This window comes from Aegilops tauschii, chromosome 4 (genome assembly GCF_002575655.3).
Source record: "Aegilops tauschii subsp. strangulata cultivar AL8/78 chromosome 4, Aet v6.0, whole genome shotgun sequence".
Lineage (NCBI taxonomy): Eukaryota > Viridiplantae > Streptophyta > Magnoliopsida > Poales > Poaceae > Aegilops > Aegilops tauschii.
In genome coordinates, this window is record NC_053038.3 from 321,849,991 (window position 1) to 321,922,079 (window position 72,089).

The window sequence follows — 72,089 nt, forward strand, 5'->3', positions numbered from 1 at the left end:
GTCATGGAACACTTCTACGACAGCACAGGTATGACTATCTTGATTCTGTCATAAATTTGTCATGGATGTACATGCATGACAGAAAACGTGACCTACTGTCACAAACACGTATCATCAGGGAAGTGTATTTTTTGTAGTGTGTGCCGGTGCCAGCATGCACATGTGCCCTATGTATGCATCACTGACCCGCACCACACCCCCAAATTGATCCAAGCCAAGTACGTTTAATTTTGAGATTCCATTTAGACGTGCTCCTGAAAAAGAAAATACACCTTGTTGATATGAGTAGTCTATCATTCTTATAAGTCGGGATATCACAACCTTAGAACGAGAAAAAGACAATGGACAAATCCGTTGCGAAACACATGAATAATAATGTTTCCCTAAAGTTCTACAAGCAATCCCATGCACAAGTACATGAAGTTGCAAGGTTGTGCATCGACCCTTAGTTCTAGTGGATTACTTGCACATTGCAAACAGATCACAAATGGAAAACATTCTATAAAGTACTTGAAGATGAACGATTCAAGTTTATTCTTAAAATATCACCGTATGTGATGTACTCCCTCCATTCCCTTATACAAGGCCGCAAACTTATATTACAGGTACCAAGGTAAAAGTTATCTTTATGGCTATGGGGAATTGGTGCTATGGAGATGGATATGAAGATGTAGATGGGAATGGTGATGGCGGTGATTCTCCTTTCTCTTTGTTGTGGCGCGTAGGGTTTCTGGACGCTTTGTTCCGAATGGGGCCTCAAACTCTTCATGAAGATTGCTTGTGCTGATGTCATGGAGTTGGCGCTGGGTGGTACGAGCGAGCGTGGTCATACCAGGCATCGTGTTCCCTCCTAGAGTTGGTTGGGCACCTCCGGTTGCTTGGACTTGATCGTACGGCTTCTTATTTTTCATATATAGGCTGATTTCTTTTCGTAAATGGCCCATTCCTGAATGAAACATAATAAATAAAGCGATTTACAATATTTCGCTTTTATTAGTCATTAGTAAACATATCAAATGATGAAATCGGGAATTATCCGGTTTAAAAAATGAGTGTAAAAATACACTCATCAGCGCGAGGACCGTCGCCAACCTAGGCCGCCGCCCCCGCAGGTCGAGATCAAGCCATTGGTGATCCTTGCCCAATCATCGAACTCGCCATGGACGGGGGGTGGGGAAGGGGGGTGGAATTGGAAGACAGCCTAGGGAAACGCCCCGCCGCCATTGTCAGGCAGCGGCGCAACGAGAGGAAGAGTTTTTTTTAGCCTTTTTCTTTAATTTCGGAGCTCGGGTTTGTGGTGTCCGACGTTGCTTTCATGTGCCAAACACATATCGATCCCTATGAGGATGACAGATGGGTCGTGTTTCCTATATACCCGGGCGTATGGGCTGGCTCCCGACCTGTCGGAGTGACTGGCCAAAGGGGCATTTGACGTGTTCAACAAAGAAGCTGGCGTTCACACGCATAGCCGCCGCCGCCTCCTCCGGCGAGCCAAGCGCGCTGGACGAGGGCGCGCGTGATCGTCGTTGTCCGTCGGGTGCACGCGCGCGCACCATGAGAACAGTGCGGTTCTAGAATGCATAGACTTGGTCGCTCACGAGCTTAAAATTAGTTGATGCTTAATCACTTGATCCATAATCAAGCCAAGAGGAGGGACCAGATATCCATTAATCTGCAGCTACGCTTAACAATTAATAAATACAAGGAGAGAAAAGGTGAAAAACGTACTAAGCAGCAGATTAACTAGTGGCATTGTGGTTCTGCATGTCGTGGCAACGATTAGCTACCACAGATAGCATCTACGAGTATTATAAATGTAAAAAGGAGCTACGTGAGGTGCTCATGATAGGAAATCGAGTAGCTAGGTTGGTAAAAGAAATATTACTACTACTTGAGATCAGCATGTGCATCATCATCAGATATTTGACAAAAGAAAACCATGTACATCATGGTTAAGAGGAGGGTACCCGCAAAGAAAAAAGTTAGGATGAGGGTAAATATCGTCGGTTACTTTCATGCATGAACTAAGAGCATCTACAACAGCCGCGCCAAAAGGCGCACGCGGTAAACTGGGCTTTTAGCACGCGCGGGACGTTTTCGCGCGCTCCAGCGGTGGCGGGAAACTAGCGCGCGGGAATCGTTTGCGCGCGCGGGGAAAAAGGCGGCAGCTCGTGCGCTAGATTTGGCGCACCGCGTCCGGCGTGCCTATAAATTGCAGCGCCTCTGCCGCTCTCTCTCGCTCGCTCTAGCGCTTTCTTTCCTCGCCGCCGACACGACACCACCGCGCCACCATGCCGCCTCGCCGCCGGGGAGGTTCGGGCTACCGCGGCGTCCGCGTGCGTCCGTCCGTCCGGCACCTACTCCGCCTCGATACGGTTGGGCGGCGGCGTGCGCCTTGGCCTCGGAACCTTCGACACCGCCCAGGACGGCGCCCGCGCGTACGACGCTGTGGCGTGGCGCCTCCGGCGGTCCCGTTGGGACATGAACTTCACCGACATGGCGACGCCAGAGCGGGCACAGGAATTGGCTCCTTTCCTGCGGCTTATCACCGATGAGGATCGGCGCAAAAACCGGAGGCGGGAGCGCCGTCTCAGCCTGGCCGAGATGGACGAGGAAGCCATGGTGATGTGGAGGCAACGCTTCCCGCAAGATATCATCGAGGAGCAGTTCTTCGTCGAGAGGAGGGCGGAGAGGAAGGAGAAGAGGAAGGAGCGAGACGCCTATCGCGAGGACAAGCGAACGCGGAAGGCGGTCGCTAAATACAACATCGCGCTAGGAGATGCGTCGTCCTGGGATTCCTGCGACGATCGGTTCCTTGACGCCTATGCTCAAACGTCTGAGGAGGACATCACCGAGGCAGAGTCCGAGTCGGAGAATGACGAGTAGTAGTTCTATGTGAGACTATGTATTGTAGGAGAAGACTAGAACTATGTACGCTTAGTTGTATCGTAGAACTATGTACTATGTGACTATGTATTGTAGGAGAAGACTTGAACTATGTACAAAATATAGCGCGCTTGCTGGAGCGGCTCGGGCACGCTTTATTTTGCGGTGGCAGCTGGAGCCAGCGCGCCGCCGCGCGCAAAACCTAGCTCACCCGGTGTTGTATCATGACTTTTAGCACGCCGCGCTTTGCGCGGCTGTTGGAGATGCTCTAACGGTTGTAACTGTCAGCTATGCAGGCAGAATGACCACGACTAAGTGTGGATAAGTGACCTTAATTAATTTGTTGGTGATATCATTTTCCTACGGCACGGGATCGATCTCTAACTAGTTTAATTCACCAGGTTAGGGGAAACCCACACTTGCTTATAGCATAATAAGAAATTAATCGTGCATTTGCAGGCTGGTCCTGCAGTAATGATGTAAATCGCGGTGCATGCATCCAAATTTCCCCCACTAACTAACTGCCCGTATTTTTGTTCTTATTGCGAAAACTAGCTCACTATTGTATGCAGCTAGATATATTTTTCCTATAATACATATGCAGCGAGAAATAACTGATGCGTACATATGCATGTTTGTTTGATTGCGCATTTATTCTCCATGATAATGTCTTTTTTTGGTTAAAAAGAGTGTAAATTAACTAGATTGCGCATCAAAGATTATTTGGTCGAAGACCTTTGCAATCATTTTTTGTCAGTGTGTTGCCAGCCCCTGTTCTGGTTCAAGTATTCTATTGTGAACACTTGTCAACACATGTATTCTCACGTACGTACATAGCAATCGTTGTTCATGCAATATTGTAATGTACGGTTAGGAATCTCAAGATGGACCATCCTCTCCTTGGCACCAAAATATATATGCCAATTGGGCTTCTTTAATCATGCTTGCAGCGTAAGAACACTTCAGTACTTTCCAAGTTTGCTGCAGATAGTATACCTTTTCATATACATTCTTTTGTAGAAAAACATTTGTCATTAGTGCCGGCTAAACTATGCAAGTACTTTTGTAACTACACACATACCATATACCTTTCTTTTGTAAGTTCTAATGTTGGTATGTAACATTAATCCAGAATCCCCAATCATTGTGCGCCTTTAGCCGTTTAACAATGCAACAAGAGTCACCGGCCCGAATCAGATGCTTCACCCAACAATTACTATATCTACCCAACCGAATCACATGTTGTGAAACTTTACTAGTCTACCAAAGCTTAGTCACCATGGGTGTAGCTAGCCCTAAGTTTCTATGCTTGCTTTCCCATTGGAACCAAACAAACAGTGTGGTAGGATTGGTGCTGAAAAGGAGGAACAAACAAGTACTGCATGCCATACTTTTTTTTTTATGGAACACTGGCACTGCATGCCATATATGCAATGCGAAGTTCCCCTTAGCTGTACTCGATACTAAAAGTTATCTTGATGGAGCAATTAAGTAGGCAACAAATTAAAGTCATTGCACCACGTTCTTATTCTTCACTTTTTCTATGGAGTATAATTCTTCTAGCTGAATGCTCTCATGATTCTGACACATTGCCACAACAAAAGTTCTACAAAACTAGCACTACTTGTATATATATGCTCAAGTAGTGTCCGAAACAAAGATGAAGTTCAGTTTGGACATCACGAAAGCAGCAGTCCTCCAAAAGTTTGGAATATGTTCTCTGGCTCTGGAACGCAACTTCTAGAATTTCTCCTGCTAGCCGCGTAGGACGCGGCCGGGCATTTTCACAGCAACCATATAAAATGGCGGAATCAAGGAGCTAGCAAAGAAAAACAAAAGGCAAAAAAGGAAAGAATATGAGCAGCTTTGCTGGTGTTTTAAGTACATCAGTATAGGAAAAATAAAGGGAATAGCTACCCGATCGAGATGATGCTTATGTAGGACCTTTTATGAAAACAAAAAATTGTTCTACTCGGTGTGAAGCATATCAAACTAGTGGTGCCTGCTTTAAGAGACATATTTCTTGAGCTTGTCTTTGGGCCTAGGGATGTTCCTTTCATCTAGATTTCTTATTGTTTTCCAATCATCTTGTTTAGGGGCTAAACCCTAAGAGAGCTATATGCTATATATGTAGTGCCCAACTACAAATTCTCACATTTTGGACCACCTACCCACCATGATCTCAGCTCTTTATTAAGCTAGATTTTGTACGAAACAAATTAGCACATAAACTCATATACATACATGTACTACAAACTAGTAGTAGCTAATATTTGCTTCACCGAATAGAAAAAAAACATACACATGCATGCACGCAAGACCGGTACATAACAACAGTCAGATACGACCAGCATATTATATCATACTACATGCATGTCCCATGACAATTCTACTACAGCTACTTTCTCTGGAGCCGCCTCATGGATTGGAACACGTAAAGTGCTCGGCCAAAACTACCTGAAACAGTCTATTATACTGATGGCTTTTGTACCCTGAGCCCTTTGAAGCCTACAAATACTGACCCACACCAAGAACAAGTGCTTCCATGATCGAACATTAACACGCTTATACCTTCGCTTTTCCACTCACCCGCTAATCTTACGTGTCTCCCACTAAGCCGTTAGCCATTACTACAGAGCATGCACCTTGGTATACATAAACTATGAGAAAAAGGGCTAGGCATAACCCATGCAACCATCCTTAATTTACTCGTCGCCGACGCGATCGTGTCTGATCTATACGCGGCCACGATGATTAGTTTTTCAGTGTGTTTGTGCCTTTTGGTTTTGGAGGTGTTACACTACATCTACTACTCCAGAAGGATTCGGAAACGTGCATTACGAGTGATGTGCATGAGAAGACAGACCCTGATTAACTAGGTTTAGCTGTGGTAGCACCGTATCTGTAGGGTAGGACTTTGCCAATGGCGTCCCTGTCCTATTCTATAGCCATTAACCCCTCCCTGAAGGGCACTTTTGAGACAAGATCTGTCGCCGTGCCCCCTTGCCTGGCTATGGAAGAACAAGAAGTAGCTATGTTGTGCAAAAGACAGTTCATACGCGGGACGTTTCCTTGGTTTAAGACTACGAATCTCCAAGTTTGTACGCTTGGAGTTGTGAACATTGTGGCTAACTGATCTCTTGTCATTCCTTTATGCTTATTTTAGATATATAGGCCGTATTATAGTTTGGTAAATAGTAGATTGCATGAAACTCGTGACGACAATATGCATGCCGGCATCGGAATTTACTACGTGTGTGCTTTCAGTCCGCGTGGCTGCCTTCTTTCCCCTGTTTCGGAGTTATGAATCTCATCCGTATAATAGAATTTCTACACTCTTTGACAATGTGCATGCAGGCATCGGAATTTCTATACCTTTGTCGAAAAAATTCTATACACGCTTCTAAGTAAACAGCGTTTCCATTCCATATAACAGGGGGGGACTTTTTTTTTTTGCAGGTGATATAACAGAGGAAAACAACGGGGCTGAATTTCCACTTCCTCCTCCTGCGACGTACTCCGTAGTGCTACGTTAATGATCACAGGTACCGGAAAAGATATACTCAGCGCCGAAAAGTGCACTTTCGGCGTCGGCGACTACAATGAGTCAATGGCCGTATAACACTATAACTGACTCTGCTTCTCCGTTGCGTCCATGTCCATGTGTACGATCCAGAATTTCCACTCGTCTAGTAGCTCCTGGTGTTCTTCCCATGCGAACAGAGTTTCCATGTATATCCATCTAGTACAACTAGTTGTATTGCTTGTTGTCGAGAATGAAGCTTTCACTACATGTGTGGGCCTCGTGCCGCCCAGCCTAACACTAGCCTCGTTACTCGTAAAGATTTTCTTTAGGCCCTGGAACGTAGAACAATTGTTCTACAGTATATATATTATATAGTAGAAGTAATGTATAAGAGCTAAAAAGAAAAAAGAGTACAAAAATCTGCCAATGCCAGCTCTAGGTATCATACTGAGGTTTACAAATGGTGTTCAGACCAGATAGCTAGTAGTTGTTCTTTCACTGGTTTTGCCCTGATTCTAGCCCTTTCAATCCCTTCTCTTAAGTAGCGAAGGCTTGGAAGGAGTTTGTGCCCTGAAGATTTTATCGTTTCTTACTGACCAGATGCTCCAACAGCCTGCAATAACAATGTCCATGGCAATCTGTTGTGGAAGTTTGGCTACTATGAGGCTGATTTCATCATATTGAGAGATGACTCATTGTTTGCTCGGAATGATTTGATACCGGCATTCTATGGCGAAGTTGCAGGCCCAAAATAGGTGCATCACTGTTTCTTCAATCTTCTCATTGCAAAGTGCACATGTATAATCTGGATGAGGCATAGATTTTCTGTGAAGAAGGTTTCTAGTGTTCACTCTATCATGCACCAGTAGCCAGATAAAAATCTTATGTATGAGTTGTGCAGAGCTTTTCCAGATCCATTTGAAGATCACATGTGCATTGCTAGGGCCCATTATTGCCTTATACATTTTTATGGAGGAGTAACTTGCAAAGCTCCAATGGTATCTCCAAACATCTTTATTCGTCTCGACAGAGTTACCTTGCATAGTGTCCTTGAGAAGCAGAAATTGCTGGTGTGCCTGGGTGGATAGAGGTCTGTGGAAGAGATCCTCGTAAAGATGATAAACTTATAGATAACAACCTGCGCACTGAACCTCAATTAAGCAGTATTGTTATCTGACGAACGTTAGCTGTGAAGGGGTGGCAAGCGGACGTCTTTTTAAGTTTAAGTGGTGGGAGATGGAAAATCCTTTCCTATTTGCATCAAAATTTTCTTCTTTCCAGAAGTTGACATGTGTTTTCTGAAGAAATTAGCACCCTCCCACAATGTAAATGGCCACCCAAAACTTTCGCAATTGCCACCCCTTCCCAGTTGACGTTCGCCAGATAAGAAGTTCCTAATTAAGACTCGTCTTCACACAAACCATCCATTGTTGACTGCTCCAAATTTTGGGGGTGGGGGGGGAGGGGGGATTAAACTATGGGAAGGGACTCGTCGAGGTCGTCATCGACATCCCGGACACTAGAGTACACTACAAAATGAGGGATTTCTTGTGATGGATTATTTGTGTCACGTAAAATCGATTGTCATCATAAAAGATAGGGTTGTGGCAGTTTTTCATCGTCATGTTCTCCATCACTGAAGCGTCCTCGCAAAAAAAATTCTAGTACCAATTTTTCCGTCACATAAGATCATCTCTTTGGTAACAATTCTTTTTCTGTCACTGAAGTCTATTTTCACTGACGGCAAAAACTGACGCCGTTTTCAACCGATTTGTCATCGAATAGCGTTTTAGTGGCAATTGATGTGTCGTATCGGACTGGTCATTGATTCTGACATATGGGTCGACACGGTGCTGACGTGACTACTTACAAGTGGGCCCAGACGTTGCTGATGTGACTGCTTACATGTGGGTACCTGCTGGGTATGAGACAAAACGTTACCCATGGGTATAGAAATAGGGAAATTTGAAAACCCATCGGGTAGAGCGGGTACGGGTATGGGATCGTATAACCCATATTCACATGCCCATGTACCCATATAAAATTTATGTGAACTAAAATTTCTCTATAGTATACACTTTTTCATAAATTTGTGAACTCAAAAACATATGAATATGTGTTATTGTTTATGACTATGTGATGTTGCTTTGATGTTTGTTGTTTACGAGAAATAAAGTGATGTTGTTTATTAAATGTGTTGTTGTTTATAAGTATGTGTTGTTGTTATAATCTATTGTCGTAGATTATGATTATATCTTGCTGTTTATGACTATAAGTTGTTCGAATTGATGATTTGCAAACATGGGTAATTTTACCCGCGGGTACCATCTACCCTGTCGGGGAATGGCTATGGGAAAATTTGTACCCATTGGCGGGTATGGGTAAGAGTGATGGGTAAGCTCAGAGGACACGTGTTTGCAAATCTTGACCTGAAGAGAAGATTTTCCATGACTACCGCACTCTTCGGTTTTATCAATCTCATAGACATCGACTGAATCATCTGAAGGTATATCAACCTCATAGACACCATACAAATAGCGAAAATCCATCCTACCACCTGGGGTAGTTACCCCACATGTCTCATATACTACCATGTGGTAGTATATATTCTACTTTATCATTTTAAGTATGTTCATATATTATATATAAGATACTCCAAAGTGAGTTACATGGAAAAATTGCAAGTTGGCCCATGGTTTTTATTATATTTGTAAAATACGTATATATTTATACGTAAAAAGGAGGATACTCAAAATACGATATATACTACCAAAAAAGTAGTATATATAGTACCTAAACAATCTTATATACTACATAATACACGTACATACTCTCCAATTTGATAGATACTACATACAACATACAAAACTCAAGTGGTGGTAACTACCACTGGTGGTAGATAAAATTATGGGACAAATTTTATCTACCACCAGTGGTAGTTACCACCACTTGCATTTTGTATATTATATGTAGTATCTATCGAAACCGAGAGTATGTACGTGTAGTATGTAGTATATAACAATGATTAGGTAGTATATATACTATTTTTTAGGTAGTATGTACCATGTTTTGAGTATGCTCTTTTTTACGTATAAATATGTACGTATTTCACAAATATAACAAAAACTATGGGCTCATATGCAATTTTTTCATTTAACTTGCTTTGAAATATCTTAGATATAGTATATGAACATACTTAAAATAATAAAATAATATATATAGTACCACATGGTAGTATATGAGATATGTGGGGTAACTACCACCGGGTGGTAGGATGGATTTTCCCTATATATATGTATGTATAAGTTATCACATAATTCATAAGTACACAATATTAATATACAATCACGAGTTGCCTAAACTGAACAAGATATGATAATATACTTTTTAAGCTATAACATGTTACTTAAAGAAGAAATAATACTCCCTTCATTTTTATATACAAGGCCACAAACTCAGATTGCAGGTACCAATGTAAAATTTAATGCCTAGCTTTGCAAGTCATTTTTTCTTTTCGTTTATTGGGATCATTAATACATCGCATGCATGCAAGAAAACTGAGTGGAGAGAGTAGTTGACTGTCATTATGACTAGATGCATGCGAGTATTAAACAGGTTGTAGTACGAGAAAATATCACTAATTTTACCGCGATTCCTGTTGGTGGCCTTGTATAGATGCAGAACGTATATTTCATAGTGGCCTTGTATAAGTAAATAGAGGGAGTACAACATTTCCTGAAATAGAATAAACCATAGTATGGTAATTTTAATAAGAACATGCAAAGTAAATTACTAGAACCGTGGATAAAATTCTAAGATTTGCACTTGTTTATAGACTTGCGCATGTTGTTCATTCTAACATTGTGATGTAATGCTTAGTCACATGAGGTTTTGGGGTGGGATGAGGAAGGAGGGGTAGATAATTGTGACCTGGTTGTTTACGGTTAGGTTTTGGGATAGGTGGAGGTGCTTTGCGGGCATTCATGCTTTGAGGTTTGCCGATCATATCGTACGCTCGGGAGGGAACCATAAACCGCTAGAAGTGGATTGAATTTGGAGGGAGCGATGCGAATGAGGTTGTGGGAAAATTTTGTGGAGCGGAAAGAAGGTATTTATGAGAGATGGGAAAAATTGAGGGGACGAAAATTTGAGAGTGCACGAAAATATCGATGTGGTGATAACATGTATTTTCAGAAATTTGTGGTAAGCATTTCGGAAATATGGAAGCACTTCCGTAAATATTCGGTTGCACTTACAAAAATATGAGTAACATGATTTTATATGAATTTTATACGGGTATATTATGTACAGTATTATCTGCTTGTATTTATTAGGTACAATATGCATTTTTTGCATTTTCATAAATAAAAACCCAACCTACATATTGTAAAAAGTGTGAAACTTGGCATGGGGTAATTTCATGGGTACATTAGGTTGGTGAAAAAGTGTCACAACAAATGGCAATTATTTGGTTCTGCTTCTCTTTGGAATGGGTGGATCTACAAAGATGTGTGTGTTATGCACAAGTCGATATGGGAGGTTTGCAATGAACAGTCATTTTCCTTGTACATTTTACTTGACCAATGGTCCATAGCATGTATTCTATCATTGATGTGTAGAAATCAATAGTACATTAATGTGCACCAATGGTATCTCTCAGAATTCTCATGTCGTGGTGTCTCTTCGTATACACTTCGGTTAACTCATACCTAGGACCTTTTAAATCACCTATTAAAAGTATTATTCCAATATAATCTACACTTGTCCACGATTTAGGAAATGTATTAGAGATGATTTAAAATTTTTAATCAGATATTAGATCTCATTTGCCTGTATTTAGGTACCATACGCATTTTTAGCATTTTCATAAAAAAAACAAGCCAGCCTAAAATATGGTCAAAAAAGGTGAAATTCAGAATGCAACATTTTTATGGGTATATTTGATAAAGTGTCAAAACAAATGAAAGTTGTTTGGTTCTGGTATGCTTGGAAACGGGTAAATCTACCATGATGCTTGTGTTATGCATTAGTCAATAAGACACGTTTGCAACGAACAATCAGTTTCCGTGTACATGTCACTTGAACAATGATCTAGATTATGTATTTTACCACTGATGTGCACAATCAGTACCTCCCAATGGGACTTGCCATGTCGTGATGTCTCTTCATATACCCTTTGGACATCTCATAAATGGGACTTTTTGAACAACCTAGTAAGAATATTATTCCAACATCCTGATGACCCACAAGTATAGGGGATCAATTGTAGCTCTTTTCGATAAGTAAGAGTGTCGAACCCAACGAGGAGCAGAAGGAAATGACAAGTAGTTTTCAGTAAGATAATCTCTGCAAGTGCTGAAATTGTAAGTAGCGGGTAGTTTGATAGCAAGATAATTTGTAACGAGCAGGTAATCTCCGCAAGTGCTGAAATTGTAAGTAGCGGGTAGTTTGATAGCAAGATATTTGTAACGAGCAAGTAACGATAATAGTAGCAAGTATGCAGCAAGGCAGCCCAATCCTTTTGAGGCAAAGGACAGGCCAAAACGGTCTCTTATGATAAGCAAAGCGTTCTTGAGGGTACACGGGAATTTCATCTAGTCACTTTCATCATGTTGGTTTGATTTGTGTTCCCTACTTTGATAATTTGATATGTGGGTGGACCGGTGCTTAGGTGTTGTTCTTACTTGAACAAACCTCTTACTTATGATTAACCCTCCCGCAAGCATCCGCAACTACGGGAAAAGTATTAAGAATAAATTCTAACCATAGCATTAAACTTTTGGATCCAATCGGTCCCTTACGGAATAGCGCATAAACTGGGGTTTAAGCTTCTGTCACTCTCGCAACCCATCATCTAATTTCTACTACACAATGCATTCCCTTAGGCCCAAATATGGTGAAGTGTCATGTAGTCAACATTCATATGACACCACTAAGGGAATCACAACATACATACTATCAAAATATCGAACACATATCAAGTTCACATGATTACTTGCAACATGATTTCTCCCGTGACCTCAAGAACAAAAGTAACTACTCACAAATGGTAAACATGCTCATGATCAGAGGAGTATTAAATAGCATAATGGATCTGAACATATAATCTTCCTCCAAATAAACCATATAGTAATCAACTACAAGATGTAATCAACACTACTGGTCACCCACAGGCACCAATCTATAGTTCCGGTAAGAAGATTGAATACAAGAGATGAACTAGGGTTTGAGATGAGATGGTGATGTTGAAGATGTTGATGGAGATTTCCCTCCCCAAGATGGGAGAGTTGTTGGTGATGATGACGACGATGATTTCCCCCTCCGGGAGGGAAGTTCCCTCGGTGAAATCGCTTCGCCGAAGGGCAAAAGTGCTCCTGCCCAAGTTCCGCCTCGAGGCGGCGGTGCTCCGTCCCGAAAGCCTTCTCCTTATTTTTTTTTCTAGGTCAAAAGGACTTATATACCAGAAGATGGGCACCAGAGGTGGGCCGAGGCGGGCACGACCCACCAGGGCGCGCCTGGGCTCCCTGGCACGCCCAGGTGGGTTGTGCCCACCTGGTGGGGCCCCTCTGGTAGTTATTTGCTCCAATAATTCTTAAATATTCCAAAAAAAATCTCCGTGAAGTTTCAGCTTGGTTGGAGTTGTGCAGAATAGGTGGCCTGACATAGCTTTTCCAGGTCCAGATTTCCAGCTGCCGAAATTCTCCCTCTTGGTGTGTACCTTGCAAATTATGAGAGAAAAGACATTAGAATTACTCCAAAAAGCATTATTATGGATAAAAACATTATAAATAACAGTAAGGAAACATGATGCAAAATGGACGTATCACATCATCTAAAGTTTTTGTCCATGATTTAGGCAACGTATTATAGATGATTTCAAAATTTTAATCAATTAATGTATGTCACTTCCTTGTATCTAGATACAATATGCAATAAAATGAAAACCAGCCTAAATATGGTAAAAAAAAGTGAACTTTTACATGGGGTCATGCTTTCGGTATATGGGGTGGTGAAAATTTCTTAGATGAAATGACAAATGTTCGGTTATGTTTTTTCTTTGAAATGGAAGGATCTAGCATCATGTGCTCTTCTCTTATTCATGTCAATCTCGATATATGGGTTTGTAATGCACAAACACTTTTTCATGTAACTTCAAAATTTGACTATATCATGTATTTAGAGTGGAGGAGTGAGGATTAATCAATAAAATACAATAAAATAAAATTTATGACATAAAAAGGTGAACAAAAGGGGGCCCTAGTATTCAAATCCGGAAGTATGGCAATGCATGCATGCAGCGCTGCGAGTCACGTCATGTTCCCAATGTTTATATGCTTGGGATAACAAATGTAGTTTATGAAATTCACATTGTGTATTGTGTCCTAGCATGCCTCGTTCTTCACTATGTTTGTAGTATTTTGGAGCATGATTTAGTAAGTAAAACATGAATTGTCATTAGCTTCCCACTAACTAGCATGAACTGGTTTAAAACTTTATACCAACAATCTTTAACCAAACATCGGTTCCTTTTCTAAAATTTCTAAACAAATGCTGATTTTTAGATTTTGGTGTTCATTATTAAGAACGAGTAAATTTCATTTTAGCATATCAGATAGATTTCAGTGCGATTGGTTGTGTGAAGTTTAGTGTGATTTATTCAAGTATATTTGGATATAGTTTCATTTAAAAGTTTATGTGAGTTTTCACCGATATTCTACAAGTTTGTAACCAAAGATCATTCCCTTTTCAGAAAGTTTGGAAAATGGACAACTAACATGCCATGGTCGGAAATATTCACAGTTGCTAACACATTTGGGTAGTCATACCACAAAACAAAATTTGTCTTTAGTGTATAAACTGCTCCGCCTACTACTATTTGTCGTCATTGAGTACTCCTAGTCATCATCGTCAGAAGGGGGATGTCGACATTTATGCCGCACCACAGCTCGTCATCCTGCATTGTATTATTTTTCATTATTGTTCTTGTCATCTCGTTTTCCTAGTGAGCGCTGTCCGCGACCGTGCAGATCTCCTGGACAACACCATTCGTGAGCATACAACTGTCACTTGGCTCGTCGGAGCTGATGAAGTCCTTCCTGGCGATTACATAGCTTCGATGAAGGATGATTAAGTCCATCTCTCGGTCAACTTGGTCCATGATGACAGTCTCAAACGAGGACTGCATGGAAACGGACAAATGCAGCTCTGCCTTACCCATAGGGGAAAGCTTGGGCACGATCGTCGAAAGAAACTCCAGGACCACTGACTCAAGCATCGTGTCATCCTCCTCGTCGTCGTCTATCTCCATATCCCCATCATTGGTCTCTGTCTCTATCGTTGCCATTCACCATCCATCGGGACCTCCTCTTGTTCGACATCATGGCCTGCTGCTTCAAGCTCATCTGGCGATGGTTCAAAATGAAGGAAATATGCCCTAGAGGCAATAATAAAGTTGTTATTTTACATTTCCTTATATCATGATAAATGTATATTATTCATGCTAGAATTGTATTAACCGGAAACTTGATACATGTGTGAATACATAGACAAACAGAGTGTCACTAGTATGCCTCTACTTGACTAGCTCGTTGAGTCAAAGATGGTTAAATTTCCTAGCCATAGACATGAGTTGTCATTTGATTAACGGGATCACATCATTAGAGAATGATGTGATTGACTTGACCCATTCCGTTAGCTTAGCACTTGATCGTTTAGTATGTTGCTATTGCTTTCTTCATGACTTATACATGTTCCTATGACTATGAGATTATGCAACTCCTGAATATCGGAGGAACACTTTGTGTGCTACCAAACGTCACAACGTAACTGGGTGATTATAAAGGTGCTCTACAGGTGTCTCGGATGGTACTTGTTGAGTTGGCATAGATCAAGATTAGGATTTTTCACTCCGATTGTCGGAGAGGTATCTCTGGACCCTCTCGGTAATGCACATCACTATAAGCCTTGCAAGCAATGCAACTAATGAGTTAGTTGCGGGATGATGTATTACGGAACGAGTAAAGAGACTTGCCGGTAACGAGATTGAACTAGGTATTGAGATACCACGATTGAATCTCGGGCAAGTAACATACCGATGACAAAGGGAACAACGTATGTTGTTATGCGGTTTGACCGATAAAGATCTTTGTAGAATATGTAGGAGCCAATATGAGCATCCAGGTTCCGCTATTGGTTATTGACCGGAAACGTGTCTCGGTCATGTCTACATAGTTCTCGAACCCGTAGGGTCTGCACGCTTAACGTTTGGTGACGATCGGTATTATGAGTTTATGTGTTTTGATGTACCAAAGGTAGTTCGGAGTCCTGGATATGATCACAGACATGACGAGGAGTCTCAAAATGGTCGAGACATAAAGATCGATATATTGGATGACTATGTTTGGACTTCGGAAGGGTTCCGGGCAAGTTCGTACAAATACCGGAGTACCGGGGGGGTTACCTGAACCCCCCCGGGGAGTGTAATGGGTCTATTGGGCCTTAGTGGAGAAGAGGAGGGGCGGCCAGGGCAGGCCGTGCGCCCCCTCCCCCTCTAGTCCGAATTGGACAAGGAGGGGCGGCGCCCCCTTTCCTTCCCCCTCTCTCCTCCTTCCCTCTCTCATACTCCTACTCTTGGAAGGGTTGGAGTCCTACTCCCGGTGGGAGTAGGACTCCCCTTGGGGCGCGCCTAGGAGGGCCGGCCCCTTCCCCTCCTCCACTCCTTTATATACAGGGGAAAGGGGCACCCCATAGACACAAGTTGATTAGTTGATCTTTTAGCCGTGTGTGGTGCCCCCCTCCACCATAATCCACCTCGGTCATATCGTAGCGGTGCTTAGGCGAAGCCCTGCGTCGGTAGCATCATCATCACCGTCATCACGCCGTCGTGCTGGTGGAACTCTCCCTCGAAGCTCTGCTGGATCGTGAGTTCGTGGGACGTCACCGAGCTGAACGTGTGCTGAACTCGGAGGTGCCGTGTGTTCGGTACTTGGATCGGTCGGATCGTGAAGACGTACGACTACATCAACCGCGTTGTCATAACGCTTCCGCTTACGGTCTACGAGGGTACGTAGACAACACTCTCCCCCTCGTTGCTATGCATCACCATGATCTTGCATGTGCGTAGGAATTTTTTTGAAATTGCTATGTTTCCCAACAGTGGCATCAGAGCCAGGTTTATGCGTAGATGTTATATGCACGAGTAGAACACAAGGGAGTTGTGGGCGATACAGGTCATACTGCTTACCAGCATGTCATACTTTGATTCGGCAATATTGTTGGATGAAGCGACCCAGACCGACATTACGCGTACGCTTACGCGAGACTGGTTCTACCGACGTGCTTCGCACACAGGTGGCTGGCGGGTGTCAGTTTCTCCAACTTTAGTTAAATCGAGTGTGGCTACGCCCGGTCCTTGTGAAGGTTAAAACAGCACATACTTGACGAAATATCGTTGTGGTTTTGATGCGTAGGTAAGAACGGTTCTTGCTCAGCCCGTAGCAGCCACATAAAACTTGCAACAACAAAGTAGAGGACGTCTAACTTGTTTTTGCAGGGCATGTTGTGATGTGATATGGTCAAAACATGATGCTAAATTTTATTGTGTGAGATGATCATGTTTTGTAACAAAGTTATCGGCAACTGGCAGGAGCCATATGGTTGTCGCTTTATTGTATGAAATGCAATCACCATGTAATTGATTTACTTTGTCACTAAGCGGTAGCGTTAGTCGTAGAAGCAATAGGTGGCGAGACGACAACGATGCTACAATGGAGATCAAGGTGTCGCGCCGGTGACGATGGTGAGCATGACGGTGCTTTAGAGATGGAGATCAAAGGCACAAGATGATGATGGCCATATCATATCACTTATATTGATTGCATGTGATGTTTATCTTTTATGCATCTTATTTTGCTTAGATCGACGGTAGCATTATAAGATGATATCTCACTAAATTTGAAGGTACAAGTGTTCTCCCTGAGTATGCACCATTGCGAAAGTTCGTCGTGCCGAGACACCGCGTGATGATCGGGTGTGATAAGCTCTACGTTCACATACAACGGGTGCAAGCCAGTTTTGCACACGCAGAATACTCGGGTTAAACTTGACGAGCCTAGCATATGCAGATATGGCCTCGGAACATTGGAGACCGAAAGGTCGAGCATGCATCATATAGAAGATATGATCAACATAGTGATGTTCACCATTGAAAACTACTCCATCTCACGTGATCATCGGACATGGTTTAGTTAATATGGATCACGTGATCACTTAGATGATTAGAGGGATGTCTATCTAAGTGGGAGTTCTTAAGTAATATGATTAATTGAACTTTAATTTATTATGAACTTAGTCCTGGTAGTATTAGCATATCTATATTGTAGATCAATAGCTCGCGTTTAGCTCCCCTATTTTATTTTTGATATGTTCCTAGAGAAAACTAAGTTGAAAGATGTTAGTAGCAATGATGCGGATTGGATCCGTGATCTAAGGACACGATCTAAGGATTATCCTCATTGCTGCACAGAAGAATTATGTCCTTGATGCACCTCTAGGTGACAGACCGATTGCAGCAGCAAATACAGACGTTATGAACGTTTGACAAGCTCGATATGATGACTACTTGATAGTTTAGTGCACCATGCTTTACGGCTTAGAATCGGGGCTTCAAAGACGCTTTTTGAAACGCCACGGAGCATATGAGATGTTCCAAGAGTTGAAATTAGTATTTCAGACTCATGCCCATGTCGAAAGGTATGAGACCTTTGACAAGTACTCTGCCTACAAGATGAAGGAGAATAGCTCAGCTAGTGAGCATGTGCTCAGAATGTGTGAGTACTACAATCACTTCAATCAAGTGGGAGTTAATCTTCCAGATAAGATAGTGATTGACAGAGTTCTCTAGTCACTATCATCAAGTTACTAGAACTTCGTGTTGAACTATAATATGCAAGGGATAACGGAAACGATTCCCAAGCTCTTCGTGATGCTGAAATCGATGAAGGTAGTAATCAAGAAAAGCATCAAGTGTTGATGGTTGACAAGACCACTAGTTTCAAGAAAAGGGCAAAGGGAAGAAGGGGAACTTCAAAAAGAACGGCAAGCAAGTTGCTGCTCCCGTGAAGAAGCCCAAAGCTAGACCCAAGCCTGAAACTAAGTGCTTCTACTGCAAAGGAAATGGTCACTAGAAGTGTAACTGCCCTAGATACTTGGTGGATAAGAAGGATGGCCAAGTGAACAAAGGTATATTGGATATACATGTTATTGATGTGTACTTTACTAGTGTTTATAGCAACCCCTCGGCATTTGATACTGGTTTAGTTGCTAAAGAGTAGTAACTCAAAACGGGAGTTGCAGAATGAACAGAAACTAGTTAAGGGCGAGGTGACGATGTGTGTTGGAAGTAGTTCCAAGATTGATATGATCATCATCGCACACTCCCTATACTTTCGGGATTAGTGTTGAACCTAAATAAGTGTTATTTGGTGTTTGCGTTGAGCATGAATATGATTTGATCATGTTTATTGCAATACGGTTATTCATTTAAGTTAGGGAATAATTGTTATTTTGTTTACATGAATAAAACCTTCTATGGTCATACACCCAATGAAAATGGTTTGTTGGATCTCGATCGTAGTGCTACACATATTCATAATATTGAAGCCAAAAGATGCAAAGTTAATAATGATAGTGCAACTTATTTGTGGCACTGCCGTTTAGGTCATATTGGTGTAAAGCGCATGAAGAAACTCCATGCTGCTGGGATTTTGGAATCACTTGATTATGAATCACTTGATGCTTGCGAACAATGCCTTATGGGCAAGATGACTAAGACTCCGTTCTCCAGAACAATGGAGCGAGTAACTGACTTATTGAAAATAATACATACTGATGTATGCGATCCGATGAGTGTTGAGGCTCGCGGTGGGTATCATTATTTTCGGACCTTCACAGATGATTTGAGCAGATATGGGTATATCTACTTGATGAAACAAAAGTCTGAAACATTTGAAAAGTTCATATAATTTCAGAGTGAAGTGGAAAATCATCGTAACAAGAAAATAAAGTTTCTACGATCTGATCGTGGAGGAGAATATTTGAGTTACGAGTTTGGTCTTCATTTGAAACAATGTGGAATAGTTTCGCAACTCACGCCACCTGGAACACCACAGCGTAATGGTGTGTCCGAACATCGTAAACGCACTTTATTAGATATGGTGCAATCTATGATGTCTCTTACCGATTTACCACTATCGTTTTGGGATTATGCATTAGAGACAACTGCATTCACGTTAAATAGGGCGCCATCTAAATCCGTTGAGATGACACCATATGAACTGTGGTTTGGCAAGAAACCAAAGTTGTCGTTTCTTAAAGTTTGGGGTTGCGATGCTTATGTGAAAAAGTTTCATCCTGATAAGCTCAAACCCAAATCGGAGAAATGTGTCTTCATAGGATACCCAAAGGAGACAATTGGGTACACCTTTTATCACAGATCCGAAGGCAAGACATTTGTTGCTAAGAATGATTCCTTTCCAGAGAAGGAGTTTCTCTCGAAAGAAGTGAGTGGGAGGAAAGTAGAACTTGATGAGGTAACTGTACCTGCTGCCTTATTGGAAAGTAGTCCATCACAGAAATCTGTTCCTGTGACTCCTACACCAATTAGTGAGGAAGCTAATGATGATGATCATGTAACTTTAGATAAAGTTACTACCAAACCTCGTAGGTCAACCAGAGTGAGATCTGCACCAGAGTGGTACAGTAATCTTGTTCTGGAGGTCATGTTACTTGACCATGACGAACCTACGAACTATGAGGAAGCGATGATGAGCCCAGATTCCGCGAAATGGCTTGAGGCCATGAAATCTGAGATGGGATCCATGTATGATAACAAAGTGTGGACTTTGGTTGACTTGCCCGATGATCGGCAAGCCATAGAAAATAAATGGATATTCAAGAGGAAGACGGACGCTGATAGTAGTGTTACTATCTACAAAGCTAGACTTGTCGAAAAAGGTGTTGACTACGATGAGATTTTCTCACTCGTAGCGATGCTTAAGTCTGTCCGAATCATGTTAGCAAATTGCCACATTTTATGAAATCTGGCAAATGGATGTCAAAACTACATTCCTTAATGGATTTCTTAAAGAAGAGTTTTATATGATAGAACCAGAAGGTTTTGTCGATCCTAAAGGTGCTAACAAAATGTGCAAGCTCCATCGATCCATCTATGGACTGGTGCAAGCATCTCGGAGTTGGAATATACGCTTTGATGAGTTGATCAAAGCATATAGTTTTATACAGACTTGCGGTGAAGCCTGTATTTACAAGAAAGTGAGTGGGAGCACTACAGCATTTCTGATAAATATATGTGAATGACATATTGTTGATCAGAAATGATGTATAATTTTCTGGAAAGCATAAAGGAGTATTTCAAAGGAGTTTTTCAAAGAAATACCTCGGTGAAGCTGCTTACATATTGAGCATCAAGATCTATAGAGATAGATAAAGACGCTTGATAAGTTTTTTCAATGAGTACATACCTTGACAAGATTTTGAAGTAGTTCAAAATGGAACAGGCAAAGAAAGAGTTCTTGCCTGTGTTACAAGGTGTGAAATTGAGTAAGACTCAAAGCCCGACCACGGCAGAAGATAGAAAGAGAATGAAAGTCATTCCCTATGCCTCGGCCATAGGTTCTATAAAGTATGCCATGCTGTGTACCAGATCTATTGTATACCCTACACTGAGTTTGGCAAGGAAGTACAATAGTGATATAGGAGTAAATCACTCAACAGCGGTCAAAATTATCCTTAGTGGAATAAGGATATGTTTCTCGATTATGGAGGTGACAAAAGGTTCGTCGTAAAGGGTTACGTCGATGCAAGTTTTGACACTGATCCAGATGACTCTAAGTCTCAATCTAGATACATATTGAAAGTGGGAGCAATTAGCTAAAGTAGCTCCGTGCAGAGCATTGTAGACATAGAAATTTGCAAAATACATACGGATCTGAATTTGGCAGACCCGTTGACTAAACTTCTCTCACAAGCAAAACATGATCACACCTTAGTACTCTTTGGGTGTTAATCACATGGCGATGTGAACTAGATTACTGACTCTAGTAGACCCTTTGAGTGTTGGCCACATGGCGATGTGAACTATGGATATTAATCACATGGTGATGTGAACTATTGGTGTTAAATCACATGGCGATGTGAACTAGATTATTGACTCTAGTGCAAGTGGGAGACTGAAAGAAATATGCCCTGGGGGAAATAATAAAGTTGTTATTTTATATTTCCTTATATCATGATAAATGTTTATTATTCATGCTAGAATTGTATTAACCGGAAACTTGATACATGTGTGAATACATAGACAAACAGAGTGTCACTAGTATGCCTCTACTTGACTAGCTCGTTGAGTCAAAGATGGTTAAGTTTCCTAGCCATAGACATGAGTTGTCATTTGATTAACGGGATCACATCATTAGAGAATGATGTGATTGACTTGACCCATTCCTTTAGCTTAGCACTTGATCATTTAGTATGTTGCTATTGCTTTCTTCATGACTTATACATATTCCTATGGCTATGAGATTATGCAACTCCCGAATAACGGAGGAACACTTCGTGTGCTACGAAACGTCACAACGTAACTGGGTGATTATAAAGGTGCTCTACAGGTGTCTCCGTTGGTACTTGTTGAGTTGGCATAGATCAAGATTAGGATTTGTCACTCCGATTGTCGGAGAGGTATCTCTGGGCCCTCTCGGTAATGCACATCACTATAAGCCTTGCAAGCAATGCAACTAATGAGTTAGCTGCGGGATGATGTATGCTACCTCTTGAGCACTGCATTGTTTTTCCCTTGAACAGGAAAGGGTGATGCAGCAAAGTAGCGTAATTATTTCCCTCAGTTTTTGAGAACCAAGGTATCAATCCAGTAGAAGGCCACGCACGAGTCCCTCACACCTACACAAAAAAATAAATCCTCGCAACCAACGCGATAAGGGGTTGTCAATCCCTACACGGTCACTTACGAGAGTGAGATCTGATAGATATGATAAGATAATATTTTTGGTATTTTTATGATAAAGATGCAAAGTAAAGAAAGTAAAATAAAAACGGCGTCAGAAATAGCTTGTTGTCGGGAAATTAATATGATGGAAAATAGACCCGGGGGCCATAGGTTTCACTAGTGGCTTCTCTCATGAGCATAAATATTACGGTGGGTGAACAAAATTACTGTTGAGCAATTGACAGAATTGAGCATAGTTATGAGAATATCTAGGTATGATCATGTATATAGGCATCACGTCCGAGACAAGTAGACCGACTCCTGCCTGCATCTACTACTATTACTCCACACATCGACCGCTATCCAGCATGCATCTAGAGTATTAAATTCATAAGAACAGAGTAACGCCTTAAGCAAGATGACATGATGTAGAGGGGTAAACTCATGCGATATGATATAAACCCCATCTTGTTATCCTCGATGGCAACAATACAATACGTGCCTTGCTGCCCCTACTGTCACTGGGAAAGGACACCGCAAGATTGAATCCAAAGCTAAGCACTTCTCCCATTGCAAGAAAGATCAATCTAGTAGGCCAAACCAAACTGATAATTCGAAGAGACTTGCAAAGATAACCAATCATACATAAAAGAATTCAGAGAAGATTCAAATATTGTTCATAGATAAACTTGATGATCAACCCACAATTCATCGGTCTCAACAAACACACCGCAAAAGAAGATTACATCAAATAGATCTCCACGAGAGAGGGGGAGAACATTGTATTGAGATCCAAAAAGAGAGAAGAAGACATCTAGCTAATAACTATGGACCCGAAGGTCTGAGGTAAACTACTCACACATCATCGGAGAGGCTATGGTGTTGATGTAGAAGCCCTCCGTGATCGATGCCCCCTCCGGCGGAGCTCCGGAACAGGGCCCAAGATGGGATCTCACGGGTACAGAAGGTTCCGGCGGTGGAATTAGGTTTTTGGCTCCGTATCTGGTAGTTTGGGGGTACGTAGGTATATATAGGAGGGAGGAGTACGTCGGTGGAGCAACAGGGGGCCCACGAGGGTGGAGGGCGCGCCCCCCTACCTCGTGCCCTCCTGGTTGATGTCTTGACATAGGGTCCAAGTCCTCTGGATCACGTTCGTTCCGAAAATCACGTTCCCGAAGGTTTCATTCTGTTTGGACTCCGTTTGATATTCTTTTTCTGCGAAACTCTGAAATAGGCAAAAAACAGCAATTCTGGGCTGGGCCTCCGGTTAATAGGTTAGTACCAAAATTAATATAAAAGTGTATAATAAATCCCAATAATGTCCAAAACAGAATATAATATAGCATGGAACAATCAAAAATTATAGATACGTTGGAGACGTATCAAGCATCCCCAAGCTTAATTCCTGCTCGTCCTCGAGTAGGTAAATGATAAAAACGGAGTTTTTGATGTGGAATGCTACTTGGCATAATTTCAATGTAATTCTTCTTAATTGTGGTATGAATATTCAGATCCGAAAGATTCAAGACAAAAGTTTAATATTGACATAAAAAAAAATACTTCAAGCACACTAACTAAGCAATTATGTCTTCTCAAAATAACATGGCCAAAGAAAGTTATCCCTACAAAATCATATAGTCTGGCTATGCTCTATCTTCATCACACAAAATATTTAAATCATGCACAACCCCGATGACAAGCCAAGCAATTGTTTCATACTTTTGACGTTCTCAAACTTTTTCAATCTTCACGCAATACATGAGCATGAGCCATGGACATAGCACTATATGTGGAATAGAATGGTGGTTGTGGAGAAGACAAAAAGGAGAAGATAGTCTCACATCAACTAGGCGTATCAACGGGCTATGGAGATGCCCATCAATAGATATCAATGTGAGTGAGTAGGGATTGCCATGCAACGGATGCACTAGAGCTATAAGTATATGAAAGCTCAACAAAAGAAACTAAGTGGGTGTGCATCCAACTCGCTTGCTCACGAAGACCTAGGGCATTTTGAGGAAGCCCATCATTGGAATATACAAGCTAAGTTCTATAATGAAAAATTCCCACTAGTATATGAAAGTGATATCATAGGAGACTCTCTATCATGAAGATCATGGTGCTACTTTGAAGCACAAGTGTGGTAAAAGGATAGTAACATTGTCCCTTCTCTCTTTTTCTCTCATTTTTTTGGGCCTTTTTTTATGGCCTCTTTTTTTCGTCCGGAGTCTCATCCCGACTTGTGGGGGAATCATAGTCTCCATCATCCTTTCCTCACTTGGGACAATGCTCTAAAAATGATGATCATCACACTTTTATTTACTTACAACTCAACAATTACAACTCAATACTTAGAACAAAATATGACTCTATGTGAATGCCTCCGGCGGTGTACCGGGATATGCAATGAATCAAGAGTGACATGTATGAAAGAATTATGAACGGTGGCTTTGCCACAAATACAATGTCAACTACATGATCATGCGGAGCAATATGACGATGATGGAGCGTGTCATAGTAAACGGAATGGTGGTAAGTTGCATGTCAATATAGCTCGGAATGGCTATGGAAATGCCATGATAGGTAGGTATGGTGGCAGTTTTGAGGAAGGTATATGGTGGGTGTATGATACCGGTGAAAAGTGTGCGGTTTTAGAGAGGCTAGCAATGGTGGAAGGAAGAAAAGTGCGTATAATCCATGGACTCAACATTAGTTATAAAGAACTCATATACTTATTGAAAAAATCTACAAGTTATCAAAGCAAAGTATTACGCGCATGCTCCTAGGGGGACAGATTTGTAGGAAAATACCATCGCTCGTCCCCGACCGCCACTCATAAGGAAGACAATCAATAAATAAATCATGCTCCGACTTCATCACATAACGGTTCACCATACGTGCATGCTACGGGAATCACAAACTTTAACACAAGTATTTCTCAAATTCAAAACTACTCAACTAGCATGACTTCTAATATCACCATCTTCATATCTCAAAACAATTATCAAGCATCAAACTTCTCATAGTATTCAACACACTCATAATTTTTTTTCTTTTTTTCTTTACTAGTCTTGAATGCCTATTATTGTTAAAGCAAACTACCATGCTGTTTTGTAGGACTCTCAAAATAATCTAAGTGAAGCATGAGAGAACAATAGTTTCTATAAAACAAATCCACCACCGTGCTCTAAAAGATATAAGTGAAGCACTAGAGCAAAAACTATATAACTCAAAAGATATAAGTGAAGCACATAGAGTATTCTAATAATTTCCGAATCATGTGTGTCTCTCTCAAAAGGTGTGTACAGCAAGGATGATTGTGGTAAACTAAAAATCAAATACTCAAATCATACAAGACGCTCCAAGCAAAACACATATCATGTGGTGAATAAAAATATAGCTCCAAGTAAAGTTACCGATGGAAGTAGACGAAAGAGGGGATGCCTTCCGGGGCATCCCCAAGCTTTGGTTTTTAGGTGTCCTTAGATTATCTTGGGGTGCCATGGTAATCCCCAAGCTTAGGCTCTTCCCACTCCTTGTTCCATAATCCATCAAATCTTTTACCCAAAACTTGAAAACTTCACAACACAAAACTTAACAGAAAATCTCGTGAGCTCCGTTAGCAAAAGAAAACAAAAGACCGCTTCAAGGTACTGTAATGAACTCATTCTTTATTTATATTGGTGTTAAACCTACTGTATTCCAACTTCTCTATGGTTTATAAACTCTTTTACTAGCCATAGATTCATCAAAATAAGCAAACAACACACCAAAAACAGAATCTGTCAAAAACAGAACAGTCTGTAGTAATCTGTAACTAACGCAAACTTCTGGAACTCCAAAAATTCAGCCAAAATAGTACGACCTAGAAAATTTGGCTATTGATCATAAGCAATTGGAATCAATATTTTATCACGTTCTGGTGATTTTTAACAATTATTTTCGTGAACAGAAAGTTTCTGGAATTTACAGCAAGATCAAATAACTATCATCCAAGAAGATCCTATAGGTTTAACTTGGCACAAACACTAACTAAAACATAAAAATACATCTAACCAGAGGCTAGATCAAAGATTTATTCCTAAACAGAAGCAAAAAGCAAAAAATTAAAAATAAAATTGGGTTGCCTCCCAACAAGCGCTATCGTTTAACGCCCCTAGCTAGGCATTGATAATTCTAACGATGCTCACATCAAAGACAAGAATTGAAGCGCAAAGAGAGCATCATGAAACACGCGACAAACACATCTAAGTCTAACATACTTCCTATGCATAGGCATCTTATAGGCAAACAAATGATCATAGCAAGCAAAAACTAGCATATGCAAGGAAGAGGAAAGAAACAATAGCAATCTCAATATGACGAGAGGTAATTTAGTAACATGGAAATTTCTATAACCATATTTTCCTCTCTCATAATAATTACATGTAGGATCATAAGCAAATTCAACAATATAGCTATCATATAAAATGTTTTCAACACGATCCACATGCATGCAAAGTTGACACTCTTCCGAAATAGTGGGATTAACATTAACTAAAGTCATGACCTCTCCAAACCCACTTTCAATATTATTGCAAACAATATTATCAATCTCATATTCATCTTGGGGATTAAATAAATTTTCAAGATCATAAGAAAAATCACCCCAATCATGATCATTGCAACAAATAGTGGACATAGAAAAACTAGCATCCCCAAGCTTAGGGTTTTGCATATTATTAGCACAATTGACACCAAGAGAATTTATAGTAAAATCATTGCAATCATGCTTTTCATCGAAGGAACTATCAAGCATGGGTGCAATAGCAACGATCTCATTTTTAACATAAGGAACTATAGCAAATTCGTCTTCATAGATATTGGCATCATGGCCACAAGAATAGCAAGCATCATGTTCATCAAGGGATATTTCAACCAAATCATCGGAATCATCATTATCTATAGATTCATGCATATCATTATTTTCTTCCAAAGCAACGGTCATTCTTTCAATAAATTCTTGGACATAGACATTATGAGCAAAGTTTTCATTGCAATATTTAAGTATGACGGAATTTTCAGATTTGTTGAGAGTAAAATCATACTTTTCAATCAAAGAAGCAACTTCATGAGCACCCTTAAAAACGACAAATTCTTCAATTTGTTCAATATCATAGTAACTATAAACACCCTTTGCATAAGAAGATAAGATTTCATTATCATTGAACTCACATAGGTAGGGAAGGTGTTTTTTAGGGTTCTTAGAGCAACAAGTAAAATCACAAATTTCACAAAGATTCCAAGCATAGCATAGCAAACTATTTATATGATACCATAAGAGCTTCTCTTTTTCAGACAAACGATGACGCACAAAATGAGCATGCTCATCTAAAGATTCCCCATCAACTAGGCTAGTTGGGGTTTCAGCACGAGCGCATAAGGATTGAAGATGATCCAAGTAGAATACTTTAAGTGGATCCATATCAATAGATTTTCAGCAAGCGAAGATGCAAGCATATAGAAGGCACATGGCAACACGAGCAAACAAAAGGACGAACGGAAGAAGGGCAAATAAAACGGCAAGGGTGAAGTGGGGGAGAGGAAAACGAGAGGCAAATGGCAAATAATGTAATGCGGGAGATAAGGGTTTGTGATGGGTACTTGGTATGTTGACTTTTGCGTAGACTCCCCGGCAACGGCGGCAGAAATCCTTCTTGCTACCTCTTGAGCACTGCGTTGGTTTTCCCTTGAAGAGGAAAGGGTGATGCAGCAAAGTAGCGTAAGTATTTCCCTCAGTTTTTGAGAACCAAGGTATCAATCCAGTAGGAGGCCACGCACGAGTCCCTCGCACCTACACAAACAAATAAATCCTCGCAACCAACGCGATAAGGGGTTGTCAATCCCTACACGGTCACTTACGAGAGTGAGATCTGATAGATATGATAAGATAATATTTTTGGTATTTTTATGATAAAGATGCAAAGTAAAGAAAGTAAAATAAAAACGGCGCCAGAAATAGCTTGTTGTCAGGAAATTAATATGATGGAAAATAGACCCGGGGGCCATAGGTTTCACTAGTGGCTTCTCTCATGAGCATAAATATTCGGTGGGTGAACAAATTACTGTTGAGCAATTGACAGAATTGAGCATAGTTATGAGAATATCTAGGTATGGTCATGTATATAGGCATCACGTCCGAGACAAGTAGACCGACTCCTGCCTGCATCTACTACTATTACTCCACACATCGACCGCTATCCAGCATGCATCTAGAATATTAAGTTCATAAGAACAGAGTAACGCCTTAAGCAAGATGACATGATGTAGAGGGATAAACTCATGCAATATGATATAAACCCCATCTTGTTATCCTCGATGGAAACAATACAATACTTGCCTTGCTGCCCCTACTGTCACTGGGAAAGGACACCGCAAGATTGAACCCAAAGCTAAGCACTTCTCCCATAGCAAGAAAGATCAATCTAGTAGGCCAAACCAAACTGATAATTCGAAGAGACTTGCAAAAATAACCAATCATACATAAAAGAATTCAGAGAAGATTCAAATATTGTTCATGTATAAACTTGATCATAAACCCACAATTCATCGGTCTCAACAAACACACCGCAAAAGAAGATTACATCGAATAGATCTCCACGAGAGAGGGGGAGAACATTGTATTGAGATCCAAAAAGAGAGAAGAAGACATCTAGCTAATAACTATGGACCCGAAGGTCTGAGGTAAACTACTCACACATCATCGGAGAGGCCATGGTGTTGATGTAGAAGCCCTCCGTGATCGATGCCCCCTCCGGCGCAGCTCTGGAACAGGCCCCAAGATGGGATCTCACGGGTACAGAAGGTTGCGGCGGTGGAATTAGGTTTTTGGCTCCGTATCTAGTAGTCTGGGGGTACGTAGGTATATATAGGAGGAAGGAGTACGTCGGTGGAGCAACAGGGGGCCCACGAGGGTGGAGGGCGCGCCCTGGGGGTAGGCGCGCCCCCTACCTCGTGCCCTCCTGGTTGATGTCTTGACGTAGGGTCCAAGTCCTCTGGATCACGTTCGTTCCGAAAATCACGTTCCCGAAGGTTTCATTCCGTTTGGACTCCGTTTGATATTCTTTTTCTGTGAAACTCTGAAATAGGCAAAAATCAACAATTCTGGGTTGGGCCTCCGGTTAATAGGTTAGTCCCAAAAATAATATAAAAGTGTATAATAAAGCCCAATAATGTCCAAAACAGAATATAATATAGCATGGAACAATAAAAAATTATAGATACGTTGGAGACGTGTCAATGTATTATGGAATGAGTAAAGAGACTTGCCGGTAACGAGATTGAACTAGGTATTGAGATACCGACGATCGAATCTCGGGCAAGTAACATACCGATGATAAAGGGAACAACGTATGTTGTTATGCGGTTTGACCGATAAAGATCTTCGTAGAATATGTAGAAGCCAATATGAGCATCCAGGTTCCGCTATTGGTTATTGACCGGAAACGTGTCTCGGTCATGTCTACATAGTTCTCGAACCCATAGGGTCCGCACGCTTAACGTTCGGTGATGATCGGTATTATGAGTTTATGTGTTTTGATGTACCGAAGGTAGTTCGGAGTCCCGGATATGATCACAGACATGACGAGGAGTCTCGAAATGGTCGAGACATAAAGATCGATATATTGGATGACTATGTTTGGACTTCGGAAGGGTTCCGGGCAAGTTCGGACAAATACCGGAGTACCGGGGGGTTACGGAACCCCATGGGGAGTGTAATGGGCCTATTGGGCCTTAGTGGAGAAGAGGAGGCGCGGCCAGGGCAGGCCGCGCCCCCCCTCCCCCTTTAGTCCGAATTGGACAAGGAGGGGGGCGGCGCCCCCCTTTCCTTCCCCCTCTCCCCTCCTTCCCTCTCTCCTACTCCTACTCTTGGAAGGGTTGGAGTCCTACTCCCGGCGGGAGTAGGACTCCCCTTGGGGCGCGCCTAGGAGGGCCGGCCCCTCCCCCTCCTCCACTCCTTTATATACGGGGGAAGGGGGCACCCCATAGACACAAGTTGATCAGTTGATCTTATAGCCGTGTGCGGTGCCCCCTCCACCATAATCCACCTCGGTCATATCGTAGCGGTGCTTAGGCGAAGCCCTGCGTCGGTAGCATCATCATCACCGTCATCACGCCGTCGTGTTGACGGAACTCTCCCTCGAAGCTCTGCTGGATCGTGAGTTCGTGGGACGTCACCGAGCTGAACGTGTGCTGAACTCGGAGGTGCCGTGTGTTCGGTACTTGGACGGTCGGATCGTGAAGACGTACGACTACATCCGTTGTCATAACGCTTCCGCTTACGGTCTACGAGGGTACGTAGACAACACTCCCCCCCTCGTTGCTATGCATCACCATGATCTTGCGTGTGCGTAGGATTTTTTTTTGAAATTGCTACGTTTCCCAACACAAAATGGGAGAGATTGGTGTGAGGCAGAGTGGTGTTGTGGGGTGGACAAGGATGCTTGGAATGCAAGTGATTCTATCTGACGTCGACATTGTTGCAGGTGGTGATTCTTTGACGAACCATGATGGCAGGATCGATGTGGGATAGTACGCACCGGAGGGGTTGGCCGGGATATTTGTAAAGGTTGCTCATCGTAAATGGCCGTCAATGGGGTGTTCTATATACGTTGGGCAGGACTGAAAGAAAGGGGGCACGGGAAGCAGCTACATGTTGGTGGTAACACAGTGGGAAGCTTCTAGATACGAGAGCAACGTGGCATATGGCCGGCGACATGCAACCACTAGCTAGGTCGGAAGGGGTGCGAGGCGGCATAACATGCAGTGGATGTCCATCTCAAATCTGATGGCTCACATCGGTCAGAATCGTCTTACAACATGCATAAAAATTCTTCTGGCCCTCGTGATGAAGACAAACAAAAATATGATTAAGATGCCTTTCAGGCGCATTTCACTGGAAGATATATAAAGTATGATCATGAAAATTCTGACAAGATTTGGCTAACTTTTGGATGTACTTTGCCTTACAATGGATGGTAAATCCAATTTAGTAGCATCTATGTAAGCGTAATGCACAAGTCAACAAGTCTCAAAAAAGTGTTTGCCAATGCCGCAGCAGCTTATCTCGCGTGCAAAGCGCAACTGAAGGTCGTGGCCGTGTTTGGCACCCACACACTACAAATCCGCCCCTGTTCCCCCCTAATGCGTGCCCATTCCTAGGTATATAATCCCCTATCAGCAGTCGTCGCCTGCACACTCCCACCACCATCGCCCCCCTTCGCCGGCCGCCACCCCGCCAACCCCCCCCCCCCCCCTCCCCCTCCCTTCCCCATCGCCGCAACACTCAACCCCATCGACCATGTCGGTACGGCCACGCCCTCCCCATGGGCCTTTCCCCGGCAAGACCGAAGATGACCGTGCCGAGGGAGGAAGGGAGGGAGGGAGAGAGAGAGAGTCTTGTGAGAGGACGTGGGACTACTCCGAGTGGGTCGAGGAGGACGCGTGTCGAAGGGCTGAATAAGTCGTCGGCCACGCCTGCATGCCTGCCGCCCTCACCTACTTTGACCGTGTGTCGACGGCCGCCTGGGCAGAAATGATGCATGTTTTTTATTCAAACAAATACATAGAGTATTTCGCATATCCTTTCATTTGGTAAGAGAAATGTCTATGCATAAATAGGTCTCCTGCAAGAACAAGAGCCAAACGAATAATGTAGTGTAGCGATCAGTGGTCAGAAGTTCTTGGATGCATACGCACTGGGGGTCACATGAAGACAGCGAGGATGGACATCGATCGATATCTAGCACAAAATATGAAGAAAAGAAACCCTACAAGTGGCAGCATTAGCCGCAGCCGCAGTTGGGGGTCAACGAGCACGTCGCTCCAACTCAGCAAACACTTTGAGCTTTGTTAGCGAGCCACTAGCAGTCCAAGCACAGCCTTTCATTTCAATAGACAAAACCCGGGCGAGCTGGCCACGAATCCTACCATACCATGCCATGGTACCATGCACGGCCTGTGATTGGATCAGGTCTCGCTTAAATCCAATCGGATGTCACGGACAAAACCCAGACCAACAATAGTATACTACTCGTCTCTAGCACCGCAGCAGCCTGTCAGTCGAGCTGAATCAAACCGGAGTCCCCAGAACACACATGCCGGCCTGACCAATAAGCAATAGCCATATCAGACGGACATGATAATATCTCGAATAAAAAAGGGAAAACCCACGGCACCTCCATGTGTTGAAAACACAGCACACAAGAAGAATACAAGCGGGGTTGCCAAAGTTTTCAACTCCGGGTGTGGAATCTGACCGCACATCGCCCCCCTTGTCCCTCGAACCATTTTCCCCGCTTATACATGGCGCCAAGTTGGGGTTTTAAATCATTTCACACAGCACCGCAGCAAGGAGCACCGCCGTGGAGTTGACCTGTAAACCCAATAATTTTTTGGGCGACCCCGCCCAATTAATAACGCCACTGCTACAGCCGGAGCGTTCGGCCTTTGCGTTCGTATGGAACGTTTTCACGTCTTGACAAAACTGGTGGTTGCGCCTGTCAATTCTGCGGTGCCGCGCTCATCTGTCGGAGCACGAATCCGAGGGGGAAGAAAAAGGGTCAAATTTCGCTCGTTTCGCTTAGATGCTGGTATGGTTTGGGCGGTCGTACGTGCTGTAGTTTGTAGACTATTATGCTGTGCACGCTTGAAATACAGCAACACAAGTGTACATCAATACGTATAGCTGGCTGCACGTGTAAACTCATACTGTGGAGGTCTGTTGGATTGTTGTGCCGCCGCGCCTGAAGCTTGGGGCTACAACTCGCTGTCCGACGAAAGAAAGAGAGAGCCCTACCCCTGCGTACATGTGTTTATTGAGCATCGTGTGCGGGTCTTTCTCGGGCGATCGACCGGGGGTTTGGGATCTTGTGGGTGATGATTTCGCGCAGAGGACTTCGGTATTCAAATCGAAGAGTCGGTGATTCTGACATGTACACGTACCGAACGTTTCCGCTTAGGATGACCCAAAAGATCCCAACAACGAGCCCCTGAACTAGATCGCTCGGTTTTGCGCAAAGTCAACTTCTGGTATAATCTTCGTCGACCGACTGATAGGTACAGTAAAATCCATTGGCACAAGTAATCTCGTCTTGGGTTTTGATATGGACGTCCCGTGCAACAACAAAAGATGAATACTGCTTCCGTTTCGAGAGAAAAAAATACTGCTCTCTTCATCCGAAATTACTTGACGCTTAAACAGATGTATCTAACGTAAGGAAGTAAGTATCGGGACATGATACTTTTTTTTTTGCGGGGAGTATCGGGACATGATACTAATGTCACCTACGTACAGAACACATACAACCATTTGTCACCGGCAGACGGTTTCTAGCCATACACAAATAAAAACCACATGCAACAACAATAAACAACGTCTTTTTTAGTTGTTTGTAAAACATTGTATGGGCTGTTGGCAGAATTCGTTGATTTTTGTTTTCTAGAAAATTAGCAAAACTGCACAATGTACATCATGCCGTAGAGCACCTCTGACCATCGTGCCAAGTATAAAAATTGAAGGATGGGCAGACTCAACCACAAGGAAACTAAGCATCTCCAGGTTTGATTCTTTTGGCACCTCGGTTCGGCCGTTTATGCTTTTACCTATATAAAGGGTGGCGAAAACTTGTTATGCAAAAAATATATAAATTTTGGCCTTTTGTCTCATTTTGCACCACTTCTTCGAGTCGCGGTTGGCCACGGCACGAATTCTATGGTGTTTTGTTGTAGGTCGGCCTAGAATGTTGGTTATTGACCTCCTGGATTAATAATACCCATTTTTAACAAAATGTCATCACATTCCATTCTCTTGTTATGAGGATAAGTTTGCTTACGCAATTTGTGGAAGAAGGCAATCGAGATATTGAAATGTTTAAGCAATTTGAATGTAAGTAGAATTGATTGTGGGTCAATGTCTTGATTGGCTTTTGATGATGTGTTGTTGTACAGGCCAACACTATTTTGTATGCACTTGATACTTACTCCACGCTCAAACTAGAGTTGTCTTGATTGGAGTACCATATTGTTGGTTATTTGGAAAAGTGGAGCAAAAAGTATGAACATAAGAAATTGTATGAAAATAATTCCACGGTAATATGTTACTCCAATTGTATGAACCTATTGTTCGCTATTTGGAAAAGTGGAGCAAATTAGTGACCTATCAATGTTGTCTTATGAAAATGTTGATTAATTGTAATTTGGACCACTTCCGCCAATTCATTGAGCCATGGGCCACTTTATGTGATTTTTGACTTAATGAGGAAGCCCTAGATGACATTCGATGGAAGCACACGCCTAGTGGCACCTATTTGGTGGCGGTGGACTACATTGCTCAATTTCAGGGCACCACTCGGTGGAAGAGGATTTGTAGCACATGGGTGCTCCACCCCTCTACATGGACATTAAGTTAAAAAAACTGAGAAAATTGAAAAAAGAACTAGGATTTTGGGATACCAAACTTGGGTGTCCGATCTATTTCCGTGTGAAATTTCATGAAAAAAATACCAAGAAACGTATCCGTAGCAAAAAAGACAGAAAAAATTCCTATGTTTAGAAGAAAACACTGTTGGATGGATTTTTTTCGGACAGTATTGTCTTCGCCACATATACATTTCCTGATATCTTTTTTTAAGAAACTTCACACGGGAGTAGATTGGGAACGCAAGTTTGATATCCCCAAAATTCAGATTTTTTTTTTGATTTTTTTGGCAGTTTTACATTTAAAATTTGTATAGGGGTGTGAAGCACCCAAGAGCTCCTTTGTGTTTTCCACCACTCGGTCTCCTATATGGAACACACAATATAGAAGGCATGGGCGCCTTCCAAAGTGAAAATTTTCACTTGGTTAGCCATCCAAAATCGGATTTGGACAGCGGATAGATTAGCCAAATGTGAGTGGCCGAACTACAGTCTCTGCCCGCTAGGCAAATGTGTTCAATAGACCACATCACATCTTCTTTACAAGTGTCGCTACACGACTAGGCTATGGGGCATGATCAAGGGCTTGCTTCAGATTCAGAATATTGATACTTTTGCTTGGCAACTGGTGCGTTCCACCAAAGATTGGCGTGTGGGTCCGTCAAATGCTAGCATCCTAACCCGCAAGGCCGTCACCTTGATTTTCATGCTCACCTCTTGGGCCATTTGAAGGAAAGAAAACGTACATGTGTTCTGTCAAAAGAGCATCCGGCCGACAATCCTTCGTCGTGAGATTAAGAAGGAGGCGGCCCTATCACTGCTTGCCGGGGCTAAGAAGCTAGGGCAAATCATGCCGGGCGAGGGAGGCATGGCTGTACTAGGGGGTGTTGTAATGTTTAATTCTCGAGGGTTTGTAACACCAAAAATCTCTATTTTGTTCTCCTTTATTCATACACGAAGCAAATCTTTTGCCTCTGTTTCAAAAATTATATATATAGTTTGGCTTAGTAAAGTATTATCCAATAAAAAAAGGTAGTGATATTTTTGTGAGGTCCAAACTGAAGTAAAATTCTTCATGTTTTGCAGAATCAGGATATTATTATGTACCGAAAGTGCTTTTCTGCTCCCGAGCTCAAATGAGCTCGGTGAATAGTAAAACCGAAAAAAGTTAAAAAATTCCAATTTTTTTGGAAGAAACATTGACAAAAGTTATAAGAGCGTGCAAAAATCCATCCTGAAATCACATTCCTGTAAGGTGTGGCAAAAAAAAAACAAATTCAGTGCTTCAAAATACTTTTGAAAGTAGCATTTTCAGAGTACTAATTTTTTTACCACGCCTTATAGAAATGTGATTTCATGACAAACTTTTGCACGCACTTAAAACTTTTGTCAATGTTTCTCCTAAAAAAAGTTGGAATTTTTTGATTTTATTTTGATTTTACTGTTCACCCGAGCTCATTTAAGCTCAGGTGCAGAAACTCTGCGTCTTCCTAGAGTTTGTGTAGGCTCGATACTTTTTCCCACAATTAGTACACAGACAACTTAATTATGTTTCAAACCTTCAAAATCCCGTGAAAATTGCAGAGGCAGTGGATATTCACCCTCTTTTTGGAGAATAAAAAAAAATCCCGCGAAAATTCTCCGACCGAATAAGCAATAGTAGTGATCTAACGCTCTTATATTTTTTTTAGGGAGGGTGTAAACACGAAGTAGAGCTGTCTACTCCTGGCTGGCAAAAACGAGATCACCCTGGCTGTCACCCAAAAGGGAAGAGAAGGGAAGAGGTCCACAGCGCGAGCGCGTGGCCATCGTGGCGTAGCGAGTGCGAGTGAGCTAGTAGCAGCACTTGAAATGTAGGCGAGTCAATTAGTCAAACTCGCACGACTTCAAATCCGTGTACGCGAGCGCGAGCCGGTTTAATTTTAGCTGCGTGGCCAATTAGCCCGGTAAATATCCCACCACGCCCTCATCCATCCCTAATAAAGCACGATTAATTGTAGTACCCTAAACTTTTGGCTTTGAAAGATAGAATAATCCAGGCCTAAACTAATCTCCGTATTTGCGGCGTGCTCCCCCACATGCTTCTTCCCAAGTCCACCACAGCTCCCCCACCTCCCGCTTCCCTCGCCGCCCGTCTATATAAGCTTCCTCATTCCTCTCCCGCCCAATCCATCACCGCATACTCTTCTCTTCTCTTCTCTTCTCTTCTTTTCTCTTCCCCGCACAGCAGCACTGCCTCGGTCTCGAGCAAACCAAACCAAACCAAAATCTCCTGAGTTGTCCTCTACGCGAGCAAGTGTGCCAATCCTAGGCTCGCTCGCCTGATCAATCCTTCGCGTCGCCAGCTTCATCTCGAGGCGAGGAGGCGGACGATTTGAACCCATGGATATGGTGCACGAGAGGGACTCGAGCAGCGAGGAGGAGGTGATGGCCGGCGACCTCCGCCGCGGGCCGTGGACGGTGGAGGAGGACATCCTGCTCGTCAACTATATCGCCGCGCACGGCGAGGGCCGCTGGAACTCGCTCGCCCGATCAGCAGGTAGGATAATTGCACTGCACAATCCAATCCATGCATGCATGCTACTCTTTCAACTGCTAGCTAGTACTCCGTAGTAGATTGGTTGCTTGCATCATTTTGTTTCCGCCAGACGTGAGGCTTAGATATTTCTAGTATATCATGGAGGGGGAAGCAACAAACCTGTCGCTCTGCATCACCATGCTAATATATGGAAACAGATAGCTACGAACCTACTGCCTGATTTGTCTAGCAGCCGCCCAGCTAGCCGGAAGCTATAGTGAACGAGAGAGAGAGATGTGGGGAAGAATTTTTAGTGGTTAGCTTTATTCCCGGCCATAGGGATATTTATTACTAATCTCTCCTCCATTACATCACCCGTCTCGTCACATACATGCTCGCATCGCATCCGCATCCGCATAAGTAATCACCAAGTTGGCGAATTTATTACTCCAGTAGCTAGCACTGATGTGATGTTCCATTCATTCCATGTGGTTAATCTTGCCTTGCCTTTGCGTACCAGGTCTGAAGCGCACCGGCAAGAGCTGCCGCCTCAGGTGGCTCAACTACCTCCGCCCCGACCTCCGGCGCGGCAGCATCACGCCGCAGGAGCAGCTGCTCATCCTCGAGCTGCACTCGCGGTGGGGCAACCGCTGGTCCAAGATCGCGCAGCACCTCCCCGGCCGCACCGACAACGAGATCAAGAACTACTGGCGCACGCGCGTGCAGAAGCACGCCAAGCAGCTCAAGTGCGACGTCAACAGCCAGCAGTTCAAGGACGTCATGCGCTACCTCTGGATGCCCCGCCTCGTCGAGCGCATCCAGGCCGCCGCCACGGCCGACGCGGTGCAGACCGCCGCTGACACGCCCCTGTCGTGGCAGCACGGCGCCGACGACGCGCTCTACGAGTCACCGGAGCTCCCTGTCGATGCGTGCTGGCCAGCGGAGTACGCCGCCGTGGCCGGCGGGCAGCTGCCCGACGCCTCGGTCGCGGAGCTGTCGAGCACTACTACCGCCGGCTCTTCCTCGCCGTCCACCACCGACTCTGGCGCCGGCGCCCAGCCCAGCTGGCCTGCAGCGGTTGACGGTGCCGAGTGGTTCACCACCGCCTGCGACGCCTCCAGCGCCGCCGCCACCATGTGCGACACGGACCAGCTGATCCAGCAGCAGGCACCGTCCCAGCTCGCGGGAACGTGGACGTCCGAGCCGCTGCCGAGCCTCGGGTTTCCCGAGCTGGGCGTCGCGGACTTCGAGATAGGTAGCTTCGACGTGGACAGCATCTGGAGCATGGACGACTTGTGGTACACGCAGCCGCAGTTCGTGTGAAAAGTCAATACGGTGGCATGGAAATCCACAGCCGCGACGGTGCCCGCGGGGCGGCGTGCGGCCTCCGGGTCCGGGGACGCGTAGCAGATCCAGCGGAGGAAAACGGATTAGAAGAAGGAGAGGAACCACCTGGGACTGGGAGGATTAAAACAAGATTAATTTACCCTGCACGTGAACATCTCCCGGCCTGTTCTGCTCCAGTTCTGTGCCGTCCTCTCCTGTGTTAATTTATTACTACGTACAAGGGTAAAAAGATACGTAAAAGTGTAGCAGAAGCAGATGATCTAGTGTTAGCTGTGCCGCCGTTAATTATGCGATGTTCCGTTTAATCTTACTCATTCTTTTTCGAAAAGTCTAAGCCCAAGTGTGGGCGTTTGCATCTCGCCCACACGTGTGGATCCGCGTCTGTTTGCGAGCGCACGAATCTTGACATGTTTCTAGTGCCACGTAGGATTGGGCTGGTGTGTGGGCATTCACCCGGTCGCCCACACAGCCGTTTCACCACACAGGAGGGGCTGGTGTGTGGGCGTTCAGCAGTTCGCCCACACGGCATTTTTCACTCACGCACAAAGGGCTGATGTGTGGGCATTTGCCATTTCGCCCACACGCCCGTCTCATCTCCCACACCCAAGTTGTCACTTGCCATGTGTTTTGCAGTGTACATGGCAACTGCCGTAGTGTGCTTTATAAGCAGGTGACAACTCTTTTTTTTTTACCCGAACATGTCAGTTGCCATGTATTTTGCAGGGTACACGGCAACTGCCCTAGCATGCTTGTAAGCAGATGTAACTCTTTTTTTTACCCGAACATGTATGTTTTGCCATGTCTTTTTGTAGCGCTACACGGCAACTGCCTAGTATTAGTAGGTCGCAAACCCCTAAAGTTTTTAAATCATGGCAACTATAGTAAACCAGAGCATACATGACAACAGCCGTAGTTGCCAAAAAATGGCATCTGGAACTTTTGACATGAGATGACAACTGCAGTTGAGCAACCATGTCAACTGTAGTTGTCCGACATTACAACCGTAGTTCAACGACATGGCAACTGCAGTTAAACGAACATGGACGAGGGTCTGGACCATGGCAACTGCGGGCACGCGGTGGCTGTCACGCGGGGCGTGCGGGACCACGAGGTACGAGGCCTGACGTACGGAGCGTGTCGGCGTTATCCATTTCGCCCACACGCACGCGTGTGAGAGGGATCGGGAGGGAAAAAAAGAGATGTGTGGGCATTACTTGTTTTGCCCACACGTAGGTGTGTGACTGTTCCTCTTATACTCCACACAAAATGTGTGAGCAGACCTTCCTAACGTCCACACGTGTGGCACTTATCGGCGTCTTTTTTTTAGTGATTACTACATATAAGTATAAAGGACGAAGTATATGAAGTGAACTGTTGACAGGAATTGTAGTACTGTATTTCTAGAAGTGGTAATAAAAGCAATGCTCCGACGTCAAGTCATGGTTAAATTCGTACTGCGAGCATAGCATTCCGCCCATTTGTCGCCGCTAATTGTGATCCTCGCGCACTTGAATTCCAAGTGACGAGAAGTTTTTTCTCCTTTTTCTTTTTCGCTGCGGTTGTTTGCTATGATTACGATGACGGCGACCGCGCTGGGTCGATAGATTTGTTTATGCCGACATGGATGTTTTATACCAGAAATTCAGTACGAGCGGTGCCGTTACATCAGCGCCAACAGTTCCCAGATGTGATCTGCATGGCCGCTGCATTACACTTGTTGTCCTCGTAACAACTCTTCCGTCGTGTTCACACCCGGCATAATTCTTTCATTACAGAGAGCGGATGAGTAGCAAAGCAGAGCTCATCTGATGAATCCAAGTGCATGCCGAGCAGATATGCTTGAAAATTCCAGCACTAACCGCACGGCACGCGCGTGATCAGGTGACGAGTTACTCCAGTTACAGTCACTAACACACACTTGCATGATGCGGCTGCGTAGTGGGCCGGGCCCTGTCTTCGTACGGGCAACGAGAAAAGAAAACCAAGTGAAGGAGAGGAGTGGCACGATATTTTCCGTATTTTCACACTGCATTTCCTTTCTTTTTCTGAAAAGGAAAAGAAAACTCTGTCTAAAAGGCAACTCCTGGGAAAAGCTCCCCGCGCGCGATTGTCGTGGCTGGGCCGACCTAGCAGAGCGCACCACTCGCGAGCGAACGTCATTCCATCCACGATTTTTCAGCCACGGCGTCGGTATTTTTTCTGCGTCCTACTTCTACGAGGGAGCACCGTTAACCCTTTGATTGTTGAATTGGTAAAAGGCGGAGAAACTCCATGGACTATGCAAACGTGGGTTCGTTTAGTTCGTACTTGAATGGGACGAGGACGGAACTGATGGGTGACAGGGAAGTGTGCATCCCCCGCCGATTTGTTGGAGAACGTCGTCGTTTGTGTTCTTCGTAGTACCCCTATCTGGCACTTGCATGATTTGATTTCGGTGGGTGGCTTTCTATCTTTTGAACGTTGATGACTTCTTTTTTGAATTTCTGATGTGTTTTTATTTTTACTAGCATCTTTTTTTTACGGAAAAACTTTCAATCTATTCATCTTCAATCATGTCAGTACAACGAACACCAGAAATAAAAATTACATCCAGATCCGTAGACCACCTAGCGACGACTACCAGCACCGAAGCGAGCCGAAGGCGCGCCGCCGTCATCGCCCCTCCATCGCCGGAGCCGGGCACAACTTGTTGTAGAAGACAGTCGGGAAGTCGTCGTGCTAAGGCCCCATAGGACCAGCACCCCAGAACAGCAACCGCCGCCGATGAAAAATAACGTAGATCGGAAGGATCTAAACCGAAGACACACGAACGTAGACGAACAACTACGAGATCCGAGCAAATCCATCAAAGATAGATCTGCCGGAGACACACCTCCACACGCCCACCAACGATGCTAGACGCACCGCCGGAACGGGGGCTAGGCGGGGAGACCTTTATTCCATCTTCAGGGAGCCGCCGCCGTCTAGCCTTCCTGAGCATGACACAAACCCTAACAAGATTGAAAAAATGACTAAAAACAGAGCCCTCCCGTCAGCCCTTGCCAGGATCCATCGCGCCTCCATGGCCCTAGAGCCACCGGAAACGAGGCGGACCTGCGCCGGCGCCAGCGAGAGGCACGAACCCTAACTTGCTTCTAGGTTTTTAGGATAGTAGAGCTTTTAAAATCAAGAAATTTGCATGGTCACTACTAGCATCTATTTAACATGCATGGTTGCTGAGGCGGCATTGTTGCATGTACTCCCCCGTTCCTAAATATTTGTCATTTTAGAGAATTCAAATGGACTATCACATACGGACGTATATAGACATATTTTAGAGTATAGATTTACTCATTTTGCTTTGTATATACTCAGTTGTTGAAATCTCTAGAAATACAAATATTTAGGAATGAAGGGAGTATAAAGTAGTGCACAGATTGTAACTTATGACCACATGCATGACTTGATGATGTGACATAGTTGCATGAAGAGGAAAACTAGGTAGTGGATACAACTACTCCCTCCATCCCAAAATTCTTGTCTTAGATTTGTCTAGATACGGCGTATTTAGACAAATCTAAGACAAGAATTTTAAAACGGAGGGAGTATTTAAGAATAGAGGATGTCAGATACCTAGCCATCTCAGAGCGAACGTTTTTTTTTTTTTAAATCAAGCAAGGCTTGTATTACTTAACGGTGCTGGGGTATATCACCCAAAGCACAAGATGCCACATGGGCAGGTACATCAGAATCCCATTCCACAAAATGGTTGGGTGGATACATATGACTAATCTTAGCTAGCTCATGCGCTACCGAGTTTGCCCTACGACCACAGTACATGATTTTATGTTGGGACAACCATAGCTTAAGTTGCATTTTCGAGTCCTCAATGACTGCAGCGTAGGCCGATGAGTCCACCTTGCCGAGGTCAAGGGCATCCACAAGAAGCTGGGAATCAGTCTCGAAGAACACCCGGGTTAATCCCAGATCAGTAGCAAGCGTAACAGCCTGAGACATAGCATAAACTTCAGCCCCAAACGCATCTTGAACATGATCTTGGCGGCCTGCTCGAGCGCTTACAATGTGGCCTGACCCATCTCGTGCAACAACACCCCATCCTATGAAGGACTCGCCAGGTGTAAAGGCCCCATCAAGGTTTATTTTGATCATATCATCCCCAGGCGGCCTCCAAGTATCCAGGGCGCCATGATTTTGAACTGGTGGCTTGAAGGCTTCAGCAAAGTCGAAGACAAAAGCCCGCACACGTCTCGCAATATCACTGGCTCCTGTTGGCAGCTCCCCCTCCCTGAGCTTGTTCCTATTATTCCACCACATCCACCAGGCTGTTAGGATTAGGACCCGTGTCTCCTCTTCCAATCCCCACATGAAATCAAGCATAACATGCACTGACGTTATTTCTTCGAGCTGTACTCTGACATTTTCAAGGCCTAGCTCCCGCAAAACCAACTTGATTGATTTGCATCGTATAAATAGATGCGCTCCATCCTCATCAGACCTACTACATAATAGGCATTTCGTGTCCTCTATGGGTATACCCCTTCTTTCCACGTTTGTCCGGAGAGCCAAATATTCATGCTTTAATCGCCAAACAAACATCTGTATGTTTTTGGGGCATGGTAGTTTCCAGAGTCTCTTCCAGGATTCATCCATGCATGTGTTCAGATTGCTAACATTTCCAGTACTTGCACCCTGACCGCCATTCTTGGCCTGCTTACCGAGATGCACGTGTAGCTTGTAGGCGCTTTTCACCAAGTGTTGTCCTTTGTCATCAAATTGCCAGGCTATGAAATCAGGCACCCCTTCCCGCAGTGGGATCTGCAGAATGTGTCGAGCATCGTCCTGCCAGAACGTGTCACAGACAAGTTGCTCGTCCCATGTCCCGGTGACTGGAGAGATCAGGTCAAAAACATACTCAAGTAAGTTGCCTCCTCTAGGGGTGATGATCTGTTGTGACCATGGCCGAGGAATCCATGGGTCGTTCCATATCCAGACATCAGATCCGTCTCCAATTCGCCAGATATAGCCTTGTTTGATTAGCTCGAGCACATGCAATAGGCTACGCCAAGTGTACGAGATCCCGTCCCTCGGAGTAGACTCAAGGACATGGTTATTTGGGTAATATCGAGCTTTCAGAATCTTTGCACACAGACTGTCAGGGCATTGGATGAGCCTCCAAATCTGACGGGACAACATGGCAACATTAAAGCTATACATATCCCTAAACCCCAGTCCGCCTTGCCCCTTGGCCATTGTGAGCTTCTCCCAGCTGATCCAGTGCATTGCATTTTCCTTGTCCTGCTGGCTCCACCAGTAGTTACAGATAAGAGAGCTGATTTCTTCGCAAAAGGTTTTAGTGAGGTAGAAGCAAGACATGGCATATGTGGGGATCGCTTGAGCGACAGCCTTGACCAATGACTCCTTGCCAACCTTATCGATCAGCCTTTCCTGCCAGCCATAAACCTTCCCGGCAATAGCACCTTTGACATAAGCAAACGCTTTCCGCTTGGATCTTCCAACATGCACCGGCAGTCCCAGATATCTATCATTCCAATTCTCGCTGTGGATATGAAGTGCGGCCTTGACATCTGCTCGAGACGTTGGTGATGTATTCGGACTGAACATGAGGGCCGACTTTTCCATGTTGATGCACTGCCCCGAACAATTCTCATACAGATCAAGAATCTTCTTTAGTTCAGCAGCCTCATGCTGATTTGCCTTCATCAGCAGGAGCGAGTCATCCGCGAAGAATAAGTGTGACACAACAGGAGCTGCAGGACAAATTTTCACACCACTGAGATTCCTTTGCTCAATTGCATCATTAAGGAGCGCTGAAAGCCCTTCTGCACATATAACAAATAAGTACGCCGACGCAAGATCTCCTTACCGCAGCCCCCTGGAGGGACTGAACTGCTCAGTAAGTACTCCGTTTACCTTGACTTGATACCTGACAGTAGTGACACACTTCATGATGAGGTCAACCCAGCCTTGCCTGAATCCCATCTTGGTAAGCATTGCTTCCAGAAAGCTCCACTCTACGCGATCATACGCTTTGCTCATGTCAGCCTTGACTGCCACATACCCATCATTTCCTCTTTTCTTATTTAGTAGATAGTGAGTCAGCTCATATGCAATAAGTGCGTTATCGGTTATCAACCGTCCCGGGACAAAAGCACTTTGATTATCAGATATGAGTTCCGGTAGAATCATCTTTATTCTGTTAGCCAGCACCTTAGACACAAGCTTATAAAGAACATTGCACAAGCTTATAGGTCTCAGGTCTTTTATTCGACTCGGGTCTTTCACCTTGGGGATTAGCACAACAGTCGTATCATTCCACCCGTCTGGCATCATTCCACCATTTAGGACCTGCAACACCTCCTGCACAATACGGTCACCCATGAGGGGCCAGTTCTGCTTGTACACAATTGAGGGCATTCCATCTGGACCGGGTGCTTTGAGATTTCCTATATGATCGAGCGCGGCCTTGACTTCCTCCCTAGTGAATTCAGCCTCGAGGATGTCATGCATGGCATCAGTTACTCGTGGTTTAACCTTGCTAATGAGCTCATTTAATCGGTCACCACTTGACGAGGAGAAGAGATCCTGAAAAAAGAGCAAACGTAGTTAGTCATCTCCTCCCCCTCCTTCACCACCGAGCCGTCCTCCTTCCTCAACCATTTCACCCTATTCGCCCTCTTCCGGCCAGAAGCAATAGCCGTGTAGTATCGAGTATTAGTATTCCCATTTCCATCCTTCAACCATGACATATGTGACCGTTGCTTCATTTTGATGTTTATCTTCTCCTCCAAATCTTCAACTACACCTCGCAGCCTCGCATCCTCTCTGATTTTGGATTCTGAGACCGGTTCCTTCATACAAATCTCCAGCTCCCGACGGCCTCTCTTCAGCCTCTCTTCAAGAGTGCCCGCTACCTCCTTGCTCCATCTCCGCATGTGTAACATCCCAAAATTCTAAATTTTGGAATGTTATAATAAATAGATAGATTGGATTGATTGTTTGATTGATTGACTGAAATTGAGTGAAATTCGAAACTTTTTGAAAATTTAATGAGAGGGAATAAAGAGACTTTCCCAAACCCTCATTTTGCTTTTATGATCTCCGTGAATTCGAATTCTTTTCACCACAAAACCCTGGAGAGAAGATGACATGACTTCTTCCATTTATTAAAATGACAAGGGGTGTTGAAAATATTTGAATTCATTTGGAAATATTTTCCAACTCAGAAACTTTATGCAACTCAATGATTTTCACGAGAGAAGATAAAATGACTTCTTCAAATTATATGAAATCTGAGTTGGGAGTTTCAAAGGATCAAATTCAATGTCCTTTTGGAATTTTTTTCAATTTGGAGTTATTTGGATTTTATTCAAATTATTTTTCTCCAAAAATAAAATATATGGAAAATAGGGTAACATGATTCCCTACATCAGAAAATTGGAGATAAATAAGTTTGAAATCATTTTGGTATTTTTAAAATGATTTTTTTGGATTTTAATAGGGCAGTAGCACTGTTTGAATTATTTGTATTTGTGTGGATTTTATTTAATGCTAGGAAAATGTTCAAGTTGTAGAAATTTTTTTTCTGAAAATTTCGGTATACTATATGCCTATATAATATTTTTATTTATTTCGTTTTGTTATTTTTCTTTGTCTAGAAAAATATTAAAAAAAAACTCTTCGAATAGTGCCAGGCCGAAGCCCAGCACTGCTCTCTCTCCCCTCTCTTTCCCCGTCGCCGACTGGGCTAGCCCAGCGCCCGAGCCAGGCCGCGGCCCGCCAGCCTAGCGCGCCCTCGCTCGTCCCCGAGCTCCCGCTCGGGAGTCCGCCGCCGCCGCCGACGTGCCCGAGGCGGACACGCCTCCCCATGCCCCCTCGCGCACGCCAAGCCACCGCCTCGCCTCCCCTTATAAACCCGGCCACCGCGGCCCTCTCTCCCCTCTCCTCCCGCATCTCGCCGCCGCCTCGCCGAGATTGCCGCCGCCGCCGAGTTTCCTCGCCGTCGCCCCGCACCTCCCCGACCACCGCAGCCACCACCCACCTCACCGCCGCGCCGCGCCGCCCTTCCCAGCTACTCCGCCGCCGCCGCCGTGCCCCGCCACCGCTGAAGCCACTTCGCCCCACCGCCGCCGGAGACACGACTCGCTGGAGCCGCCGCCGTGGTAAACCCTAACCTGATCCGCCGCCGGTTTTTAACAAAAAAAAACCGTTGCCCCGGTCCGATCTGGTTTTCTCGATTTTGTTTAAAAAAACGGTTTAGTTTTTTTAAGTTTGATCTATTCAATGAGCGTTCTCTGTTTAGAACTGGTTAGCGAGCGTTCGCTCGATAGTTTATTTTATTTTATTCAGGGACCTCTTAGTAGTTTTTTTTCTTTTACAGATTAGTCCCTAGTCTTTAAACGACCACATCTTTTTACTCGTTTACCCAAATCCAAGGAAACCAACGCCCACTTCTTCGTTATGATCCCCTCTATCCAGTAAAACAACTTAAACATGTTTTTGAAAGTTTTAAAATTTGAATTCAAACAGATTTGTATTCAAACTTCGTTTGATCTAACTTGAGTTTCATAGCTCCGTTTGAGTTGATTCTTTTTGCTAATCGAAGCTCTTGGCCTAAACTTTCTGATAAGGCCAAATTTACATAATTTTGGTACTGTTAGAAATTGTTTTATGTCGCAAGAGTTATTTGCTTGGTTTTGAAGTTTTCCGAATTGTTTTCCTCGTTCTTTCTGATCTTTTGAGTGATTGCTTATGTGTGGCTACCATTGCTTGCTTACGATAGATTGACCGGAGTGTGACGAGTAGATCTATCCAGAGTATTGAGTGCGAATCATCTTCATCAACATTGCAGGCAAGTTCACACTTTGATCATACCTCTTTACTACCCAGTTTTATTGCATTAGATCAACCCTCAAACAACTGCATGATTAGGATCTGATTAATATGTGGGTTTTTGGGAAGTAGATGAGGTAGTACCTATTGTCTTGTTTACTATCAAACCCTTGGGAGTTACTTCTACGTTTGCTTATATTGTTATGCTATGCTCGTAGACGTGGATTGGGTTTGAGTGAATTTTCATGATAGATGTGAGATTGTTAATTAATGGTTTACTTAAGGTGGCAACTAAAACTCACATCTGGGTGGATTGAGGCACCTGGAGAACCCAGTGTTGCCTGTTTTTCTAAGGACCGCGACCCAGGTTCAAAGGGATCATAAGATTATTCATGCTAGAAACTTCCGTGTGCAGCCACAATCCATTATGGGCTTTGGCATAGTTGAGTAAGTTGTTTGAGCTCTTGAAGAGGTGGACTAGCAGATGTAGGGGGATTGTAGGTGTAACGGTCTGCCCGGAGTAGAGAGTAAATGCTTCTGAAAGACTGTGTCTCGATCATCCGTTTCTCAAACATCATGTAGTGCGAGAATCAAGCGGAGGCGATCGAGTCTTGTGGGGAAAAGTGCACAAACCTCTGCAGAGTGTACAAACTAATCATGATTAGCCGTGTCCCCGGTTATGGACAACTTGAGTATCTAGTACTTGGATTATCATGTGAATCTCATCATGTTATTTAATTAATCTTGTTGGGTTAATGATGATACTTAATTGGGATTGAGATGCTGTCAACCATCTCAATGTTTAACAACTACCATGTTAGTTAAATAAAATTTATTCCTTTGCAGTAGGGAAAAATTGGCTTTTCGCAAAAACATTAGAACCATAGAGCTTTTCCACCAGCCATATATGCATGTAGTGATAGCCTTTGTTCATCATTTCTCTATGGTGTGTATTTGCCAGCATATTCCATGTGCTGACCCGTTTTCGGGCTGCAACGTTTCATGTTGCAGGATTCTTACGACGAGTAAGTGATACGTTAGGGTTACGATTTCTACACTCAACTTTGCCGTTGGTGTTGATGGGAATCCACAACCTTGTTACTTCCGCTATTTGGATTGAGGTAATAGTATTTACGTTACTTTATACATGTGATTTACCTCTGTTATAAATCCTCGAGTACTGTGTGTGTCAGCATACCGATCCAGGGATGACACTTAAGCACAGAGACTTGATCCATTCGGGTCGGGTCGCTACAGCATGCCCCCAGCAAGACTACGCATAACTTCAGACATGTTGCTCGCCCCTTCCGTCCAACCCTTCTCCCATTCATTCTTAATAACTTCATTGCATCCTTCCTCCTTCAGCCACCATGCTTCAAAGCAGAAACCTGTGTCTCCCCTAGGGCAACGGCTGCCATCATCGCTAGTCATTACAACAACTGCCCGATGGTCCGAGTGACGCGGCCTTCCATTGATGACAACAAACTCAGGGAAGACTTCACACCACCTGGCATTTGCAATAGCCCTATCCAGCCTCTCACAAATATACGTATCCACTTCTTTGCTATGGTTCCTCCAAGTGAATTTGTCTCCGGTAAACCCAATATCTGCCAGGTCACATCCTTCTAGCGCCTCTCTGAATCTATCCATATAATGTTGAGGTTTTGCAGCCCCCCCAATTTTTCATCATTCGATAGTATTTTGTTGAAATTTTCCTTGTTGGTGGTGTTGTCCAAGAATCCGGAGAGTTTTCCATGTCTCCTTCTTCCGGTCCCCTTCTGATTCACCATAAACTCCAGTTAGCCTCCAAACTGTTCGATTCTCCTCTCTTACATCAACATCAATGTGTCTCCTTCCATATCACCATAGTGTAACATCCACTCCCCTCCTCCATAACATAGCAATGCCTCTACTTCTGCCACCCGAGCCCCAAGCCACCATGTTAGCGAGCTTCAAAGACCACCGAAATCTGTCCATCTCCTTCTCCGTAAGCTTAGTTTCAGCAAGGAAAAGGATATCGGGCTCCTCCGTCCTCCCCACATCGAGGAGGCTGCGAACTGCCGGGCCGTTCCCGAGTCCCCGGCAGTTCCAGCTTATAACTTTCATTGGTCCCGGCGGGGCTACTCCTGCAGCCCGGCCGATATGTGTGTATTGTTTGGCAAAACGTTCCCTTCCGGCGTGGAGTGGTCTACCTCGTGTATCTGCACCCTTCCTCTTTTTTCCATGTTCATATCCGCATCATCCAACCGATCCCTCTTGGCCCCAAGCACAACCTGCTCTCTCAGGTCGTCCAAGGCTCTGCTCGGTTCCCTCCCATGCTTCCTTCTGAATTTCCTACCATTAGCTTCTTTACCATTCTTACCCACTGCCTCCCTCTCTCCAGAACCACTACCCCCATCTCCTGCAACCTCCCCACCTTGCTTAGTGCGCTCAACTGGCTTTGCAGTATCCACCTCCATGAGCTGTTCAGTTTGTTTTGTATTCTCTGTTGTTGCTGCTTGCGGTACATCTCCTGCCTTCAACCCCTTTCCATCCTCATTGCGCGTCTCAGCGCCTTCCAACATAAGCTTCCGTGGGTTCTTCTCTCCTAAGGCCACATGAGAGTTTTTCTTTTCTGGGCTCGTCACCTCCTCCCCCTTATCCATCTTCCCACCTCCCTCCTCACTTCCCTTGGAACTCTCCTTTCGCCACGATAAGCTATCACATCCACTGCCCGACCTATCATTGGATCGTACGTACCCATACCTCCTTCCTACTCCTTGAAACCTACTGCCATTCCTCCAACTACCCTCCTCAGTGCTCCGTTTTCTTTGGCCCATGTCTGCCTTGAGCCATCTACCAAATTGAGCCTCCTCCCCTTTCTGTAGTTTCGTCGAGCAGTCCTTCTCTCCATGACCAATAATACCACACGTGTAGCAAAAATTCGGGAGGAACTCGTATTCAAAACGACACCATGACCCATCATCCCCTTGCTCTCCAGCCTTTCCCTTCTTCTTCCTCCTTGCCTCCCCTAGATCATCATCCTCAAGTGTAAAACCTCTCGTGATGGGCTTCTCGATATATATCCTCACCTTCACTCTCAAGAACTTCCCCATCGCCTTACCATCCCTACCCGTATCTGCTTCCACATACCTTCCTATGATGTTCCCAATCTCCTCTGCTGACTCCTCATTCATCATACCAAGGGTAGACCAAACACTCGCACCCAGATCGGGATATTGTTGAACTCATAGTCCTCCATCCGCTTGCTTGGCACATAATCCTCAACCACCACCAGATCCTTATCGAACATCCAAGGTCCGTCTTCGATTGCCTTCCTCTTACCAGATTCTTGATTGAACGTGAACACAAACAGGTTGTCCCCCACATCCTTACAGTCAGTGCCCTTGATCAGACACCACACGCGCCCTAGTGAGAGAGAGATCGCGTCCTGATGCACCAATTTGTCCGACAGGACCTTGCCCAACGCCTGGATCTCCACGTTCTTGCCCTTCTCCCTAGTTGGGATTTGGATCTTCACTCCCTTCTTCTCTTCCTCCAACAGCTTCAACCCCTTCAACATCCCCGCAACTCCCTCCATGGATTACCTCGCCTGCACACCGCCACCGCTACCCCCTCTTCCTCCTAGGGTACAGGTGTATTACGACGGCGCGCCCTAGGGAGTGCTACCTCTTGAGCACTGCGTTGGTTTTTCCCTTGAAGAGGAAAGGGTGATGCAGCAAAGTAGCGTAAGTATTTCCCTCAGTTTCGAGAACCAAGGTATCAATCCAGTAGGAGGCCACGCTCAAGTCCCTCGCACCTTCACAAACAAATAAGAACCTCGCAACCAACGCAATAAAGGGGTTGTCAATCCCTTCACGGTCACTTACGAAAGTGAGATCTGATAGATATGATAAGATAATATTTTTGGTATTTTTATGATAAAGATGCAAAGTAAAATAAAAGGCAATAAAAATAACTGGGTGTTGGAAGATTAATATGATGGAAAATAGACCCGGGGGGGCATAGGTTTCACTAGTGGCTTCTCTCAAGAGCATAAGTATTACGGTGGGTGAACAAATTACTGTTGAGCAATTGATAGAATTGAGCATAGTTATGAGAATATCTAGGTATGATCATGTATATAGGCATCACGTCCGCGACAAGTAGACCGAAACGATTCTACATCTACTACTATTACTCCACACATCGACCGCTATCCAGCATGCATCTAGAGTATTAAGTTCAAAAGAACAGAGTAATGCCTTAAGTAAGATGACATGATGTAGAGGGATAAACTCATGCAATATGATATAAACCCCATCTTGTTATCCTCGATGGCAACAATACAATACGTGCCTTGCTGCCCCTACTGTCACTGGGAAAGGATACCGCAAGATTGAACCCAAAGCTAAGCACTTCTCCCATTGCAAGAAAGATCAATCTAGTAGGCCAAACCAAACTGATAATTCGAAGAGACTTGCAAAGATAACCAATCATACATAAAAGAATTCAGGGAGATTCAAATATTGTTCATAGATAATCTTGATCATAAACCCACAATTCATCGGTCTCAACAAACACACCGCAAAAGAAGAGTTACATCAAATAGATCTCCACAAGAATCGTGGAGAACTTTGTATGGAGATCCAAAGAGAGAGAAGAAGCCATCTAGCTAATAACTATGGACCCGAAGGTCTGAGGTAAACTACTCTCACATCATCGGAGAGGCTATGGAGTTGATGTAGAAGCCCTCCGTGATCAATGCCCCCTCCGGCAGGATGCCGGAAAAGGCCCGAAGATGGGATCTCAAGGGTACAGAAGGTTGCGGCGGTGGAATTAGGTTTTCGTGGATGCCCCTGATGGTTTGGGGGTACGTAGGTATATATAGGAGGAAGAAGTACGTCGCTGGAGCAACATGGGCCCCACGAGGGTGGAGGGCACGCCTAGGGGGGAGGCGCGCCCCCCTGCCTCGTGCTCTCCTGGTTGATTTCTTGACGTGGAATCCAAGTCCTCTGGATCACGTTTGTTCCGAAAATCACGTTCCCGAAGGTTTCATTCCGTTTGGACTCCGTTTGATATTCTTTTTCTGCGGAACACTGAAATAGGCAAAAAAACAGCAATTTGGGCTGGGCCTCCGGCTAATAGGTTAGTCCTAAAAATAATATAAAAGTGTATAATAAAGCCCATTAAACATCCAAAACAGAATATAATATAGCATGGAACAATAAAAAATTATAGATACGTTGGAGACGTATCAAGCATCCCCAAGCTTAATTCCTGCTCGTCCTCGAGTAGGTAAATGATAAAAACAGAATTTTTGATCTGGAATGCTACTTGGCATGATCTTTTAATGTAACCCTCTTAATTGTGGTATGAATATTCAGATCCGAAAGATTCAAGATAAAAGTTTAATATTAACATAAAAGTAATAATACTTCAAGCATACTAACTAGGCAATAATGTCTTCTCAAAATAACATGGCCAAAGAAAGTTCATCCCTACAAAATCATATAGTTTGGTCATGCTCCATTTTCGTCACACAAGAATGCTCTCATCATGCACAACCTCGATGACAAGCCAAGCAATTGTTTCATACTTTAGTAATCTCAAACTTTTTCAACCTTCACGCAATACACGAGCGTGAGCCATGGATATAGCACTATGGGTGGAATAGAATATAATGATGGGGGTTATGTGGAGAAGACAAAAAAGGAGAAAGTCTCACATCAACGCGGCTAATCAACGGGCTATGGAGATGCCCATCGATTGATGTTAATGCAAGGAGTAGGGATTGCCATGCAACAGATGCACTAGAGCTATAAATGCATGAAAGCTCAACAAAAGAAACTAAGTGGGTGTGCATCCAAGTTGCTTGCTCACGAAGACCTAGGGCATTTGAGGAAGCCCATTGTTGGAATATACAAGCCAAGTTCTATAATGAAAAGTTCCCACTAGTATATGAAAGTGACAAAACAAGAGACTCTCTATCATGAAGATCATGGTGCTACTTTGAAGCACAAGTGTGGAAAAAGGATAGTAGCATTGCCCCTTTTTTTGGGCCTCCTTTTTTTATTTGGCCTTTCTCTTTTTTTTATTGGGACAAAGCTCTATGAATGATGATCATCACACTTCTATTTATTTACAACTCAACGATTACAACTCGATACTAGAACAAAGTATAACTCTATATGAATGCCTCCGGCGGTGTACCAGGATGGGCAATGAATCAAGAGTGACATGTATGAAAAATAATGAACGGTGGCTTCGCCACAAATACGATGTCAACTACATGATCATGCAAAGCAATATGACAATGATGAACGTGTCATGATAAACGGAATGGTGGAAAGTTGCATGGCAATATATCTCGGAATGGCTATGGAAATGCCATAATAGGTAGGTATGGTGGCTGTTTTGAGGAAGATATAAGGAGGTTTATGTGTGATAGAGCGTATCATATCACGGGGTTTGGATGCACCGGCGAAGTTTGCACCAACTCTCAAGGTGAGAAAGGGCAATGCACGGTACCGAAGAGGCTAGCAATGATGGAAAGGTAAGAGTGCGTATAATCCATGGACTCAACATTAGTCATAAAGAACTCACATACTTATTGCAAAGATCTACAAGTCATCAAAAACCAAGCACTACGCGCATGCTCCTAGGGGGATACATTGGTAGGAAAAGACCATCGCTCGTCGCCGACCGCCACTCATAAGGAAGACAATCAAAGAACACCTCATGTTTCAAATTTGTTACATAACGTTTACCATACGTGCATGCTACGGGACTTGCAAACTTCAACACAAGTATTTCTCAATTTCACAACTACTCAACTAGCACAACTTTAATATCACTACCACCATATCTCAAAACAATCATCAAGCATCAAACTTCTCTTAGTATTCAACACACTCCTAAGAAAGTTTTTACTAGTCTTGAATACCTAGCATATTAGGACTAATTTCCCAATTTAAGCAAATTACCATGCTGTTTAAGACTCCCAAAATAATATAAGTGAAGCATGAGAGAATAATAGTTTCTATAAAACCAAACCACCACCGTGCTCTAAAAGATATAAGTGAAGCACTAGAGCAAAAACTATATAGCTCAAAAGATATAAGCGAAGCGCATAGAGTGTTCTAATAAATTCCGAATCCTGTGTGTCTCTCTCAAAAGGTGTGTACAGAAGAGATGATTGTGGTAAACTAAAAAGCAAAGACTTAAATTATACAAGATGCTCCAAGCAAAACACATATCATGTGGTGAATAAAAATATAGCTCCAAGTAAAGTTACCGATGGAAGTAGACGAAAGAGGGGATGCCTTCCGGGGCATCCCCAAGCTTTGGCTTTTTGGTGACCTTAGATTACCTTGGGGTGCCATGGGTATCCCCAAGCGTAGGCTCTTGAAACTTCTTGTTCCATAATCCATCAAATCTTTTACCCAAAACTTCAAAACTTCACAACACAAAACTTAACAGAAAATCTCGTGAGCTCCGTTAGCGAAAGAAAACAAAACACCACTTCAAGGTACTGTAATGAACTCATTCTTTATTTATATTGGTGTTAAACCTACTGTATTCCAACTTATCTATGGTTTATAAACTGTTTTACTAGCCATAGATTCATTAAAATAAGCAAACAACACACGAAAAACAGAATCTGTCAAAAACAGAACAGTCTGTAGTAATCTGTAACTAACGCAAACTTCTGGAACTCCAAAAATTCTACAAAAATAGGACGACCTAGACAATTTCTTTATTGATCTGCTGCAATTTGAATCAATATTTTATCACGTTCTGGTGATTTTTAACAATTGTTTTCGTGAACAGAAAGTTTCTGAAAATTTCAGCAAAATCAAATAACTATCATCCAAGAAGATCCTATAGGTTTAACTTGGCACAAACGCTAATTAAAACATGAAAACAAATCTAACCAGAGGCTAGATCAAATATTTATTCCTAAACAGAAGCAAAAACAAAAAAACTAAAAATAAAATTGGGTTGCCTCCCAACAAGCGCTATCGTTTAACGCCCCTAGCTAGGCATAAAAACACGGATAGATCTAGGTATTGCCATCTTTGGTAAGAAATCCATAAGTAGCTCTCATAATAGATTCATAAGGCAATTTAATATTCTTTCTAGGGAAGTGTTCCATGCCTTTCGTTAATGGAAATTGGAATCTAATATTCCCTTTCTTCATATCTATAATTGCACCAATCGTTGTAAGGAAAGGTCTACCAAGAATAATAGGACATGAAGGATTGCAATCTATGTCAAGAACGATGAAATCTACGGGCACATAGTTCCTATTTGCAACAATAAGAACATCATTAATTCTTCCCATAGGTTTCTTAATGGTGGAATCCGCAAGGTGCAAGTCCAAAGAACAATCATCAAATTCACGGAATCCTAGCAAATCACACAAAGTTTTTGGGATCGTGGAAACACTAGCACCGAAATCACACAAAGCATAGCATTCATGATCTTTAATTTTAATTTTAATAGTAGGTTCCCACTCATCATAAATTTTTCTAGGGATAGAAACTTCCAACTCAAGTTTTTCTTCATAAGATTGCATCAAAGCATCAACGATATGTTTAGTAAAATGTTTATTTTGACTATAAGCATGAGAGAATTTAGCACGGATTGCAACAAGGAAATACAATCTATCAAAGAGAAATTATCATAATTAAATTCCTTGAAATCCAAAATAGTGGGTTCATTAATATCTAAAGTTTTGATCTCTTCAATCCCACTTTTACCAATTTTTGCATCAAGATCTAAAAACTCCGAATTTTTGGGACGCCTTCCAGATAAAGGTGACTCATCTCTAGCCCCATCATCATCAAGATTCATATTACAAAACAAAGATTTAGTAGGAGACACATCAGTAACTTTTAGATCTTCATATTTATTCTCATAAAAAAATTCCGGTTTAGCGGCCATCTTATTAACAAAGGTGGCCTGCTTATCCGAGATTTCAGCAATTAGCTTCTCAAGATGAGCAATCTGAGATTTCAAACCATAAAATTCCTTAGACATATCGTCGAGCTCTTTATTCATGTATCCCATAAAGCCTTTTTGTTCCTTAAGCTCGTTTCTAAAGAAATTATTATGCTCAAATTGTAAAGTCATAAAGTTTCTGACATTGTTTTCAATCTCCTCTAACCTTTTAAGGTGAAGATCACCGAATCTAGGTGGAGACATCGTGACAAACAAGCAATCCAACACACGAGCAAACAAGAAGCGAGCGAGAAAGAGGCAAACGGAAAAGAGAGGGCGAATAAAAGGGCAAGGGTGAAGTGGGGGAGAGGAAAACGAGAGGCAAATGGCAAATAATGTAATGCGGGAGATAAGAGTTGTGATGGGTACTTGGTATGTTGACTTTTGCGTAGACTCCCCGGCAACGGCGCCAGAAATCCTTCTTGCTACCTCTTGAGCACTGCGTTGATTTTTTCCTTGAAGAGGAAAGGGTGATGCAGCAAAGTAGCGTAAGTATTTCCCTCAGTTTTGAGAACCAAGGTATCAATCCAGTAGGAGGCCACGCTCAAGTCCCTCGCACCTACACAAACAAATAAGAACCTCGCAACCAACGCAATAAAGGGGTTGTCGATCCCTTCACGGTCACTTACGAAAGTGAGATCTGATAGATATGATAAGTGATAACCCACAAGTATAGGGGATCGCAACCGTTTTCGAGGGTAGAGTATTCAACCCAAATTTATTGATTCGACACAAGGGGAGCCAAAGAATATTCTCAAGTATTAGCAGTTGAGTTGTTAATTCAACCACACCTGGATAACTTAGTATCTGCAGCAAAGTATTTAGTAGCAAAGTAATATGGAAGTAACGATAACGGTAACAAAAGTAATATTTTTGGGTTTTGTAGTGATTGTAACAGTAGCAACGGAAAAGTAAATAAGCGGAGAACAATATGTGAAAAGCTCGTAGGCATTGGATCGGTGATGGAGAATTATGCCGGATGCGGTTCATCATGTAACAGTCATAACATAGGGTGACACAGAACTAGCTCTAATTCATCAATGTAATGTAGGCATGTATTCCGAATATAGTCATACGTGCTTATGGAAAAGAACTTGCATGGCATCCTTTGTCCTACCCTCCCGTGGCAGCGGGGTCCTAATGGAAACTAAGGGATATTAAGGCCTCCTTTTAATAGAGTACCGGAACAAAGCATTAACACATAGTGAATACATGAACTCCTCAAACTATGGTCATCACCGGGAGTGGTCCCAATTATTGTCACTTCGGGGTTGCCGGATCATAACACATAGTAGGGGACTATAGACTTGCAAGATAGGATCAAGAACTCACATATATTGATGAAAACATAATAGGTTCAGATCTGAAATCATGGCACTCGGGCCCTAGTGACCAGCATTAAGCATAGCAAAGTCATAGCAACATCAAGCTCAGAACATAGTGGATACTAGGGATCAAACCCTAACAAAACTAACTCGATTACATGATAAATCTCATCCAACCCATCACCGTCCAGCAAGCCTACGATGGAATTACTCACGCACGGCGGTGAGCATCATGAAATTGGTGATGGAGGATGGTTGATGATGACGACGGCGACGGATTCCCCTCTCCGGAGCCCCGAACGGACTCTAGATCAGCCCTCCCGAGAGAGTTTAGGGCTTGGCGGCGGCTCCATATCGTGAAACGTGATGAATCTTTCTCTCTGATTTTTTTCTCCCCGAACACAAATATATGGAGTTGGAGTTGAGGTCGGTGGAGCAATAGGGGGCCCACGAGGCAGGGGGCGCGCCCAGGGGGGCAGGCGCGCCCCCACCCTCGTGGACAGGTGGTGGGCCCCCTGGCCTTGATTCTTTCGCCAATATTTTTTATTATTTCCAAAAATAAGTTTCGTGGAGTTTCAGGTCATTCCGAGAACTTTTGTTTCTGCTCATAAATAACACCATGGCAATTCTGCTGAAAACAACGTCAGTCCGGGTTAGTTCCATTCAAATCATGCAAGTTAGAGTCCAAAACAAGGGCAAAAGTGTTTGGAAAAGTAGATACGACGGAGACGTATCAACTCCCCCAAGCTTAAACCTTTGCTTTTCCTCAAGCAATTCAGTTGATAAACTGAAAGTGATAAAGGAAAACTTTTACAAACTCTGTTTGCTCTTGTTGCTATAAATATGTAAAGCCAGCATTCAAGTTTTCAGCAAAGATTATGACTAACCATATTCACAATAACATTTAGGTCTCATATTTACTTATATCAATGGCGTAATCAACTAGCGAGCAATAATAATAAATCTCGGATGACAACACTTTCTCAAAACAATCATAATATGATATAATAAGATGGTATCTCGCTAGCCCTTTCTGAGACCGCAAAACATAAATGCAGATCACCTTTAAAGATCAAGGATCGACTAAACATTGTAATTCATGGTAAAAGAGATCCAGTCATAGTCATACCCATTAATAATTAATAGTAATGGATGCAAATGACAGCAGTGCTCTCCAGCTGGTGCTTTTTAATAAGAGGGTGATGACTCGACATAAAAGTAAAATAGGCCCTTCGCAGAGGGAAGCAGGGATTTGTAGAGGTGCCAGAGCTCGGTTTTAAAATAGAGATAAATAATATTTTGAGCGGCATACTTTCATTGTCAACATAACAACCAAGAGATGGCGATATCTTCCATGCTACACACATTATAGGCGGTTCCCAAACAGAATGGTAAAGTTTATACCCCCCCTCCACCAACAAGCATCAATCCATGGCTTGCTCGAAACAACGAGTGCCTCCAACTAACAACAGCCCCGGGGGAGTTTTGTTTGCAATTATTTTGATTTAGTTTGCATAAAGCATGGGATTGGGCATCCCGGTGACCAGCCATTTTCTCGTGAGTGAGGAGCGGAGTCCACTCCTCTTGAGAATAACCCGCCTAGCATGGAAGATACGGACAGCCCTAGTTGATACATGAGCTATTCGAGCATACAAAACAGAATTTCATTTGAAGGTTTAGAGTTTGGCACATACAAATTTACTTGGAACGGCAGGTAGATACCGCATATAGGAAGGTATAGTGGACTCATATGGAATAACTTTGGGGTTTAAGGGATTGGATGCACAAGCAGTATTCCCGCTTAGTACAAGTGAAGGCTAGCAAAAGACTGGGAAGCGGCCAACTAGAGAGCGACAATAGTCATGAACATGCATTAAAATTAATAAACATTGAGTACAAGCATGAGTAGGATATAATCCACCATGAACATAAATATCGTGAAGGCTATGTTGATTTGTTTCAACTACATGTGTGAACACGTGCCAAGTTGAGTCACTTAAATCATTCAAAGGAGGATACCACCCCATCATACCACATCACAACTATCTCAATAGCATGTTGGCACGCAAGGTAAACCATTATAACTCATAGCTAATCAAGCATGGCACGAGAAACTATAATCTCTAATTGTCATTGCAAACATGTTTATTCATAATAGGCTGAATCAGGAACGATGAACTAATCATATTTACAAAAACAAGAGAGGTCGAGTTCATACTAGCTTCTCTCATCTCAATCAGTCCATCATATATCATCATAATTGCCTTTCACTTGCACGACCGAACGATGTGAAAATAATGAGAGTGCACGTGCATTGGACTAAGCTGGAATCTGCAAGCATTTAATAAACAGGAGAAGACAAGGCAATATGGGCTCTTGGGTAAATCAACAATAATGCATATAAGAGCCACTTCAACAATTTAATTATAGTCTTCTCCTATCAACCCCCAAAGAAAAGAAAAGCAATAGAACTATTTACACAGGAAAGCTCCCAACAAGCAAAAGAAGAACAGGAAATCTTTTTGGGTTTTCTTTTAATTATTACTACTACGGCAAGAAAAGTAAACTAACTAAAAGCTACTACTAATTTTTTGGTTTTCTTAAGGTTTATCAAACACACAGGAAGAAAGCAAGAAAAATAAAATAAACTAGCATGGATATTACAGTGAAAAAGTATGAGCACCGATATCTAGCAATGAGTGTGTAAACATAAATGTAATGTCGGTGAGAAATACGTACTCCCCCAAGCTTAGGCTTTTGGCCTAAGTTGGTTTATTGCCACAGATGGCCTGGCGGATATCCATAGTTATAGTTGGGGTCGTACTGAGATGAAGAAGCCCCTGATTGCCACTGGTTGGCAATCATCTCCGGATCCCACTGGTAGTTAGACTGTCGTGGAGGATCAAATTGTGGTTCCGGCTCTGGCTCTGTGGCTGACGTAGGGTTCCGGTAGGCGTGAATGGCCGCCAACGGAACGAGATACTGGTCTGCAGATAAATCAAACAAGGAAGGAGCAGGCAAGGTAATAGTCTCAGGGTGATGTTTATCAAAGAACAATTTGTATTTAAGCGCCCTTTCCCTATTCTTAACAATAAAATCATGCGCTACCATACTCTTATGATCTAAATAAACAGTGGGCAGCAATTTTTCTTCTTTTTCATAGTGCCTAATAGGTATGTTATAATATGCAGCAAGGCGTGAAGCATAAACACCTCCAAAGATGGGGCCCTTTGTACGGTTTAGACTTAACCGTTTGGCAATAATACCGCCCATACTAACAGAGTTGTCACAGAATAAACCATGGAACAAAATAATAATATTAGGAACACTAAGGTTTCCACAGTTTCCGCGACCAATTAAGCAAATATTGCAAAGTAGCGTAATACAGGAAAATGTATGCTAGTGATTCTTGCATCGGAAACCTTCCTAGTTTCCCCTACAGTAATAGTGTCAATAAACCCGTCCATATCTTTACGATGTGGTTCCTCTAAACTACCCTCGAAAGGTATTTTGCAAACCCTGCAAAATTCCTCTAGTGACATCTTCTTAACCACATCATATAAATGAAACTCTACTGAAGGCGGTGATTCCTTAGGATAATAGTAGAAGTTTTGCACAAAAGTATTGGTGAGTAAGAGACACTGTTCACGTTGGTCGCGGAGGAAGTCGGTGAGGCCTGCATTCTCAGCCAATTCATAAAAATCATCATAAATCCCGGCTGCTCTCAGGAAATCATTGGAAGGCTATTCACACGGCCGAACCTCCGCCGTGCGAGGCAGATTATATTTGGGACTCTCTGCTTCCTCACTTTGCTTTTCCTTCGAGCTTTGGCTCGATGAGCCCCTCAAAAATCTCTTCATTATTTTCTAAAAAATTCTGAAATTTTTAGTAACATCAAATAAAAGTGAACCAAGCTCAACAAAATTGATAGCAACTACTCCTACAAGTGCCTATATCATACATTAGAACTACTTGGAACCATATAAATTTGACATGCAAGCTCAAGAACATGGTCACCTAGGCAGCACAAATTTGCAATGAATAGAGCACTAGAACAAAAACTAATTGGACCAATGGAGGAGTCACATACCAAGGAACAATCCCTCCAAGCAGTTTTGTGAGAGGTGCTTTAAGCAAGGAGATCGAAAATCGCAGCAAAATGAGCTAGAACTCGTGCTTGAGCTGGATGGTGATTTTTTGGGAGGAAGAAGTGTGTGGGTGCAGGAATAAGTGGAGGGGACCACCGTGGGCCCACGAGGCAGGGGGCGCGCCCTGGACCCTCGTGGCCAGGTGCTTGCTCCCCCTGTTGTGTTCTCAGTGCCAGATATTCTCAAATATTTCAGAAAAAATCATATTTCAATTTCAGGGCATTTGGAGAACTTTTATTTTCGGGGTATTTTTATATTGCATAGATAATTCAGAAAACAGACAGAAAAATACTATTTTTACTTTATTTCAACTAAATAACAGAAAGTAGAAGGAGGATACAGAAGGTTGTGCTTTCTAACTTCATCCATCTCATGCTCATCAAAAGGAATCCACTAACAAGGTTGATCAGGTCTTGTTAACAAACTCATTCCGAATTGCATGAAACCGGAGAAATTTCGAATAACACTATGTTACCTCAACGGGGATATGCACATCCCCAATAATAAGAATATCATATTTCTTCTTGACAGTAGGTAAAGGAAATTCAAAACCTCCAAAAATAATCGATGGAATTTTTCCAATAGAGTAGATACTGTGGACCTGAGGTTGTTTCCTCGGAAAGTGTTCCGTAGGCTCATTACCATTAACATGAAAAGTGACATTGCCCTTGTTGCAATCAAGAACAGCCCCTGCAGTATTCAAAAAGGGTCTTCCAAGAATAATAGACATACTATCGTCCTCGGGAATATCAAGAATAACAAAGTCTGTTAAAATAGTAACGTTTACGACTACAACAGGTACATCCTCACAAATACCGACAGGTATAGCAGCTGATTTATCAGCCATTTGCAAAGATATTTCAGTAGGCGTCAACTTATTCAAATTAAGTCTACGATATAAAGAGAGAGGCATAACACTAACACCGGCTCCAGGATCACATAAAGCAGTTCTAACATAGTTTCTTTTAATGGAGCATGGTATAGTTGGTACTCCTAGATCTCCAAGTTTCTTTGGTATTCCACCCTTAAAAGTGTAATTAGCAAGCATGGTGGAAATTTCAGCTTCCGGTATCTTTCTTTTATTAGTAGCAATTTCTTTCATATACTTAGCATAAGGATTCATTTTGAGCATATCAGTCAAACGCATACGCAAGAAGATAGGTCTAATCATTTCAGCAAAGCACTCAAAATCCTCATCATCCTTTTTCTTGGATGGTTTGGGAGGAAAAGGCATGGGTTTCTGAACCCATGGTTCTCTTTCTTTACCATGTTTCCTAGCAACAAAGTCTCTCTTATCATAACGTTGATTGTTTGATTGTGGGTTATCAAGATCAACAGCAGGTTCAATTTCTACATCATTATCATTGCTAGGTTGAGCATCAACATGAACATCATCATTAGCATTATCACTAGGTTCATGTTCATTACCAGATTGTGTTTCAGCATCAGAAATAGAAATATCATTTGGATTCTCAGGTGGTTCAGCAATAGGTTCACTAGAAGCATGCAAGGTCCTATCATTTTTCTTTTTCTTCTTTTTAGAAGGACTAGGTGCATCTATATTATTTCTCTGAGAATCTTGCTCAATTCTCTTAGGATGGCCTTCAGGATACAAAGGTTCCTGAGTCATTTTACCAGTTCTAGTAGCCACTCTAACAGCATAATCATTATTCTTACTATTCATTTCATTGAGCAAATCATTCTGAGCTTGAAGTACTTGTTCTACTTGAGTGGTAACCATAGAAGCATGTTTACTAATGAGTTTAAGTTCACCTTTAACTCTAGACATATAATCACCCAAGTGTTCAATCATATAAGCATTTTGTTTTAATTGTCTACCAAAATAAGCATTAAAATCTTCTTGCTTAACCATAAAGTTATCAAATTCATCCAAACATTGGCTAGCAAACTTAGTAGGAGGGATTTCAGCTTTATCATATCTATAGAGAGAATTTACCTTTACTACCTGTGTCGGGTTATCAAGACCATGTGTTTCTTCAATAGGTAATGGATTAAGATCATATATTTCTCCAGCAGGCGGTAAATTAAGACCATGTATTTCTTCAATAGGAGGTAAATTCTTAACATCTTCAGCTTTAATACATTTTTCTTTCATAGATTTCTTTGCCTCTTGCATATCTTCAAGACTGAGAAATAGAACACCTCTTTTCTTCGGAGTTGGCTTAGGAATAGGCTCAGGAAGTGTCCAATTATTTTCATTTGTCAACATATTATTCAATAGAATTTCATCTTCATCCGGTGTTCTTTCCCTGAAAACAGAACCAGCACAACTATCGAGGCAATCTCTGGAAGCATCGGTTAGTCCATTATAAATGATATCAAGTATTTAATTTTTCTTAAGAGGATGACCAGGCAAAGCATTACGTAATTGGAGAAGCCTCCCCCAAGCTTGTGGGAGACTCTCTTCTTCAATTTGCACAAAATTATATATATCCCTTAAAGCAGCTTGTTTCTTATGAGCAGGGAAATATTTAGCAGAGAAGTAATAAATCATATCCTGGGGACTACGCACACAACCAGGATCAAGAGAGTTGAACCATATCTTAGCATCACCCTTTAATGAGAACGGAAATATTTAAAAGATATAAAAGTAACGGGTCCTCTCATCATTAGTGAACAGGGTGGCTATATCATTTAATTTAGTAAGATGTGCCACAACAGTTTCAGATTCATAGCCATAAAAGGATCGGATTCAACCAAAGTAATTATATCAGGATCAATAGAGAATTCATAATCCTTATCAGTAACAAAGATAGGTGAAGTAGCATAAGCAGGATCATATTTCATTCTAGCATTCAGAGTTTTTTGTTTAAGCTTAGCTAATAATTTCTTAAGATCACTTCTATCATCGCAAGCAAGAAAGTCTCTTTTAGTTTCTTCATCCATAACATAGCCTTTAGGCACAACAGGCATTTCATATTTATTAGGAGAGCCTTCATCATCACTATCATCGATATTATCAGTTTCAATAATTTCATTCTCTCTAGCCCTAGCAAGTTGTTCATCAAGAAATTCGCCAAGTGGCACAGTAGTATCAAGCATAGAAGTAGTTTCATCATAAGTATCGTGCATAGCAGAAGTGGCATCACCAATAACATGCGACATATCAGAATGAATAGCAGAAGCAGGTTTAGGTGTTGCAAGCGAAGGTGAATCAAGTGTAGAGCTAGATGGCAGTTCCTTACCTCCCCTCGTAGTTGAGCAATCTGAGATTTCAAACCATAAAATTCCTTAGACATATCGTCGAGCTCTTTATTCATGTATCCCATAAAGCCTTTTTGTTCCTTAAGCTCGTTTCTAAAGAAATTATTATGCTCAAATTGTAAAGTCATAAAGTTTCTGACATTGTTTTCAATCTCCTCTAACCTTTTAAGGTGAAGATCACCGAATCTAGGTGGAGACATCGTGACAAACAAGCAATCCAACACACGAGCAAACAAGAAGCGAGCGAGAAGGAGGCAAACGGAAAAGAGAGGGCGAATAAAAGGGCAAGGGTGAAGTGGGGGAGAGGAAAACGAGAGGCAAATGGCAAATAATGTAATGCGGGAGATAAGAGTTGTGATGGGTACTTGGTATGTTGGCTTTTGCGTAGACTCCCCGACAACGGCGCCAGAAATCCTTCTTGCTACCTCTTGAGCACTGCGTTGGTTTTTCCCTTGAAGAGGAAAGGGTGATGCAGCAAAGTAGCGTAAGTATTTCCCTCAGTTTTGAGAACCAAGGTATCAATCCAGTAGGAGGCCACGCTCAAGTCCCTCGCACCTACACAAACAAATAAGGACCTCGCAACCAACGTAATAAAGGGGTTGTCGATCCCTTCACGGTCACTTGAGAAAGGGAGATCTGATAGATATGATAAGTGATAACCCACAAGTATAGGGGATCGCAACAGTTTTCGAGGGTAGAGTATTCAACCCAAATTTATTGATTCGACACAAGGGGAGCCAAAGAATATTCTCAAGTATTAGCAGTTGAGTTGTCAATTCAACCACACCTAGATAACTTAGTATCTGCAGCAAAGTATTTAGTAGCAAAGTAATATGGAAGTAACGGTAATGGTAACAAAAGTAATATTTTTGGGTTTTGTAGTGATTGTAACAGTAGCAACGGAAAAGTAAATAAGCGGAGAACAATATGTGAAAAGCTCGTAGGCATTGGATCAGTGATGGAGAATTATGCCGGATGCGGTTCATCATGTAACAGTCATAACATAAGGTGACACAGAACTAGCTCCAATTCATCAATGTAATGTAGGCATGTATTCCGAATATAGTCATACGCGCTTATGGAAAAGAACTTGCATGACATCTTTTGTCCTACCCTCCCGTGGCAGCGGGGTCCTAATGGAAACTAAGGGATATTAAGGCCTCCTTTTAATAGAGTACCGGACCAAAGCATTAACACATAGTGAATACATGAACTCCTCAAACTATGGTCATCACCGGGAGTGGTCCCAATTATTGTCACTTCGGGGTTGCCGGATCATAACACATAGTAGGGGACTATAGACTTGCAAGATAGGATCAAGAACTCACATATATTCATGAAAACATAATAGGTTCAGATCTGAAATCATGGCACTCGGGCCTAGTTACAAGCATTAAGCATAGCAAAGTCATAGCAACATCAAGCTCAGAACATAGTGGATACTAGGGATCAAACCCTAACAAAACTAACTCGATTATATGATAAATCTCATCCAACCCATCACCGTCCAGCAAGCCTACGATGGAATTACTCACGCACGGCGGTGAGCATCATGAAATTGGTGGTGGAGGATGGTTGATGATGATGACGGCGACGGATTCCCCTCTCCGGAGCCCCGAACGGACTCCAGATTAGCCCTCAACATCTCGACATTCATTGTCATGTGCGAGGCTTTTCTCCGCATCTCGCCACACTTCGGCTTATGGCTGAAGATTTTTAATGTGAAGCCCAAGGTAGTGGGCCGCGAGCACGCCGAGTGCGGGGGCGCTATGGTGAGCAAGATGCCCAATGTCATATGGCCAACAGGCACCTTTAACGATTCTGTCAAGGAGTGGCAATAGCAGTGGTTTGATATCACAGAGCCGCGCGGCACGGAATGGGCCGCTACTCCCGAGTTTCGATCCGGTGCCCCCCTGCGGCTTACATCCTGGGTCAAGAAGGGCCTGAACTGGTCCTCGTCCGACGAACTGTCGGTGCTCCAGACGCGCGTTAAAGATATGGGAGACAAGAACATTGAACTTGTCAATGTAGTCCAGGTGATGTTAGTTCGCCGGATCCTGCCTTGTCAACACCGGACTTGCAATCTATGGGAATTCGATCCGGCCAAACACCAAACCTTGCGAGAGCTTTTTGGCTCCTCGCACAAGGACATCAAGAAGGTGCTTTTCAAGTCCAGCAAATCATGGCCGAACTCCGCCGAGGACCGCGGGTACCAACTGTCCCACCCTGCAAGTTCGGTAAGTCATCGTACTTTTTATCCGCATAACCCAAAGGAACGCTTAATGTGTTTTCTACAACTCTCCTAGGGCTGGACGAAGAAGGCGGAGCGGATCCATTGTCCGGCCCCGCTGCCCGAAGAACCGGCCGTCCCACTTCTGACAAAGATGCTGGTCTCGGCGCCTTACAAGGTGCCAAAGAAGACGGCCGAGAAGGAGGCCCAAAAGACTCGGGGCGGCCTTCGTCGCCGCGGCACTTCGGACACAATATCCGAAGGCTCTAATGCCTGTTCCGAAGAGGACGAGGATGAGGAGGAAGATGAATCCCCCGCGGGGGGAAGAAAGAAGAGAACGGCCTCCGCACACTTGGAGGCCGAGTCGCCCAAAAGGGGAAAAGCTCCTCTTCCGGAGGAGTCCACTGCCGCCGCCGACAGCGGCCCGGCGTGGGATCCCAGGGCCCAGCCCCTGGTGAACTCATGCGTATATGTAAATTCCGAGTACGTTTGTGCGCCTCGACTCATCATGGCATAGTATTTTAACCTGAGCCATATTTTTCTAGTCCGGCGAGGTCCCGTACCAAACAATCCTCATCAGAGGATTTGCTGAGCTCGGATGCTATGGAGAGCGGGACGCCCCCGAGGGTCCCTTCCTTCGAATAGGTGAATACCATCGAGGCTTCGTCCCAGAGGGACCCCGACCCAGGAGGAGAGGAAAAGACCGTGAAGGCGGTGCCTGGAGGTCAAACTTCAGTGGCCGGCCACATGGGGGAGAAAATTCCCATGGGAGCTGACGGCGGGGGCATCTGGAATCCGGCTCCCAGCCGGATACAGTTCCGGAGACCAATACGGCTCCAGAATCAGGCAGGCAGCCTCTCTCAATTGGAGGGGACATGCCTGTTCCACCGGCAACCTCTGTCCAACCAAAGGTGTCGGATGCTTTATTGGTGGCGCTGAAAAACGCCTCCATCGTCGATGAACTCCGTGCCCTTATGGGTACGGTGATCGAGAAGATTCAGTCTGCTGAGAGTGGACTGAATGGAGCCTGTATCAGCCTTATAAAAAGGTTTTGAGGTATGTTTCATGAGGTTTCGAAGAGTGTCATGGTATGGATAGTAGCCCCTGATACACTGTTCGGTGAAAGAAAGAACCGGACAGAGGATCAAATTTATGTTCGCAGGAAGACTCATGGAATGACATCTATTTCTCTTCTGTTATAAGCAGGCGTCTGTAGTGGCTGCTGCCTCCCATACTGCGGAGATCTCCGAACTGAATCAAAGTCTGGAGCGGGCCAAAGAAGAACTTGGCCAATTGAAAATGCAGTTGGGAGATAAACAAGGTATGCGCAAGTCTTGTTCGCGTTTATTGCGAATGAATTTTCAGTATGATGAAATATGTTTCATGATTTGTGCTAGGGATGATGACCGAAGTCGAGGCTCTTAAGAAGGTTGTGGCCGAGGCCGAGAAAAAGGCAACCACCGAGCAGGCTCTTCGTGAGAAGCACGAGGTCAGGGTTATTAAAGCTAAGCAGGAGCTGGAAGAGGCCGTGAAGAAATGCGAGACCTTGGAGTAGAGTTTAACGGAGAAAGAATCCGAACTCACCAAGGCGCATCAGGCCACGAGCGAAGCCCGGGGGGAAACCCAAAGCGCCCTGCAGGGGATCCAAGAGGCGAGGAAGAACGCGGCGGGTAAGGCTTTTTCCATGTAAAGCAAGTATTTGAGGAGAAAATTATGTTTCTAATTTTGAATTCGGATTTCTCAGGGGTATTTGCCGAGCTGCCCTGCAGCATATCGGATGCCGCCCAATTCTACCGAGCCGAAGAAAGGAACACTGTGGATAAGCTCTTATGGATGCAGTATTTGGCACCGAATTATCCGGTGCCCTTTGTCGATCAACTGAAACAGCTGATCGAACTGCATAAGGCGGCGGAACTGGCCATGAAGGATATGATTATACGGCTATGGCCCGCCAAGCCGATTCCAAGTAGCTACTTCGGGCTCGTGAAGCGGCTTGTGAGTGCCTGCCCTCGACTTGATGTCATCAAGCGGTCGGTCTGTATAGAAGGTGCGCGAATGGCCTTCGCCCGCGCAAAGGTGCACTGGGGGAAGATGGATGCTGAAAAGCTGATGATCGAAGGACCGCCAGAGGGGAAGGAGCACCGCAAACCCGAATTATATTATGAGAGTGTCCTGAAAGGATCCTACCTTGCAGTGGAGCTATGTACCAAGGACATTATATTTTCATGAATGCAAATCATGTTGTCCTTTGTAATGTTTGAACAAGGTCATTTATATTATTTATTGCTTGTTATATAAAAGTTTATCCTCCTGCGCGGCCGTTTTATATATTAATCCTGAGAGTTGGCCAGTCGTCGGCTTCTGCCCCCCACGTAAGAAGTACCGGGGTGTTCGGGATAAACCTGATCACTCTTTATCCCAATTTTGGGTCCTTCGAAGGAGGTGTTCAGCACAACGAACCAGGCAATCGGACTATAGGGCTTTATCACTCTCACTTAGCCATAGGAGCTTTATGAAGGTAGGCGCAGCCCCTGGTGTTCGGAAGACCGCACGACGGGTTCTATAAGCACCTGATCGGAAGAAAAACCCGATCCATCGCACGCTGCATTGGTTATGGCATTATGCAGGAGAAATCCTTAAAGATTTTACAACCTCTCGAACAGCTGACCAGCTCTCGCCGTATCATGACAGTCAGTTTTCGGCTTTCTCTACCGAGGTGCTCGTCCGGAAGAACCGGGACACAATCGTAGTAGTTCTCCTAGTGCTACCTTAGCCGATATAGCGGAACGTAAGGTACCAAAACGTGGGAGCCGGGCAAACCCAAGACATGACTCGGAGCCGATGCATATAATGCTATAGGTTCGGGGTGCCGAACTTCCGTGAAGGTGTTCGGACTTTATTGCCGTATTATGGGTAAAACGAAGCCCCTGGCATATTTGAAGGTATATCGCGGCGTACGGATGCCACTGCTGAGACCAGGGGGAAGAAGTTGTGTGCAGATCCAGCGTATAGTCGGATGGTCATCACGGGGAATATCTAAGGATTCCCTTGCGCGGTCGAGCTGCCTCCATATTACCCGTCCTGGTCGGCGCAAATGTGAACCTGCAAAGGAAATGTAAGAAATATTTGCGTGCCGGAGAGCGGTTGAGCCGCTGAGTGCGGCCTGTCCTGGCCTTCGCCAGAGTGTTTAATTGAGCTCTGGACGAGCTGGGCTATCCTTCCGTGAAGCAGTTCGGAGTCCTTTGACGGTGTCCGGGAGCCTGGCCGTTGACTCGAGGTTCGGCTGCAAGGTGTTGCGCGTTGCTTCTGCTGTCAAGGCGGCGGTGTACCCATTGATGCCGAAGTAAAGTTCGTCCTTGCCATTAACCGTGATGACGCCGCGTGGACCGGGCATTTTGAGCTTACGGTAGGCATAATGTGGCACTGCATTGAATCGAGCGAACGCAATTCGTCCGAGAAGTGCCTGATAATCACTGCGGAAGGGGACGATTTGGAAGATTAACTCATCGGTACGGCAATTGTCGGGTGATCCGAAGACTACCTCAAGGGCGATGGAGCCTGTACAGCTGGCCTCCACACCTGGTATAATGCCTTTGAAAGTGGCTTTAGTGGGTTTGATCATCGAATGATCGATGCCCATCTTGCGCACTGTGTCCTGGTAAAGCAGATTTAGACTGCTGCCTCCGTCCATAAGGACTCGTGTGAGGTGGAACCCGTCAATTATTGGGTCGAGGACTAGTGCAGCTGGATTGCCCTGATTGGCGTTAACCGGACGATCCGTGCGGTTGAAGGTGACCGACCCTAGTTTATATTGTGGGACGACTAGTTCCGTTAAGTCGGCATCCCTAAGGGTGCGTATCCGGTCCGGGTTGGGAATTTGGGTGGTATTTACCACATTCACCGTTTGAATTTGCGGGGAAAATTTCTTTTGCCCTCCTGTGTTCGGTGATCTGGGCTCTTCATCGCCATCATCGCTTTGAGACCCCCCTTCTCCTTTTTTGGCGCCTGCCCTGCCGGCTTGTTTGAAGACCCAGCATTCTCTGTTGGTATGGGTGCCTGGCGTTCCTGGGGTGCCATGAATTTGGCATTGGCGATCGAGTATGCGGTCCAGACTGGATGGACCTGACTTGTTATTTTTGAGTGGCCCTTTCCGCTGACCGGACTTTGAGACCCTAAACCCGGCATTAACTGCCGTATCTTTGGCATTTTCACCATATTTGCGGCGCTTGTGTTTGTTGCGTCGAGTTTTGCCGTTGCTATCCCTGGCCTCTGATGTGCCAGGTTTGCTTGCTGTATTGTTACTACGAGCCAACCAGCTATCTTCGCCCGCGCAAAAGCGGGTCATAAGTGTCGTGAGGGCTGCCATGGATTTTGGCTTCTCTTGGCCGAGGTGCCGGGCGAGCCATTCGTCACGGATGTTATGCTTAAATGCCGCTAAGACCTATGCATCCGGACATTCGACAATTTGGTTCTTCTTAGTTAGGAACCGGGTCCAGAATTTCCTGGCGGATTCCCCTGGCTGCTGAGTTATATGACTTAAATCGTCAGCATCCGGCGGTCGCACATAAGTGCCCT

The 72,089-nt window shown here is 43.6% G+C and overlaps 1 protein-coding gene across 1 annotated transcript; it reads left to right on the forward strand.

The window, feature by feature from the left end:
• The first annotated feature begins 37,043 nt into the window (after window positions 1-37,043).
• Window positions 37,044-39,079, forward strand: LOC109783993 (transcription factor MYB2). Its single transcript, XM_020342599.4, has 2 exons — window positions 37,044-37,425; window positions 37,925-39,079. Exons 1-2 carry the CDS (start codon window positions 37,269-37,271, stop codon window positions 38,725-38,727), a joined length of 960 nt encoding a protein of 319 aa, XP_020198188.1. The 5' UTR covers window positions 37,044-37,268; the 3' UTR covers window positions 38,728-39,079.
• The last annotated feature ends 33,010 nt before the right edge of the window (window positions 39,080-72,089 follow it).

Coding starts and splice junctions, on each gene's coding strand:
- LOC109783993 (XM_020342599.4), top strand. CDS start 37,269: ATGGATATGGTGCACGAGAGGGACTCGAGCAGCGAGGAGGAGGTGATG. Junction 37,426..37,924: donor CTCGCTCGCCCGATCAGCAG/GTAGGATAATTG, acceptor TTTGCGTACCAG/GTCTGAAGCGCACCGGCAAG.